This window comes from Magnolia sinica, chromosome 18, assembly GCF_029962835.1.
Source record: "Magnolia sinica isolate HGM2019 chromosome 18, MsV1, whole genome shotgun sequence".
In the NCBI taxonomy this organism is placed as follows: domain Eukaryota; kingdom Viridiplantae; phylum Streptophyta; class Magnoliopsida; order Magnoliales; family Magnoliaceae; genus Magnolia; species Magnolia sinica.
This window is the reverse complement of record NC_080590.1, coordinates 3652901-3724989: the sequence shown is the minus strand read 5'-3', so window position 1 is coordinate 3724989 and position 72089 is coordinate 3652901. Positions and strand designations below refer to the sequence as shown.

At 40.7% G+C, this 72089-nt stretch overlaps 3 protein-coding genes and 1 pseudogene across 3 annotated transcripts; 1 reads left to right on the top strand and 3 right to left on the bottom strand.

Annotated features, from left to right (window-relative positions):
* LOC131232818 (PH, RCC1 and FYVE domains-containing protein 1-like) overlaps nucleotides 1-7379 on the bottom strand; it is a 35624-nt pseudogene extending 28245 nt beyond the window's left edge.
* A 4447-nt stretch (nucleotides 7380-11826) lies between these two features.
* Nucleotides 11827-12629, bottom strand: LOC131233706 (uncharacterized). Its single transcript, XM_058230492.1, has 2 exons — nucleotides 12269-12629; nucleotides 11827-11966 (listed from the first exon to the last, which is right to left on the bottom strand). Exons 1-2 carry the CDS (start codon nucleotides 12627-12629, stop codon nucleotides 11932-11934), a joined length of 396 nt encoding a protein of 131 aa, XP_058086475.1. The 3' UTR covers nucleotides 11827-11931.
* An 11846-nt stretch (nucleotides 12630-24475) lies between these two features.
* LOC131233703 (uncharacterized) lies at nucleotides 24476-50781 on the top strand. Its single transcript, XM_058230489.1, has 13 exons — nucleotides 24476-24936; nucleotides 26122-26238; nucleotides 32093-32157; nucleotides 32969-33074; nucleotides 38426-38497; nucleotides 39038-39097; nucleotides 39318-39447; nucleotides 39557-39723; nucleotides 39905-40089; nucleotides 43793-43932; nucleotides 45381-45661; nucleotides 48372-48615; nucleotides 50057-50781. The coding sequence occupies exons 1-13, from the start codon at nucleotides 24667-24669 to the stop codon at nucleotides 50779-50781; spliced, it is 2562 nt and encodes an 853-aa protein (XP_058086472.1). The 5' UTR covers nucleotides 24476-24666.
* Nucleotides 50782-53277: 2496 nt separating this feature from the next.
* Nucleotides 53278-68387, bottom strand: LOC131233701 (microtubule-associated protein RP/EB family member 1B-like). The gene is made up of 6 exons (XM_058230488.1): nucleotides 68365-68387; nucleotides 67223-67255; nucleotides 66903-67042; nucleotides 66738-66814; nucleotides 57973-58086; nucleotides 53278-53729 (listed from the first exon to the last, which is right to left on the bottom strand). Exons 1-6 carry the CDS (start codon nucleotides 68385-68387, stop codon nucleotides 53604-53606), a joined length of 513 nt encoding a protein of 170 aa, XP_058086471.1. The 3' UTR covers nucleotides 53278-53603.
* Nucleotides 68388-72089: the final 3702 nt, after the last annotated feature.

Sequence of the window (72089 nt, the reverse complement as noted above, 5' to 3'; positions counted from 1 at the left end):
TATCAAATTTGTAGCTCTTGCTGGTGAACCTAGTCCTGTGAATGAGTCCAAAATATCCATCTTAATGTCTTCAAGGAAATTTCCGTATCCATTTTGACATAAGATAGAAACCCTACCAGAACATTTGTAAGCAGTATCAATCCCTTTGATGGGGTAATGTTCCTTTGTGCCAGATTTTAAGTTTCTTGTAATCCTCTTTTGCGAATTTGTCGAATCTGTTTATTGAAGAAATTTAGGTAATGAGAATAAGAATGAGTAGTGTCCTGATGGGCCAACTTAGTAAAGGTGGATGTGGGGCAGCCCTTTGATTAATGGCCTACATTTTAGGCGGTTAAAAAAAGAAAAGGGAAAATGATTAAAAATCTGAAGTGTAGGCTAAAGATTGAATATCAGAACTTCCAACAGTCAAGTGTCCAGACTGTTCATCAATCAGAGCGTAGTTCTGTCCAACAGGACATGTTTGTGTCCACTGTTCATCAAACAGAGCATATTTCTGTCCAACAGCTTATACATATAGTTAAGAGTGTTCGGTGCCACTTACAAAAACTTAATCTTCTCAAACTTTCCAATGTATATCCGCAAACCATTCCAATTAAATCAATCAAGTTCAATAGCATTTGAAGGAAAAGCAGAAGTAAAACCTACGACAATTAAGCAAAGGAAGTTGATCACAAGACCAATGTTCAATGTATCAAATGTACACTAAACAGAAGTTCTATGCAAGTACCTGCCACATAGGAAATTCTTGTGCCAATCTCCTAGCAAAGGATCCTGAAGAAATCAAGCATCAGCACTAGTGAGCACCAAGAAGATATTCGAAGATACATTACAGGTAATGATGATGTAAAAGGAAAAAAAAGATGCATGGGACGAGAAATAGAGTTCACCAGGAGTTGGAAATCCATGAGGGATTCTGGGCTATTAGTACATTCAAATCAATTTTACAGTCCAAATCCAGTCCCAAGGTGGGCCACTTGCACCCTACCTATGCACTCTCACTACATCACAACCCTTGATGAAATAGACATTCTAACTTGTAAATTACAGCCTCTCACTCACATATACACAAATGGATACAAACTCATACGATTCCATGACTCTCATTTACATGGATTGAAGGAAACACTCTGCATTCTGATCTACTCCTACTCAACCTTCTTCTCAAAGACTCACCCAATGTAGAAGAAGAAGATGATGATGAAGAAAAATCTTTCGATGTTTGGGCTTTATACCTTGAATCCATCAGCATCTCGACAGCAATTTCAGGTGGCGAATTACCATCTGATCCATGTGCCACTGCCGATACAATCGATGTCTGTGATGGCTCTTGTCCCAGCAATTAGTAGGTTGAGAGAGAGAGAGAGAGAGAGAGAGAGAGAGAGAGAGAGAGAGAGAGAGAGAGAGAGAGAGAGAGAGAGAGAGAGAGAGAGAGAGAGAGAGAGAGAGAGCGAGCAGAGAGGGAGGGAGAGGGAGAGGCAGAGAGGGAGGGATATGGAGAGGGAGAGCTCGCAAGAGGGAGAGGGAGAGGGAGAGCTTGAGGGAGTGGAGAGGGAGAGGGAGAGGCAGAGAGAGATCGAGAGGCGGAAATGAAATTAGGGCTGCGGAATATTTTTTTTATAAGGGCCCTTTTCCAGTGGCCCTTAAAACTGGCTGCGGGCAAAAGTTAGCCCCATCGGTTGGCTATGGCTGTTTTTCTTGTTGTGGGATCGTAAACCTAAATAAATGCTTTTGGTCAAAAGTAGTGTTTGTAGTACCAGTACCATTACATGTATCACTGGCTGGGGATACGGAAACATGTGTCAATATCCCCAACATTATCCTTGATACCCAGAGAAGTATATCTGACTGAGGGAAACATCGAGGAAACAAGAGGAAATGGTGGAATTTCTCAATGAAACTTTAGGAGATGCTAAAATGCACATATTTGCATATTTAGGAATCAAATAATGGAAAAAGGACGCATACATAATAAGTTTCTCTTTAATAGGAATCTAGAAGCAAATAACTTTGACTTGGGAAAACATTAGAGAAACATGGGGAAAATGGTGGAATTTCTCGATGATACTTCAAGAGATATTTGCATATTTAAGAATCAAATTAATAGTGAAAAAGACAGTTGCATATTTAGGAATTAAATGATAAGTTTCACTTCATGCATCGTTGACTCAGGGAAACATGGGGAAAATGGTGGATCCATCTTACACACACACACACACACACACACATATCCATCCAACCATCCATCCAGCCATGCATCCATCCATCCATCCATCCAGCCATGCATGCATATACCCACATACAAACATGCATTGCATCATACAACCATGCACCCATAAAAAAATGAAATGAACTTTTTTTTAATAATCATCTTTTTGGCGATATCGATAAATTGGCGACATTATCAAAATATTGCTAGTATATGGGCGACACAAGCAACGCATGGAATTTATGCAGTCAAAAATATAAGCGATACAAGTGACGCCTAGAATTTACGTAGTTGAAAATATTAATAATACATTGGCGATACTTAGCAATATATCGCCGATAGATAAAATCTTTTATACTACCAGTGTTATCAGTATCGCTAAGTTGGAGATACGGATAATATTAAGGATACTCCAAGCAATGGTAAAAAGCAAACCTTAGTTCCATCAAAGTAAGCATCACTAAACGAAATTATTTTACAAGTACCTTAAAAAATCAATGACATATCATTGAAGTCCTTTGGAGGAAGATAAATTTGCTAGAACATATCAAAAGAATAAACCAATTATACATATGTATCAACATATTAGCACAAATGGATTTTTTTTGCGGGCATTGCAAAACCATTAAGAGTATTCATCTTCTCTCTACACCAATTGGCAATTATATTAGCAATGAACATGTAACTTAAAAAATGAGATCTTGCCGGAGGGGAGATACCGTGCCATGAAAGAATGAAATTTCCTCATTGTTACGACCCTATCATGGTGCTAGAAGAGAGATGGTGATCCAAACAGATTGGAAGATAGGAAATGAAAAGGGGCACTACAGAGGTGGACTACTTCGCATCATCTCTAATCTTCCGAGAGAAATCATTGTGCTGGAGTTGTACAATATCTTCAAAGAAGCAAGGAATATGATGAATGGGTGCATAGCCAGGGATACTCAAGGATATATGCTTTCATGAGGTATGAGACAATGGAGGTGGAAAAATGGCTAGAATAGGGAACAATAGGTATTTGGAGGTACAACAAGATTGTCGGACAACAATAGATATGTAGGGGATTCGAGATTGCAAAATAGAGAAGGGGTCTAGGTACCAATGCAAACCAAAGGAAGGTGAGGTAGGGCCTAGAGCAAGTAAGAAGATCACAAGTATAGTGTTGTGGGGACTAGAGTAAGGAAGAAGGTCGCAAGTACAGTGTTGAGGAAATTACCCACAAGGGAGTAAGGGAACCTATTGTCAAGAGCAGCCAAGGAGGTGGAACAAGTAGTAGGGGTGGCCTGGGTTAAGGAAGTCTTTAGAGTTTGGTAGGTGAAGGTGGATCAATGGGCAGTGCGTCAAATGTAAGCAGAGCCTTTGTCGCCACCGGAGCTTGGTGGCTCTAGTAGATAGACCTAGGGCGGTGATTCAGCATGTCAATGAATCGATTGAGCTCAAATGAGGGCTCCAGAGCTTCCACCCTTGAAAAAGAAGACTTTAGCACGCATAAGTATGGATTGAACTCAAACCAGAAGATAAGTTGTTGGGAAGATGTTGTAGGGTAGAGATTTTATTCTTTGATAGCCCTAGTAATACAATCCTACCTAGGCTTGGTGGAGGAAATCAATGAGAAGACAATCAATGGGGAGGAGGTGTGGTTTGTGCAGATGAAGATACAAAGGACGACATGTGGAGGCGCTAGTTCATTCAGCTTGGGTTACGACTAACTTGGTTCCTAGTTTGTTGTTCACTTGGCAAGGAGGAGGTGCTGGTAGAGACTTCAAAGTTATTTGGCGCTTGGCAGTGATGGCCTCTCTCTGGGCTCTATGGAGAGAAAGGAACAATCGTTGTTTTCAGGATATCTCCTCTATGAAAAACATGAGGACAGTAATAAGGTGTGCTTCAAAGCAGTCTTTGCTCTTAAGATCGACCTTCTGAAATGAGAATCATTGGGGGTTCGATGAAGGAAAGATGATGACGTTCTTGCCCATAGGTTGGGATCCAATGGGCTGCAAGAATTAAACCACTAAGAAGAACACATTTTGTGTTGCTTAGAAAATGGCTATGGAGGTTTGGTTCGAAGGAAGACAACTAGTGGACCTCATGCAAGGATGGGATTTGGTTGGGAGAGTTGTTCACCAAAGCTTCTTCTCAGCACAGAACTTTAGCAAGGTGTTTCAAGTGGAGAATATTTTTCCAAAGAGTGTGGAAAGTTGGAGAAGCTTGTCCAATCCAGTTATGGTAGGAAAAGTGGTGTGATAACGGAGCTTTCTACCAAGTTTACCCCGAAGTTGTAATAGGTGGTTCATAAGAAAGACAACTTTTTCAGGTCTATAACAAATGTGGGGAGCACAATTTCTACAAAAGCCCTAACCAATGAAGAAATTGATGAATTTGTCAGCCTCATGGAGAGATTAAGTACAAGAGATTGGGGATAGAGGAATGATTGGCGCTGGAATCTAGAAAGCGATGGGCTCTTCTCTGTGAAGTCTCTATCTATGTTATTAGTGAACATTAATACATTTTAAAGTATGAAATTATTAACATAAAAATTCGTTGGTTGTAATCAATCTATGTAATAGACTATTAGATAGTGCTTGATTGTAAACAATGTATGTAATAGTCTATTACATTCTACCTGTGGGAGTTTTGTGCTCTCATTGCTGGCCCCAAGCCTGGGCAGGGTTGCGTCAAGGTGGCAGCTAACATCAAACTTATGCCATAAGTTCCATCATGAATCAGAACAAAACGGGATTCATGTAGCTGACCACAATTAAGTGGGATAAGGCTTAGATGATGACCATGATGATGTATTAACATACACACAAAGAACTTCCTAAAATCATGGAAAGTATTAGTACATTTGAAAACAAGTCCATTGTTCACTCCCCAAGTATACGGTTGTGACGTAGTAATAAACTCGGTGAGACCGAGGTCGAATCCCAAGGGACTGAAACTTGTACGTAATCTGAAACTAAGTAGAAGTAGAACTAGAACTAGACTAAGACGAAATCTAAATCGAATAAATTTAAGGAACAATGGTGAAATATTTATCTAAAATTTAGAGAATCGGAGGTAGAAAACTAGGGATTCCCAGGATCCACTTGTAGAGATCAAGGGGATCTTATGCCTACTTCAAGTACGCAACTGGACTTGGAGTCTTATCTTCATCCAGTTGAAAGGTGTAACCATGAAAATCGAACTGAACTTTCTTTAATGTAGTTTTTAAGAGATGAAAGGTATATGAATTAGAATGGATTCCATTACCAAACCATGCCCGGGAGACAAAGCAAACAACAAAATTAAACTTATTAACAACCAATCATAAGATGTATGAAAGTTAGGAAGGGTACCGTCATCCGACCATGCCCAAGGGACGATGGTGAACAACAGGGCTTCCTGACATCATAAACATAAAAAGGAAAAGGAAATACTCAAAGCCATCGCAGATCTATTGTAATGTAAGTCACAACAAACCATTAAAAACTAAGGCATTCCTTAACATTAAACTAAGATCAAAATTTATTCAGTCATAAATCCAAGCTGTAGAGATCTCCCATCACGCCACAAGCTTCACCTCCTAGCTAAGAGGTTTAGCCTGATATGATGAGGCTAGAACACTCTAAAAGCATAAGAAAACAGGGAAACTAAAAAAAACAAAAACACACACACACACACTCTCTCTCTCTCTTCGCAGACGTCTCTCCCTTCAAGCACTGGATTCCCCCCCTTTCCACGTTCCCTTCTTTCTTTTATAAGCAGCCCAGCAAGTCGGTTCGGGAGTCGTATGAACCAACTTTGTTTACGCACGTTGTGCAGTGAAGGCGTGGAAACAGCCGCGGTTGGAACGAGTTTTGGCGAAGGGAGTATCCAATGGAAGGGTCTTGACCCCATTTTGGAGATTATGGACGGTCTGGATTGCTGATCCGATTACTGCCAAGAGCGCATAATGGCCCACCGAAGTCGGTTTTCACGGACGCAGGGGCTTGCGCAATTTCTTGCGCTGTGATGATGGTGGGGCCCATGATTGATGTCTTCAAGGAAATCCTCCGTCCACTGAATGCACGTCGAAAAACCAGTTGGAAATGGCTAGTTTCTGATTGGATTCGGTGTGGCCCACAGAATATTTTATTTTGCCGTCCGTCCTCCGTTTGACGGTGGAGATCGTATGTACCCGTGCATGAGAGGATAAGTCTCCATGGGTACGGTCGACCCCACCTCCTGGACGCATTAGACGGTTCCGATCATCGAACCGGTCCGTGATGGTGGCCCATTACATGTCCCAGCGGGAACCAGTGCGAACGCTGGCCTCCCACTCTCTCTGCTTTCTAATTTCGTCACGGCTGGTAGTGCACACCTAGCCCCATGTGAGGTCCATCGTGATGTTTATGAAAAATCCGTTCCGTCCATCAGATCTGTCATATCATTTTAATAGTTGGGACCAAAATTGAGGCATATCAAGCTTGCAGGTGGGCCCATAATCCAGATTTTAATGGGATAATCTGTCCGTTGGGCCACTTCCAAAAGGATCTAAGCGATGAATTTCGAAATGAATGGTTAATTTATGGTCCTGAGGCCATCTATGAAGTTTCCAGTTGAACGGATGCTGAGAACCTTGTGATCTTGCATTCTAGATGACTTTCAGGCCACTTGAGCTTCAGTTTCTCGATTTTCTCGGATCTCTGGTGTGTAAATCTGTCGATCTTGGTCCCATGGAGTCCGTCCCTTGCCTGGGTGAATTCTGCGCGCTAAATCCATGCTTTTAGCACCCTGTTTCAGTCCAAGCTTATAAATACACCTTGCAACAAAAACATGGTTAAATTGGGCTGTTAAACAGTATCACGTTCGTAAATTGAGGCAGTTACTGGGGTCTAATATGCAATATTTGACCCTCAACATCCTTAGAACATGGACGCGAGCTTTAAAAAGTCAAGGAAACAACACGAAATGGTTTCTTAAGTATCTTAAAAAATCAACAACATGCCATTAAGTCACTTGGTGGATGACAAACTGACAGAGCATATCAAGAATTAAGACTGGTAATATGTATGGAGCATAGATGCAAACTACTTACATTAGAAAGCCTAAAAGGGCAGAATTTAGGCTTCCCTCTTTGCCCATACTTTAATAGATATGCCCCTTTCTTAAGGGCAGTAATGGCCTGCATATCCCAAAGAACATGAATAAATAAAGCATGAATTACAGATGCCCTACAAAAGCATGTTGCACTCACAAAAATTAAAAAAAATTAAAAAAAATAAAATAAAAAATCAGTGCACAAGTGTAAGCTTTATTAGAAAGGTGGTGTGTTGTGCGCCTCATTCTCACCTAATGATGAACAAAAAGAAAACAATAGGAAAAAAAAAAAGACACTGCCTTTATCTTCAATAGCTAGCACCTAATCATTGAAGCTCTATTACCAGAAAATTAATTGATCTTTCATTAAACTGAGTCAGTGAGCATGCAAAAAATTATGAAAACAATGAAAGTATAGAAACCCTTAAGGTGGGTAACATAACAAAAGACAACACAAACGCAACTACAGATTGGAATGGAGCTACACAGTTATCAATTCAGACACAACTTTCATAATGGCTGCCCAAAGCCAACCATGGTAATTATTGCACGCTGAATTTTGGCTGTTTAATGCTAGTTTTGGGGGCTGAATTTCATAGATTGTCATTAACTATTTTTGGAAGACTATAGTTGCTGACTTGAAGATTGTGGTTGCCAATTTTGAAGATCATCAGAAGATTTCAAGGACGATCTTATCGATCTAGTTTTGATATTCTTAGGCCAATTTGACCAAATATTTGTAGATATAGTTGTTTTTGTTTTGTATCTCATCTCAAATATATGAGATTGATTTGACATCAATCCAAGGGCATGCTTGGTTGTTGGGGAATTCATTACTGGGTTTTTATGTTCGCTGAGAAATGTTGGAGTTGGCCCAGTATTTTTTGGGGAATGATCAAATTTTGTCTAGTTGATACACCGTGTTTCCTAGGGAAAGCTAGCAAAAGTCTAGATTTCTGTTTTGGTTCCCCAGGTTTTCCATTCTCCGGCTAAAAGCTGGGGCAAGCTTTCTGAGGAAACACTGGGGAATGAATTCCCGAGAAGCAACAAAAAAGTGTGAACCAAACTTGTTTTTAACAAAACCAGGGAATTACTAAGCCGAAATATAAAAATCAACAGCCAAACACCCCCTAAGAGTTGAAAAAAAAAATACTAATAAAGATTCATAGAGATTAAAGGTGTGCCTTCTAAAGTCACTGAAGAAGGAACTTCATATTTTCTGAGTTTTGTGGAGTTTTACTTGTAACTGGTGAAGAAGTTTCAGTTTCAGTAAGTTATATATCCCTCCCTATATAAATACTCGTGTAGTCTGTTTGCTTCATCCATTAAAGCAATACGAGCATCAAATTCACATCCGTCCAGTAATCAAATTGCATTATTTGGTATCAAAAGCAGGTAATCCTTGGCAAATTTTCAATTCTACAATCTTGTAATGGCCTCAAAGGTAGTGTGACACAAGAAAAGTTCCCGTAAGCAACCCAACTAATCCATGCACTTAGAAGTAGATCAACTTATATCATGGGTGCTTCCTAATTAAGTGATAGAGCTCTGGTATGGACGGAATTCAGAACATGACGACACATATGGGAAGATCCCCACCACCATCCTAATGAACAACCTGTAGCCCTGGCTGGCAAAGATACAAATGACCAAATCCTTGAATTGTTGGAACGTATAGAACCCAAATTTAAGGTGGAAATTCCAAAATTCCACTATTGTTTACATGTAGATGTAAACTGAGAGGAGCTGAAAGCTTTTGTGTATTTGAGACAACCCAAAGGGGTTGAATATATAGAGATTACAACATCTATACAAGGAAGGAAATAAAATCAAAATCATCTACCTATGGGAAAACCAACTGTATAAGGTATGCTAGCTATACAAGGTATGTTGCAGCCTATCTAACATCCCCCCTCAAACTAATGCGGGTCATCAACAAGTAATAGTTTGCCAACGAGAAATGAGTGACGTGCAGAAGTTAGGGACTTGGTAAAAATGTCTGCAATTTGATCATGGGATGCAACATGTGGTAGAGAAATGAGCCCAGACTGAAATTTCTCACGGATAAAGTGACAGTCAACTTCAATGTGCTTCGTCCGTTCATGAAAAATCGGGTTAGAGGCAATCTGAATGGCACTGAGATTATCAACATGGAGTGGAGTAGGATTCTGCACAGGAATGCCCAAGTCGGAAAGAAGTCCACGTAACCAAACAAGCTCACTACACGCAGCAGACATCGCTCGATACTCGGCTTCTGTGCTTGATTTGGAAACAGTGGCCTGCTTCTTACACTTCCAAGAGATGAGAGAAGTGCCGAGAAAAACACAGTAGCCAGTGGTAGATCTTCGTGTGAGAGCGCAACCAGCCCAATCAGCATCCGAAAAAGCACGAAGGTCCAGAGTCGCCGTGGAGGAGAAGAACAGTGATCGATCTAGAGTTCCACGTAGGTACCGTATGATGCGTAACACCGCAGTCATATGAAGAGTCCGAGGAGCAGAAACAAATTGACTGACGACTTGGACAGCATAGGCAATATCAGGGCGAGTCATCGTTAAGTAAACCAGACTCCCAACCAAACGACGGTATAAGTCGGGCTGTGCAAGTAGGTCACCATCGTCGCGGCCATAATGAATGTTAAGTTCTAAGGGAGTCTGAACTGTTTTCTGATCTGTCAATGATGCCAAAGCGAGAAGATCCTTGGCATATTTACGCTGGCTGACCAGGATCCCACGTTTAGAACGTGAAATTTCAAGCCCAAGAAAGTATGTGAGATGGCCGAGGTCTTTCATCTTGAAGGAGGATTGCAGAACTTCCTTTAAAGCCGAGATGCCAGTAGCATCGCTACCAGTCAGGAGGAGGTCGTCAACATAGACCAGAACAATGACAATTCCGTGAGCAGTGATGCGCAAAAATAAGGATGGGTCATGACCACTTTGAGTAAAGCCAGCACCCGTAACAACATCGTGAAAGCATTGGAACCATGCCCGAGGTGCCTGTTTGAGGCCGTACAGGGCTTTCTTTAGGCGACATACCTTATTGTCAGGGATTAAAGAGCCAGGAGGAGGTTTCAAATATATGGTTTCTTGGAGATCTCCATGAAGAAAGGCATTTTTCACATCCATCTGAGCGAGTGGCCATGAGCGAACAGAAGATATAGCCAGAAGAGTACGAACAGTTTTCATTTTGGCCACAGGAGCGAAAGTCTCATCATAATCAATTCCGTATTCCTGTTTGTATCCCTGAGCGACAAGTCGAGCCTTGTATCGATCCAATGATCCATCAGACTTGAGTTTGACCGAATAAATCCATTTGCTACCAATTAGTGTTGAGGGTCAAATATTGCATATCAGACCTATGATTATCTTCCAATGCTGCAAGTTCTTCTGCCATAGCCTTCTTCCAACAATCATGAGTGGCTGCCCGAGAGTATGAAGCAGGAACAGAAACGGTATCCAGAGTAGCATTAATGGCAGACATAGAGCATATCAACCGATCAGGCGCTCGATGTTCACGAGCGGAACGACGGATCGATGAAAGTTCGAGATCAGCAACGGGTACAGTAGGTTCGGGTTGAGTAATAGGTGGTGGATCTGTACGTGGTCGACGTGAGTAAACCTGCAACGGACGAGGAAGAGTACTTGAGGCAAACGGAATTTCTGGAAAGGCAGTTAGACCAGGAGAGTTGGGAGTGTGCAGAGGAGGAAGAGATGAATGAAAAGCAATGTGCTGAAGAAAAACAACATGTCGTGAAACCCGAACACAACGAGAAACCGGATCATAACATCGAAAACCCTTCTGAGTCTCCCCAAATCCCAAGTACATACATTTGACTGATTTTTGAGATAGTTTGTTACGTTCACGTGAAGCCAGGTGAACATAACAGATACAACCAAAAACACGAAATGTGGAATATGCAGCGGGTAAGCCAATGAGAACAGAGTAAGGAGATTTACTGTTCAGAACTTTGGTTGGCATCAGGTTAATTAAGTAAACGGAATGTAACATTGCTTCAGCCCAGAAAGAACGGGGAACACTCATAGCTGTCATCAGGGTGTTGGCAGTTTCAACAATATGACGATTTTTTCTTTCAGCCACCCCGTTCTGTTGTGGAGTATCAGAACAGGTGGTTTGATGAATAATTCCATGCCCTTGAAGAAATGTACAAAAATCAGTTGAGAGATATTCCCCCCCTGAGTCAGAGCGGAGAGTTTGAACTGAAACCCGAAATTGAGTAATTTTTCAAAAACCTGTGACTTCGATTGCAGAAAGTAAATCCAAGTGTAGCGTGTAAAATCATCAATGAATATAACATAGTATCGTAACCCAGAGAGAGACATGATTGGTAAAGGACCCCAGACATCCGTATGCACAAGTTCAAACATAGAAGTTGATTTTGTAGTACTTAGGGAAAATGGAACACACTTACTTTTTGAAAGACAACAGGAAGAACAAGAATAATCCAAATCATTTTTATTAAGAGAAATATTCCCTAACATGCCAGACGAAATTAACTAAGTAACCGATCGGAATGTGGATGACCCAGGTGAAAGTGCCATAGTTTTCACAATTTATTTGCCAAAGAAATATCTGATGAAGAAGGAGAAAAGAAACAACGAGCCGGAGTGACAGATGGATCAAAATCCAGCACGTACAGACGACCATGCCGCCTACCCCTCCCAAGTACCTTCCCCGTCGCCAGATCCTGCACAAAACAACAGTTGGGAAGAAATATGACTAAGCAGTTATTTGATGTGAGTTGACCAACTGAAATTAAATTGGAGGAGAGGTTAGGGACGTGAAACACATCACGAAGGGTGAACTGGCGATGAGCAGAAGGAGAGAAAGTCAATGATCCAACAGACTGAATAGGGAGTCTAGTGCCATCCGCAGTAGAAATAGCCTGATTGCCGGTGTAGGGACGAATGTCACGAAGATGGGATACAGCACCGGTCATATGATTGGAAGCACCCGAATCGAAGAACCATGTAGAAGATGGGGATATACCTGACATACCGGCCGCAGAAAGGGCCTGAACGATTTGTTGGAGCATCGCAGGAGTCAACGGAGATGAAAGACCTTCAGCAGAAACAGTAGATGTAGAATCAGTAACAGTCGGCTCGGAAGAAATAGTGGCAGCAGTAGCAGAAAGAGCACGACCACGGCCACGACCACGACCACCACGTCCACGGACGGAAGAAGATGCATATGCACGTGTACGGCAGTCTTGAATACCATGACCAGTTCGTCGACAATAAGCGCACCATTCTTTGCATTGAGCGACAACATGACCCACCTTGTTGCAGCCACGACAGGTTAAAGAAGAGGAGCCACGTGTTGGTGCAGTGGTGGACACAGCAAGCACCATATCAGATGATCCCGGAGTCGAGGAAGGAAGTGATAGAACTTTCAGTCGTTGTTCCTCAGCCAATAGGTCATTAATAACTGAATTCAACGAAGGAGTAGGGCTACGGTTCAAGAGAGCAGCTCGACAATGCTCGAATTCCGGACGCAGTTTCATAAGAAATTGGCGAACTTGCGCACTTTCGCGCATAGTTTGGAAAATCCTAAAGTCATTAGGAAATATTGGATCCATCATGGCCATCTCAGTCCAAATTGTGACAATTTTAGAATAAAATGATTGAATACTGTCATCCCCCTGAGTAAGATTTACGAGATCCTGTTCCAGACGATATGACCGGGCCGCATTACTTTGTTGATAAATTGTCTGAAGATGGTCCCACATTGCCTTAGCCGTGCGATGAGGTGTGAGGCCAACAGCAATGGATCGATCGACCGAATCGAGAATCCAGGTAATAATCCGTCCATTATTCATTTCCCAATTAGCCAATTTATCGGCATCCGTGGAAGTGGGAATAGTAACAGATCCATCAATTAGTCCCCACAAACCACGACCCTTCAGGAAGTTCTGAAAATGGATGGCCCATAGTGAATAGTTGGTACCATCAAAACTACACCTTGGGGCCCTGTACGTGATGAGTTCTTGTCCATTGAGCGGAATTAATATAAAGCACTCAAAGAGTTGTAGCAGAAGAATGTTTTAGGTGTACCTACAGCAGGAGATATCCAACGCGTAGCAGTATCTGGATCTTGGCTGAAAAGGATTTTGGCAAAATAGGAACAACAACAGCAATAGGTCTGGATGGGAGCAACAGCTAAGCAACAGATCTGGATGAGCAGAGGTTGCTGGAACAGATCTGGATGAGCAACAGATCTGGATGAGCAGAGGAGCAACAGATCTGGACGATCAGAGGTGGTCGGACGACGCAGCAGGGGTGGCCGGACGACGCAGCAGGGACGGTCGGACGCGCAAGGGTGGTCGGATCTTCAACAGGGGACGGTCGGACGACGCAGCAGGGGTGGCCGGACGACGCAGGGGTGGCCGGACGACGCAGCAGGGACGGTCGGACACGCAGGGGTGGTCGGATCTTCAACAGGGGACGGTCGGACGACGCAGCAGGGGTGGCCGGACGACGCAGGGGTGGCCGGATCTGACAGGTGGTGCCGGATTTGGATCAGTGAGGCTCTGATACCATGTAAACTGAGAGGAGCTGAAAGCTTTTGTGTATTTGAGACAACCCAAAGGGGTTGAATATATAGAGATTACAGCATCTATACAAGGAAGGAAATAAAATCAAAATCATCTACCTATGGGAAAACCAACTATATAAGGTATGCTAGCTATACAAGGTATGTTGCAGCCTGTCTAACAGTAGATGACTTCATCAATTGCTAAGCAAGTTGGAGAAGCTACTTGAGTATAAGGAAATAGTTAACAATTGAAAGGTTAAATTAGTAGCTTTTCTGATCACACATTACAATGATGGATTGATGGGACAATCTCCAAACCAAACGAATTTATCGAGGTAAGAAAAAATTTTGGAAAAAATAAAGTAACGAAAAAAAAGGAAGTTTCTTAACCCTAAAGCTTATGCCCATGACCCATATCAAATATTTCACCATCTTCAGCAAGGAAATAAAATCAGTGAAATGAATAGACCAAGAAATTCCATATCTTGATATCACAGGTGGGGCTTTGTGAGAATGAAATCAGAAATTTTCAAGATATGAAACAAGAAATTCCTTAATGCTCTTAACTCATACATTTATTAAAAAATAATAAAAAATAAATAAATAAATAAATAAGCGTTCAAAGATGTCTTCAAAATGTCTGTTTTTAAGACACTTCCATGGAAAGCCACATTAATTAATTAGGGACTTAGTAGACAATTCGATGCCTAGGAGGACCATCAGCAACAATGGGGTATCAATCTCCCTTCCCATGTAAGGCAATCATATAACCTCCTATAGATTAAAGGGACGCAGGTAAAATCCAACTACGAAGCCAAACATCAACCCCAAGGAAGGTGTTTGTGGACTAAGGAGCAGGGACTATTGTACCCAATACGAGACAAGGTAGCACCCATTTCACGTGCTTTAAATGTGGGCAGCCGGGACATCATGCTTTTGAATGCCTTTTACATAAATCCATGACAAAGGTAAATTGAGCAAGGAGAAGATGTTGAAGACACTCCAGATCTTATGCAAACGAACATAGAGCAAGTTAAATCATTAGACTATGTGGAACATGCAATATGATGATAGAGCACAGCCTGTGCAAGATGAGCATACGCATATAGAGATAATGGGGAGACATTAGTTGTCCAGTGTGAGATGCTATCAATGCCTCAAGTAACTGATGATGAGCAATGGCTGCAACATAATATCATCCGCACCACCTGCACTTCTGGCAGAAAGATATGCATTGTTCTAGTAAGATGTAAGAAGCATCAAGAACAGTCTCACAAGAAATGGTGCAGCCGAGCATGCCCAGCTCCATCAATAGCTCACAAATTTGCTATAGAAGGGGTTAATTTTGAAAGCATTTCACCGTGTGTTATTCCTGTATTATTAGTCATTAACTCCTAAGAAAATGAATCTTAGAGGATATGTATAGATAGTCTAATTACTATCAAGTACCAGCTTCATATTCCATGCTTGGACAGTATGCTAAACATTTTGCACAAAGCAAAGATCTTTAAAATCGACCTAAGAAGCAGATATCATCATATTTACCAGCCTGAGAACCAACAGAAGATGACGCTTAAGACGTAACATGGGTTGTAAGAATGGTTTGTGATGCCATTCAGCCTACAAACACACAGGTACTATCATGAAGCTGATGATAGAGGTACTCTATCCCTGCGTGAGGAAATTCATAGTTGTCTATTTTGATTATATTTTTGTTTTTAGTCTTGAGTCATCTATTTACCTTAATCATTTTTTTAAAAATGTATTATAGGAGTCATTACAGCCATAATAGTCATTACATAAAAAGTGGCCTATAATGGCCGTTATGGAAAAAATGGCCCATAACAGGTGAAACTTTTTTCTTTCTTTTGAAAAAAAAATTGTCGTAACGGCCAATATCATAATGGTAATGGTAGTGGATGTTACAACCACTATAGCAGTTATGGAATACACTGGTTGTTACATGTTAACTTGAAAAAGGCTCCTTCATCGATACTCTTGTTTGTTAAGGCCTGTTTGGCAACTCTTATTTAATCTAATAAGAGCTGAAGAATTAGGACTTTTTGTTCTAGCTCATGTTTTACAATAAGCTCGTTTGGTAAATTCACTTTTCAGAAATAATAAAAGTTATTACTTAAAATAAGCACTTTTGGTAAAACATTCAAATAAGAGCTTTTTTTAAAGGATAGTTGCTATCATTTTTATAAATTAGAACAACTATATCATGATCAATGTAACAACTATATCATGATCAATGTGGCAGTTGTGTCTTTCGCGCTATTGATTAGATGGCTTCATCCAATCAACATGAATGGGCAACTGAGTCTATCATGTGGGGCCACCTTTGATATGGGCCAGCCATCATGCCAGACCCACATTTGATGTCCATTGTCCATCATGTAGGGCACACCCTCGATGTGGACCATCCATTACATTGAGCCACCTTGGATATGGGCCATCCATCATGCAAAACCTTGGATGTGAACTATTCATCAAATGGGCCCACTTGATGTGAACCGTCCACCATGCAAGGCCACACTTTGATGTGGGCCATCAGTCACATGGGGCCCACCTTTGATGTGAACTGTCCATTATGTGGGCCCACCTTGATGTGGACCATCTGTTGTCTAGGGCCGCACCTTCAATATGGGTCTTTCATCATGTGGGCCCACCTTCAATGTCCTCCATTGATGTAGGATGAGTGAAACTAACCTAGGATGCAAGATGTGAGATCAAATGCGCATCAATTTCAGCATTCAACATGTAAAATCAAACACATCCACATAATAAATTTAGAAATTTAGATTTGCAACATAAAGGACCTAAACTATCACATACGCGGTGCATGAAAACATAAAATATTATGAGAGTGGCCCACTTGGAAGTAGGGACTTCCAATCTAGCATGGGTAGTCCAACAACTACGTGAAAAGACAATGACAGCAATAAAATCAAGTTTGGGGAATGGGTTTATTTTTAAAAAATAAAAAATCAAGTTGTCGTTAGGGTTTTGGGGTTTAGGGATTGAGATTTGGGGGATTTTGGGAATTAGGGATCTAAGGATTAAGGGATCTAGGAATTAGGAAGGGTTTGAAGGGAACTCAATGAGGGAAGGTAACAAAAAGGGGCCCACAAGTGGCAGCCCGTATGGACGCATGCACGTGCGTGCATGTTCATGTATAGATGGGTAAGGGAGAGAAAGGGGGTGGATTGGGTTGGGTTTTGATGGGTTTAGAAGAGATGTAAGGGAAAAGGAAGAAAAAAAAAGAAGTAGAGTACCTTGTTGGAGAAGAGAAAGAGGAACAAAACACCTAGGAGGAATCCATCACCAAATAAGCTTCTACCCTTCCACAATTCAATTGGAAGTGCGGGTTTCTCACAAACCCTAAAATGAAGAAGAAAAACACCCTGTCAACACAAGAAAACTTTTTTCCTTTTCTTATTTCAAGCTCCCATTAAGGCATTGAAAGAAAAGTATAGGGATCCCATTCTCAGCAAGTTGCTCGACAAAGGTGTGTAATGTGGGGGCATTTTCACACGGGGTTCAAGTGGGGTGGCATGTGGGATGCAGGGGCACACTCAAGGTGGGTGGCCTGCGGAACCCATGGATTTAGGGCCCGTGTGAGGAGGGTGGCTCGTGTGAGGCGGAACCCATGGATTTGGGGCCCACGAGGAGGGTTCGGCTGATGACTTAACTCATGGATTTGGGGCCTGGGCTATAAGATAAAGGGATTAATTCGCCATGCTCTATTAGTACGAGCTTTTAGAGCAAGTGGTTAATTGTCCTACATCAAATCGGTATTAGAGTAGGAGGTCTTATGTTCGAGACTTCTCATCGGGGGTGATTAATACGGGGGCATTTTCACATTGGGCTCGAGTGGGGTGGCCTGTGGGATGCAGGGGCACACTTGGGGTGGGTGGCTCGCGGAACCCATGGATTTGGGGCCCACGAGGAGGGTTCAACCGAAGACCTAACCCATGGATTTGGGGCCTGGGCTATAAGATAAAGGGATTAATTCGCCATGCTCTATCAGTTCAAGCTTTTAGAGCAAGTCGTTAATTTTCATGTATCAGTGTGGATGGTAGATACCTGAAGTGTGAATTCATCTCAGGCAATGACTTGTAGAGACAAACCACGTAACAACTAACCGCTATTGGGCAGGGTTATGCCAAGAGATCCATCGTGGGATGGTTATGTATGATTTCGAGTCAGTTGGTAATGTTCATCGAAAGGATCGACGAGTCAAACAGCAACTATAGCAACATACTCTCCATTGTAATGGTTCTCCAGTTGGGGAACCTTCTATCAAAAGGGGTTCGGATTCACATCTCAACCGGACTCCACCACAGGGCTATTAACCACCTTCCCACCCTTTTCAACCGCGTCCACAAATGCAGGCTCCTCTTATAAGTCAACTTCAATCCTTGCAACACCATCCACCACAAAATCCATACCAAAAGCAACCGGTGGTGCAAGGACATGACACTAGGGGACGAGGTCCTAATCTTAATCCTTCCCTCAGAAGAGAATGGCGAAGCATTGATTGTTATCGTTGCGGACAAATAGGGCACTTTTCTAATGAGTGTCCGCAAGTCAGGAACCTCCATTACTGTGGTAACAAGGAGAACCCCTACTACCCGAACGGACATGATTATTACGATAAGCACATTGAGATGGAATAACCCCATGTAGAACATGCATCACAGCTAGAGGACCCTCCTACTGAAATTTTGGTTGAAGTTGAGGATGAAGGCCCTACTCTTATCATACGCCACCTCCTTAATGCCACCGAGGAGAAAGAGAAAGACTAGCAACAAACCGTTGTTTTTCATACGCAGGTAAAATGTCAGAGCAAGTTATGTAACATGATCATTGATGGCAGCAGTATAATGAACATTGTATCTCAGGAGATGATTGATAAGCTCAAGTTGCCAACTGAAAGGCATCCAAAACCATATAAGGTTGTGTGGGTCGACAACGCTGCCATTCTCGTGACTCGAAGGTGTTTGGTATCATTAAAAATTGCCATATATGAGGACGCTATTTGGTGTGACATAATTTTGATAAATGTCACCCACATCCTTCTCAATCAACCCTGGCTCTGACCGAAAGGTACATAGTGACGGTGAAACTAATACACATACTTTCTTATGGCGAGGTCATCTTATCCTTCTTCGCCCGTTGCAGCCTACGTCACCTCCTTCATCTACGCCTTCATCATCAACAGCAGTTGCTCTTTCAAACTCTCATGTTTTCACCATGTAGAAGTTTGAAGACGAGAGCAATAAGAAGGATGTAACGTTCGCTTTAGTGACAAAACAGGTGCAAGAGCCTGTTATTGACCAAGATGAGTATATTCCTAATGAAGTCAAATCTATGTTGCATGACTTTCAAGATTTGGTGTTGATTATCAACCTGAGGAGTTGCCTCCATTGTTGGATATTCAGCACGTTATAGATTTAGTTCCTGGAGCATCCTTGCCCAACTTACTAGCATACCAGATGAGTCTCGCCAAGCACGCCGAGTTGAAGTATTAGGTTGACGAGTTGCTTAAAAATGGTTATATCCGAGAGAACCCAAGCCCATGTACAGTGCCAGCCCTCCTTACTCCCAAGAAAGATGGAAGTTGGCGCATGTGTGTAGATAGCCATGCTATTAATAAAATCATGGTGAAATATTGTTTCTCCATTCCTTGACTTGATGATATGTTGGACTTGATGCTAGGGGCTAGCGTCTTCTCCAAGATTAATCTTTGCAGTGGAAACCACCAGATTCGCATCCGACCTGGTGACGAATGGAAGACGACATTTAAGATGAAAGACGGTCTTTATGAGTGGCTAGTTATGTCATTTAGTCTCACAAACGCGCCTAGCACTTTCATGCACATCATGACATAATTGTTACGCCCTTTTATTGGTAAGTTTGTCATTGTCTATTTTAACAACATTCTTATCTACAATACGTCAAAAAAGGAGCACCTCAATCACCTAATTCTTATCTTCGGAGTCCTTCGTCACGAACACTTCTACACCAACTTAAAAAAGTGTACCTTCATGAGTGCATCGGTGTACCTATCACTGTCTCTGAAATTCATAGTTTTCATGGCCTCACTACATTTTACAAACGTTTTATACGGAATTTCAGCAGCTTCATGGCCCCAATCACTAATAGTGTGAAACAAATGGAGTTTTGATGGACAAGTCCAGCAACACGAGCGCTTGATAAGATCAAACGTAAGATGACCAAAGCTCTAGTCTTGCGCCTTCCGAACATTGAAAAGGTATTTGAGGTGAGTTGTGACGCCTCTAATGTCAGCATTGGTGGAGTTCTTAGTCAGGAGGGCCATCCAATAGCTTTTTTTAGCGAAAAATTGTCTAATGCGAAGCAGCGGTACTCTAGTTATGACTTGGAATTTTATGCCGTTATGCAGACTCTACGACATTGGCGTACTGTTTTGTTGACAAGGTAATGCGGGGGCATTTTCACATCGGGCTCGAGTGGAGTGGCCTATGGGATGCAAGGGCACACTCGGGGTGAGCGGCCCACAGAACCCATGGATTTGGGGCCCATGTGAGGCAGGTGGCTCAGGTGAGGTGGAACCCATGGATTGGGGGCCCACAAGGAGGGTTCAACTGAGGACCTAACCCATGGATTTGGGGCCTAGGCTATGACATAAAGGGATTAATTTGCTATGCTTTATCAATTAGAGCTTTTAAAGCAAGAGGTTAATTGTCCTGTATCAAACTGATGTCAGAGCGGGAGGTTTTGTGTTCGAGACTCCACACCGGGGGTAATTAATGTGACCAAGTAATTAATTGTCCTGCATCACAAGGAGTTTGTCCTATATTCTGATCACGAAGCATTTAAGTATCTAAACTCTCCGCAGAAGATAAGTGCTTATCATGTCAAGTGGAACGCATACCTGCAAGAGTTTTCTATTCTCATTCGTCACAAGGCTAGCAAGGACAATCAAGTTGTTGATGCATTAAGCTACCATGCACATCTATTGTCATCAATGATAGTCACTGTTCTGGGATTCAAAGAGATACGATGAGAGTATATGCTAATGAAAAAGATTTCGGACGTATTTATACAAGCATTCTTAGCAGTGAGCTTGTAAGACACCCACATTTCAATATTCGTGATGCCTACTTGTTTCGAGGAACGCAACTTTGCCTACCCAATACATCCATCGTGAGTATGTTGTGAGGGAGTTACACGCAGGTGGGTGTAGTGGACACTTCGGTTGTGATAAAACCCTAGCTCTCATTAAAGATAAATACTTTTGGCCTTGTATAAAATCAGATGTTGCCAATATTTGTCAATTTTGTAGGGTTTGCCAGCTTGCTAAGGATTTTTTTTTTTAACAGTGGATTATATAAACCATTGTCGATCCCACATGCTCCGTGGAAAGACCTCGATATGGACTCTGTCCTCCGTTTGCCAAAGACCACTCAAAAAGTTGATTCAATATTTGTGGTGGTTGATCGATTTTCAAATATGGCTCATTTCATACCATGCTCAAATACAACAGACACTCTCAAGATTGCTTAATTATTCTTTCGAGAGGTTGTTCGTCTTCATGGGCTTTCAAAGCTAATTGTGTCTAATCGTGATACCAAGTTTATGAGTTATTTGTGGAAAACTCTTTAGGCAGCAACGAAAACCAGGCTTCAATTCTCTAGTGTGTACCACCCACAGACTGATGGCCAAATGGAAGTGGTTTATTGTAGCTTGGGGAAATTATTACGATGTCTTGTCTACAGTCATATAGCTACGTGGGACCTACTAATACCCATGGCTAAATTGGCTTGCAATAATTCAGCCAACAGGTCCATAGGGATGTCACCTTTTGGAGCAGTAACTAGTATATGACTGCGTCTTCCAATCGATTTGGTTCCTCTACCCATAGAGTCGAGACCCAGTGCAAAAGTTGATGACTTTATCCACCCGCCCTTGCCCAGAGGTGGTTAAGAACTCAGGCGGGTTCGCTTTAGGTATTAGCAGGGAATCTTTATATGTTTTATTACTGGTTTTTACCTATTACTTTTCTGAATGCCGCATCTTTTTCATAAGATTAAGGCTGTGTTTGGTTGCATAAGTGAATATTGCATTGCGAAAATGAAATTAAGCAAGAGGAAATGACAAGAAATAATGATGTTTCCTAGTTTTCATATTGAGGAAGTAGCCCTCACATCATCCAACTTGAAAGTAACGTATTCCGGATTTGGATCCCAGACCCTTGTACGAATGCTAGGAAGAAAGCCAAGATTTGATCATATCCACCTTTTTAGACCAATAATTGCTATTCAATTTAATAGTTCAGCCAAATGCCCCTAGAATCCTATCACCAATAAAGCAAATGATATTTTAGGAGTTTCTGCGAGTCGTCTATTAATTAGATTCTGATTGATGGGTTTTGACAGTCAAAAAAAGTTCAATGAGAAACAAGCAGAGAATGGTGGGCCGAAAACAAGGAGAGGGTGTACAAGAAGTACAACTACACCACAGAAAAGTCCATGGCTGGTCCTGTATCATCGTTGGATGAAAAAGTTGGCCCGGCTGACTGACACTACTGGTATACAAGGCCTCCCTCTCAACTGGAATATGTCAATTCTTTTTCATTCTTGTATTTTTTATTCATTCTTTCAAATGTATCACTATTACTTTGTCTTAAAGGAAATCTAGAGAAAATTTTGACCATATCCACACTAGTTCCGAAACATGTAAGATGCTGATGGTTAGCTTCGTCAGACAATTCATCAGGTACTCGGTAGGGTGATTGGTGAACTAAACATCAGTTTTTGGTGTTTGAATTTTTTAGCCACAGATGACATGTAATATCGACATATTCGATTTCTATTCATCTTCTTTTTTCTTTTTTCTTTTTTCAAATATGAAGGGATAAAAAAAAATAAAAGAGGGAGAAAAAGAAATGAAAAGAACAAAGAATATAGAAATGAAAAAAAGTTGTTAGATAAATAATAAAATTAGGGAGCCGCACTTTAAGCTTGCCCGGGATTTTTGCAAAACTCATTTCCCATTTGGGAATTGAAATAGAACACACCTAAAATCTACCCATGATACAAATAGGGTTGGCACTAGACCAGGTTTGGGCTCAGACCAACCTGACGGTATGAGGCCTGAGGCCTGATCCCGGCTGCCTGGAAAAATTGGTTTAGCCCAGGCTCAACACAGCCCAGCATAAAAATTAGTCCGTTCGGTATTTCCCATGATGAATGTTGGCCATGCATGCAACAAATAAATAGACGTTTAGAAAAATGAAAATCAAGATCTAAATGCAAGATGTAAGTATTTCCTAACAAATAAATAGACGTTTAGAAAAATGAAAATCTACAGTTTTGGCGTTGCAAACAGTAGAAATAGGGTTCTTTCCTACCATTTCGCCTAATCCAAACAGCCCTTAGCTCCATCTTACCAACAGAGAGAAAAACTGTGTAAGGAAATGCTACAGTGCAAACGTTTTCACCGAAATTATGATCATTTGTGGGCCCCACTGTATTGCCTTGATGACATCCACTCTAAGCATCAGATGCATCGCCCCTTGTTTGGGCATGGGACCCAAAATCAGGCTGGCCGGTTTCTCAGGTGGACCACATGCAATAAGAAATAATAACAGTCTTTGTATGTGAACTTTACACTGCAACCTTGCATGTCGCTTGCGAGGTATCCGGCCCATGCAAAAAACGTGGGTCGAGCTCTGACGCTGCTCGAGCTCCGAGTTGTCCGAACGGTTCAAAGGAGATCAAAGTTACATGGGCTCCACAGTGATGTATTTATTGTATCCATACCGTTCATCTATTTTTAGAGATCATTTTAGAGCATTATAAAAAAAATAATTATATCCAAAGATCATCTGGATCACACCACAAATAGCAACGGAGATAATGATTTTCACCGTTAAACAATTTGTAGGGCCCACCATTATGTTTATTTTCCATCCAATCTATTCATAAGGTCACAAAGACCTGAATGAAGAGGAAAAACAAATTTCATATTGATCTAAAACTTCTGTGACCCCAAAAAGGGTTTCAATGGTAGAATTTTAATCCCCCACTGCTTTTTGCATTGTGGTCCACTTGTTAGTTAGATCTGTCTTATATTTTGTATCAAGCCTTAAGACGAGCTCGTCAAATGGATGGACGGTTTGGATATAACACATACCTCATGATCAGACCCACATAACTTGCTGACGTTCAATTTTGGGGCGTTTGGAAAGGAAAATATAACGTGGCGTTTACAGTCGGAAATTTCTCTTGCATTAAACCCTGTGTTAGTCGATACTCTGGCTACTTATGACCCTTGATACGCGGCACTTAAACGGCACACGTGGTAAATATTAACTCAAATTAAGCCAACTAAATCGTGGAATCAACTGTCGGTAAGTTACAGTATAAAGATCAGATTGGTTGAACAATTTCGTTAAAACTTGTTTACGGAAATAAGATCACTGGTTGGTTTTCATTTTTTAACGTCCAATTAGCGTCCAGCAATCTAATAGCTGAATGATCCAACGAGAGTAATTTTCTGGTTCTTAAGTCATCTATATCGGCAAGAATGATTTGGACGGCTTTTCTTTGAATCACTTGGTTGAAATGTATGTGATTTCGCAGTAATTTCTAACTGCCTGAGTATCATCCATCACACTCTCCCAGAGTATCGAAGTATTTCTATAAACCCTACGAGGGTTTTTGCAGTCTGCAGAGATGTAACGGTCATCCTCGTTGGGGTTTAACAGAATAAGAACAAAAAAACTAAACCCTCGGCTCTCTCTGTTCTCCTCTTCTCTTTTCTTCTCTTCTCTGCAATTTCAGAGCTTCAATTCCATTGTAATGGCGGTTTTCGAGTTATACGAGAACATGTACGACATCAGGTTGAAGCCTCGACTCCTGAAATCTCTGATAAAAGATCGTCTACCCGACGAAAAGCATCCCTTCACCAGCCCTTCCGAGCTTTCTTACGTTGAGTCTTCTATTAGAACTCACGGCCTTCTCTCGGAGTCGTTTCGAGAAGCAGTACACGACCGAAAGCTGGCCGAGAGCTGGAAATCCGCCGTTGATGCGTGGGTCGAGCGCTTGCTGTCGCTTGTTTCGAGCAAAATGGTAATTATTTAAGTATGCTGGTCCTGTTTTTGAATGCTAATGTGCATATTGCTGCCTATAAATTCTATGCAGTTCCACTTGTCACGGTACACGTGGCAACATGTATGGCGATCAGAGCTGTTGTTCTGGTGGGCCGCCATGTTGGTAGGCCATATCTCAGAGAAAGGGATTGTTCTGTTATCGCCATTCAATCAGTGGCCTGCAAAAAGAGCAATTGGAACAGTGGTCCATATTCAATGAGAAAAACTCACAACAAATGGATGGTCAGAAGTGTTCAATCACTGTGATTTTTTTTGCCTATAACCCATCCGCAAAGTGGCCCACTAGATAAAAGGTTACAGTCACTCTACATCTTTGCCATGTAAAGTGGGGAGGAACTTCACAGGAATTCTATGCAGCTACCTGCATATCAGTGTTCCTCTTTTTCTTTATCTATTTACAAATCAAACTAGTTTAGATTATGGCACCAAAATTTTCTTTTTCGATAAGATGTATTGATACCAACCATGCATGGGCATGTGGATATGATCAGGAGCCTTAGACAGGTAGGTCTGCAGTGGAGGGATAGCCCAAAATTCAAATCAACTGGGTGATCCTAACTGTCCTACCTGAAGACTTTTCCTTCCTTGATGTGGATGTCTACTCATATCTGACAGTTAATATGCACCTGGAGGATGCTAATAGGGCAGTTACTTGAGGGACTGCCTAATGAACAGTACTGTTCTCATTCAACATATGTATAATGTTGGGTATGCCTGAGACATTCACAATATTATATTTTTTTTCCTAACATTGACCTTTTTGTGATTGTGCATTAGGATTTTTAGGCTTTATTTTGTGAACTTTTTTCAAGATAGATAGTATTTTAAGGGAATGGTTCAGATGGACCATTTAACCAGAAGCTAAAAATAGGGATCCGTTTGGGTTGAAACACATGGGATGATATATGAGGTTTTGTAGAAATATCTAAAAACTATTTTCTTTTCATAAAATTTTAGTTTTTAGCATCAATAAAAAAAAAAATTTCACTGGTTAACAATTTTTCCATCTTCATGCAGAAACTGGGTGTTTCATTTCAGAAAATGGACTTTTCCCATTTCTATTCTATTATAAAAGTCATTGTATAATTATGCGAATTTTTGTTCAGTGCAAGTGACAATTTGTCTTTTTCTTTTTATATTCTAGCCAGATAAATGTTGGGCAGGCATCTGTTTGCTAGGTGTGACAGTACAAAATTGTAGCGACGATCGTTTTCTAGCATCATATTCTGTTTGGTTCCAAAAGCTCCTTTCACAAATTCAGGTTGTGTTTCTCATCTTATTTATTTATATGTTTGCTTCTTGTTTCTGTTTGTTTATCCTAAGTGTGAAGACAATGAGTATTTTTGTCATTCGAATGGTTGGTTTTATGAATCGTCATACTTTTTTCCCCTTCAATGGATAATGAGACTTTATAAAGAAAAAGAAAAGCTACATCAAGGGTAGAGAATTCCTGGTACAAATAGATGTCTGCTGCAATCCCTCTTCTGCTAGAACTAAAGCAAATTGATTGCTTCCTATCAAGACCATGATATGAAGTGGTGAAGATCCAGAGCCCCTTGTGGAGTGCCTTGCTCTTGGCATCAATCTTATCCCACTGGACCAGAATAATTAATATTCCCATGTTCATCCATGAGGATGTCCAGACAGCAAATGAGACTAGTGGAGCTAGAGAAAGCTCGTCAAATTCAACTTCCAAACTTCTCCTGCTAGGCTTAACTCCTGAATACATCTCATTGCTGTGCCAGTAGCAAGAAGTCCAGCTTTCCAAATTCCAATGGGATAGGATCTCCGTCACTGATAATCTGTGACAAGAAAGGGCCTACCATATATAGTTCTTAATTTTAACAATGGGTTAGGATCTCCGTCACTGATAATCTGTGACAAGAAAGGGCCTACCATATATAGTTCTTAATTTTAACAATGACCTTTGCATCTGGAAGACTTTATCACTGTATACATGTCTCTCCTTTCTTTCCAAATGCCCATAAGTTAGTACATGGGAGCATTTAGCAAAGCAAATTGCCTTTTGCAGTGAAAGGAACCCTGTGCAACCTTTGAAAGCATTTGCAAATTCTTCTTGAAGAAACCATCTCACATCAAACAAATGTAAAAAAACCATAAAGTTTCAAAGCCATTCTGCACTCCACAAAGTGATGGTCAATATGCTCCTTTGCTTCTTTACACCTGAAACATGTGTTGGGAAGACAGTATTTCTGATGTTGGAGGTGATCCAGTGAAAAGATATTGTCAGCTATCGTGGCCCAATGGAAAGCTGCACTCTAGGGGGAGTTGTTTTGCCACAAGTGAGCCCATAAGGGATAAGAGTAACCCTACCGCACTCAAGAATGTTGAGAAGAGAGAGAGGAGAACTCACAATTATGAATTGAAATATCGTCACCTGTAGAATTTGATCACGGGTCTACAGATTATATATATGGTTTAATGGTAACAACTATTAAAGGTATGCATTTAATAGAACTTCAGGTGGGTTTTTCTACCATCTATGCATTTACATGGATTGCCCTTTTTGTTTCTATCATAGCTTTCTATTCACTCGCAGCTTACCACGTTTGGCCATGTACTGCGGGAATTGGAGGCGGTGCTGGTAGGCGAGGTACTTTTAAGGTTGAAGGGCCTGAAAAGAGGATGAGTTTAGGACCTAAAAGACCTGGATCGAGTCAGTGAGAAGAATATGAAGGATCATTCACTTACCATGGATTTGTAAAACAAAATCCACAACTCAAATGACTGGGGCAAGAGCTATGATGATGATGGTGGTTTACATAGTTACTATAAGCTGAGACACAACATATTGAAATGGGGTGATACCATTATGAGAACTGAGATTCCGAGGTTTTATCCCTGGAAAGTTTGTTTATGCAACCCATGTGACATTAAATAGGTTACTTACACCCTGCAAGACTATAATGAAAATATTATTTACTGTGCATGCATAGAGATTCCCACAGAATTCACTGTCATACTGGTTACTTAAAGTGATACCTTCTCAAACCCTTTAACCTCTCTAGCTAACAAGGATTTCTTTTTCTGTCTTTTTCTTATAAATTCTCTCTCTATAGGAAGCTGTGACTTTCAGATGAGAATTACCTTTCATTGTAACTTCTAATGCTTCTTTTCTTTTTAATTTATCACTTCTAATTCTGATCCTTGATATGTTTGTTATAGCTCCATTTCTAATTTCAGTTTTTTTTTTTTCCCCAATTCATGATGATGATGATCATCATCGTCTAAGCCTTATCCCAACAAATCAGGGTCAGCTATGTGAATCCTTTCACACTTTTCCACTCCATTAAGGGGCATAACTTTAGTTAGACCATAGGTCTTCAAGTCCTTTCTTATTACCTCCACCCACATCTTTTTGGGCCTTCTCCTTGCCCTTTTAGAGCCCCAATTCACTCCTTCCAACCAGGTTCTTGATCTCCGTGCACATGATGAAACCATCTAAGTCTATTTTCTCTTATCGTAGTACCTATTGGTACTACTCCAAAATTCCCTCGAGTGCATTCATTTCTAATTCTAACCTTCGTTGTCTTGCCACTCATCCATCTCAACATCCTCATTTCAGCTAAACTCATCCTATGAACATGTTGTTCCTTAATGGGCCAACATTATGTCCCATAAATCACGACCGGTCTTATAGCCATTGATGCAGGACCGATGCATGAACTAAGTAACATGTGAGATCAAATAACTGAATTAAGATATTTAACAAAAAACACACAAGCATCGCTATATTCATCACAAATATTATGAAAATCAAAAGAAAATCATGCATAATACCGGCCTAAGCTACCAACATCATAACACAAGATCATTAAATAAAAAGAAACTAGGATTTAATGGATGTAGGGACATCCAATTAGCATAGGGTATAGTCTATTTCAAAATAGAAAACCTAATACAACCTAGGGTGAAAATTAGTGTTTGGGTAATTTAGAAAAGTAGGAAAATTAGGAATTTTAGGTTTAGGGTTAGGGTTTCGGGGATGGAAGAAAGGGGTTTTGATGTAAAGATGGTGGGAAACCAAAAGGGGCAGGTGAGATTCACACGTGTGGCCGTACGGTCACATGCGTGGCATGGGAAAAAAGAGAAGATGGTGTATGGATTCACAACAGGTGAGATTCACACGTATGGCCGTATGGTCACACATGTGGCGTGAGAGGATAGATTTAGGTCGATTAGGGTTTGGATTGTGGATGTGTATGGGAAAGTTGAGTTTGAGAGAAAATGAAAATTTAGTATGAGAGAATTAAGAATCTGAAGAAAATACCTGGATGGGGAAGAAAAGAAAAGATGGTGTGGGGATAAATAGAGACCTCGTACCTCCGTTGATAAAGATTAGCCTCACAACGATCTTCCTTCCAAATCGCATGGAAGTATCTTCAAATTGCATGAAGATGGAAGAAGAAAGCAAGAGTTTTTTTTTTTTTTTTAAATTTTTAATTTTTTAAAATCACGAAATTCAATGAGGGAGAGGTCACACGCCCTCGTTTTATAGATCCAAGAAGCTTCAAAAATTACAAAAATCCCTGTCTTGTGAACTTTAACGAAAATAGCCCTAGTTTAAATAAAATTAACTAAAACACTCATAATGTGTCCAAATATAAAATAATCAAAAACTAAATTTTAGAATATGAGAAAGTCTAAAACCGATGTGGACTATCAATGATCAATGGCCCAATCATGTGATCCAATGGCCTGATCGCCGTGTCCCTCCGATCCAACAGTCTGGATCACTCCATAAAGCAACCCATGTGCATCTTCCTAGTGTAGGATCTTCCAGATGCTTGCACATACACATGGGGTCTTCAGCATGATCACGGGTACTCGCCTAGCCACAGGGAAATCGGCACGGCCCGCTTCCTCCTCTGATACGTACGTAAGGGTATACGTGACGTGATGCCCTCATTAGCCACCCTATAAAATTTCCCTTTTCGTTTGAGCAGTACACGACGATCACATAGAACTCTAGGGCACATCTCTATTCTTCCACCTTGCTTGAATTCTATGGGCAACATCCTTCTCAATCTCTCCACTCTCATGAATTATTGAACCAAGATATTGAAAGTGTTCATTTTGGAAAACTTTTTGGTCAACAATCTTAACTAAACTAATTCCTCGTTCCCCCTCCTATTATTACTAAAATTGCACTCTATATACTTTGTTTTAGTCCAACTAATTTTATATTCTTTAGATTATAAAGCACCCATCCATAAATTTATCTGTCTTTACGCCCTCCCTCGTCTTGTTAATCAAAATCATGTCATTTGCAAACAACATACACCATAGGATCTCTGCCTATGAATGCCTCGTTAACTCATCCATAGCCAATTCAAAAAGTTACAGGCTCAATTCCAATGCCTAGTGCAGCCTACAATAGTTGGGAACTCACTTGTCTCTCCACTTGTGGCCTCACATTTATTAGTGCTCCCTTAGACGAATTGTTAATCATGTTAATATATCTTGTTGGAACTTATTTCTTTCCCCACCACCACTAGATTAACTCTTTAGGGGCCCTATCGTAAACTTTTTCTAAGTCAGTAAAAGCCATGTGGAGTTCCTCTTCGTCCTATATTTCTCCATCCATTGTCTATTTGGGGAGATAGCTTCAGTGGAAAACCTCCCTCATATGAAACCAAATTGATTTTCTGATATATTCGTCTCGTGTGTTAGTCTTTGCTTAATCACTCTTTCCCAAAGTTTTATAGTATGGCTCAATGAGTTTAATCCCATGATAGTTAATACAACTTTATATATCTCTTTTATTCTTATAAATAGCCCATGGTACTTTTCCTCCATTTGGTTGGCATTTTCTTCGATCTTACAATCTTGTTGTTTAACTTTATTGACCAAAATAACCTAGTATCTCCCATGCACTTCCAAACCTGTATTGGTATACCATCTGGTCCAAGGGCCTTTCCTATTTTTATCTTACTCAATGCTTCTCTCACTTCAGATATCCTAATCATAGGAAAGTATCTATGAACTTTGATGTCATTTGGGTTTATGGTTCCTTCTATTGTTATGCTTTTGGAGTGGTTGGCTGGTTGCCATTTAACAAGTTCTGAAAATAGTTTCTCCAACCATCATTAATCTCATTGTCCTTGATTAATGTCCTCTGGCCATCACTCTTAATGCATCTAATCTAGGTCCCTAATATCTCTCTCCCTCTCTCTCTCCCTCTTATTTTTGTAAGTTCGAAGATATCTTTCTCATCTTCTCTTGTCCCCAGTCTATTGTAAAAGTCATCATAAGTCTTAAGTTTAGCCTCACTTTCTACTTTCTTAGCAATCTTTTGGCATTTCTATATTGTTCAAGATTTTCATTGTTTCTAGGCCCTTGGCAGGCTTTGAAAATGTTTATCGTTAATATCTTTTTGTGCATTGTCATTTCACCACCAAGTTTCCTTCTATAATTGGCTTTTTCCTCCATATACCCCAAAAACATCTTTTGCCACTTTCCTAATGCACTCAACCATCTTATTTCCACATAACATTTACTTCTTCCTCGACATTTCATATTCTTTCTTACATCAATTTTTTCATCGATAACATTGCTTTTTCTCCTTTTAAATTTCACCACCTAGTTTCTGGACACCTATTAATTTCATTCCATTTCTTCCATCATTTAATGTAAACATCTATAACCATTAACCATTAACCTATGTTGTGTGGTCAAACTCTCCTGCTATAACCTTTCAGTCCTTGCATATCTTGATCATTCCGTCGTAGTATTTCTCTAAGGCCTTTGAAAAGTTTAGTACTTTCAATTGTAGCTTCAATGTATGTGCTTTTTAAAAAAAAATAAAAATTAATTGATGTTTAAACCAATGTTAGGTTTCTTTAGGCATTTAATTTTTATTTTATTTTTTTCATCTCAAAGTTTTCCAACCTCTCTTTTTTCTACTGGTGAAATCATTCTTTGCCTTCCTCGACATCTCTTAGAAAAGCTTGTTTCAGATTTCTCATCAATAATTATTAGAGCATTGTGTACCATTTTCTTCTGTCTCAAAACTTCAAGCCAGTGTTTATTTTCCACTAACAAGTTCATGGGAATTGAATTGACTCTTTGATGTTTCCATGTGTTGAAAACAGCCGCCTTCTGCTTCTAATTTTGTCAAGGTGGCTTCTTGTGTTTCCTTATCAGATTTGTTCACAAGGTATGGTATCTTAGATCCCTGTTATATAAGCCTTGTGTTTGTTTTCCTAATAAAAATGAACTGCTATCTTTCAAAAAAAAAAAGACATGTCTAGGTACAGGTATATCAGTTGGTGTTAGAAAATTTCTCCTGTTAATATAAATCTTTGTTCAGTATGATTCAAACATGAAGGTGCTAGATAATGTTGCACATATATAGACATAGGTGTTGTATCTGACGTTTGTCGATGATTTAGAATGGCTAACCAAAATGAAATCCGGACAGGTCAGCTAATTGATACAGAAAATATTGGAAGGGGCGTAAGTATCTAGCATAGATTGTAATCAACTATGTACTAGACTATTAGATAGCACTTGATTGTAATTTTGTGCTCTCCTTTCCGGTCCGAAGTCCGGATGGAGGGTTTCCATATGCCATCAACTGACAAATCAGTAGCTGCCACGATATGTTCAATGAATTCTTATCCATTCTAATCGGGAAGTCAATGTTGTAGGAGATGATTCAGTGATGAAAGGATGTAGCCTCCGAAGGCTTTTTGGTGACTCCTCCCTTTTTGTCGTTTGCTTATTTTTCAAATTTTCTATCCTTAAAAAAGAATTCTAGAAACAATTTCAACATGTTTTAATTTTATGAGCTGTCTACATGTCCTGGTGGATATGGTTTCATTTTTAGTTGTCTACATGTTTTCACTCTTGTTTGGATGTGTTTCTTTTTGCTATAAGATTTTAAAATTTATTTTCTTAAACCATTTTAATTTTTAACTATTTTAGAATCAACTTACTTTCCCATGTGAATTATTATGTGACATTAGGTTGGATCGTTTTCCAAATGTAAAGAAAGATGGTACCTCTCAAGCTGGCAAACTTATTCAACCAGTTCTCAAATTGTTAAGCGAGGATGGCTCAGAGGCTGTATGGGTTAGTAGAATCTATTATTGAAGTTTTCTTTTACTGCCATGGCCATTATATTGTCAACTCTTCTAATCCATTGAGATTCCTCTGAATTATAGTTTAGAGTACCCTTACCTTTCAAAAAAGAAAAAAGAAAAAAGAAAAAGAGTACCCTATCTATGAGTCTAGGTCCTCTTATGTGCATGTTATGGAAGTTTTATGATGATTTTCAAGTCCTTTCAAAGCATGCAAACATTTCTCACATGTGCATGCATAACCATTTGGTTTTGCAACTGAAGGGTTTTCTTGAAATGGACTTCTGAATTCTAATCAATGACCAAAAAATAAAAAATAAAAAATCCAATAATTGGAGATACTTCACTGGGCTATTGGAAATTGAATAAGGATGGAAACTCATTAGGAAATCGGGGAGATTGTAGTACTAGAGGTGTTTGAGCTCGTCCTGATGGGCAATCACTTATGTGCAGGTGATAAAAATGAGGCAGAAAATTGATCCCCCAAAATGGTTCTCAATTTGTTTAATAAGTCATTTTCTTTCTGGGGACAGTGGAAGGGGATTCGAAAAGTTTGATGGCATAGGCTTTTGGCTGAATTTGGAGATTCTCTCCTATTATTGATGATTGATGATTGATGACATCATCTTTGGTGTCTTCCCTCGAGACATCTTTTTGCCTTGTTCTTAGAGAGTAGAGAAGTAGAAGCTAATGGGTTTGCGAGTACCCTTGCCAAGAAAGGGTTGTCACCATGCTTGATGCAGGACAGATGATCTAACGTAGAATGATGTAATGAGATCATCAACGGATTAACTAGAACAATTTAAAGCACAAAATAATGCTAATCGATCACAAGCTTAATGAATTCAAGTCTTTAACTATGCTCATATTCCAAACTAAATCACAACCCGTCAGTTAGATCTTATAAAACATGATTAGATAACCTATATATATATATATAGGACCTATGGAAGGTAGGACTTCAATCTAACATAGGAATTGATCTAATTCTAAAGGGAATCTCTTGTTTTGTTAAAAGGGTTTAAGAACTAGGGTTTTGGGATTTGGAGATTTTGGAAATTAAGGTTTAAAAGTAGGGTTATGGGGAATTAGGGTTTTAAGGGTTAGGTTTTGGGAAGTAGGGTTAGGGTTTTGGGAAATCTAGATTCTAGGATTGGACTTGAGGGTTTTAGGCTTAGGGTTATGGATTTTAGAGAGAAAGGAGTAAGGATCAAAGAGGGAAATAAGCAGGAGATGGGTTGGCCGTCCAGACGGTCTTATGGTTTTGTCCGTGTGATTATACGATCACGTGTGGAGGTGTGGATGGTGGTACGGTGTAAGTAGGCCTAGGTTTAAATGGGCTTTGGAGGAGATTGGGGATGGGTTTTAGGGAAAACAAAGAAAATAAAGGAGTAGGGAAGGATTGAGAGAGATTGAGGAAATTAGAGAGAGAAGAAAAGAAAAGTGCAGATATTACCTTGAAAGAAGAACATAAGAGTGATAAGATGGAATCACTCCATAGCTTCACACTACTCCAATCACATGAGGTTTTACTTCATCACAAAGCAAAGAGAGATTTTTTGTTTTTATTTTTTAATTTTAAATTTCATATGCAATAATGGACTAGGGTGGCTAGGAGACCCATTACCCCCTTATTTATTTGTGGTGGTGATGGAAGCCTTGGGTAGGATGATTGATAAAGGGGCAAAGGAGAAGTTGTTGAGGGGTTTTGCTATTGATAATTCAGATTTCCACTTGACACGTCTTCAGTATGCGGATGATACTTGCAAGGCAGATGAAGATATGGTGGAGAACTTGCACATGATTCTTATATATTTTGAAGCAATGTTGGGGCTCAGAATTAATATCTCAAAGAGTGAATTACCAGGAGTGGGACTAGCCAAGGAAGAGGTGATTTTTTTGCAAGTTTGCTTAGGTGCAACGCGGGATCCTTTCCGTCCACTTTCTTCATGCTTCCTTTATGTATAGGTAAGCCTCCAAAGAGTGTTTGGGATAAGGTGATCGAGTGCTTCATTAAGAAGGTTTCGCAATGGCAGACGAGATCTCTATCATTAGGGGGGAGGATTACTCTCGTTAAGGCAATGATGTCAAATTTACCGGTCTATTTTATGTCCTTGTTTAAATGCCCAAAATCAATGTTGGCGAGGTTGGAAAAAAATTAGAAGAGATTTCCTATGGAAGGGAGTGGAGGACAATCACAAGTTCCATCCCATGAAGTGGGAGGAAGTGTGTAGGCCATGGGATCAAGGGGGTGCCCGTTTGAGAAGCATGTAGAGAATAAATGATGCTTTGATAGGAAAATGGGTGTGGAGGTTTATGGTGGAAGAGGATTCATTCTAGAGGGAGATAGTAGGTAGAAGGTATGGGTTTGAGGATGGGGGATGGTAGACTATATCATCATCTTTGTACAAGTCTCCCTCAGTGTGGAAAGCGGTAGCTCAGAGTAGGTACAAGATCAGGGAAGGGGTTGGGTTCTCCCTAGGCAATGGGCTGAAGATCAAGTTTTGGGAAGACATTTGGGTGGGGGAGAAAAAATTGCGAGAGGTGTTTCCATGGGTAGCTAGGTTGGCATTGGGGGAGGGGATTGTAGTGGCAAGTTGCTTCTCGTTTCAAGGCGATGCATGTATTTGGGATCCGCCATGTGGAAGGAATTTGCATGATGACAAACTAAGCCAAATTCCATGCTATGGTTGAAAGATAAATTCGGAAGATTTTCGGTTTGATCTTTCTATTTGTATTTGGAGGGAGGTGATTGCATTACTGGGATTACTCCATCTGCTGAAGTTTGGCGTTATGGTGCTCCTTCTAGGGTGGCGGCTTTCACTTGGCTAGTAGGATGAAGCAAGGTTCTGACAGTGGACAATCTTAGGAAAAGAAAGATGATTCTTCCGAATGTGTTTATTATTGATGATTCTTCCGAATGTGTTTTTTTTTTTTTTTTTTTTTTTATTATTATTATTATTATTTAATTTTTAAAGCAACGGATTCATTCAACAGAAAAACAAAAAGGAACAAGGAGAACAAAGAAAATAGAGAGCCGAAAAGGGAAGCAGATCTGCTGAGATAAAAGAAAGCTTCTAGCGCCCTAGAAAACTAAGATCACAGATATGAGAACCCTTAACATTACAAGCCCATTCAATCAACATTCTCTAAGGCCTGGATCCCACTGCTGAGATTGAAGAAGAAGAGTTATTAAAGCATCTTTCGTTTCTCTCTTCCCAGACGGACCACTAGATCGCGAGGATGGCCATGCATAAGACAGTAGATCTCTTCTTATCCAGCTTGAGACCATGCCAGGAAGAGAGAAGACTAGAGGCCGTCTCCGGAACGCACCAATTGATCGAGAAATTCTGGCAAAAATCTGCCCAAATCTGAGAAATAAAGGAACAGTGAACCAACAGATGATTCACAGTTTCTACTTCCCGCATGCAGCAGAGGCAAATATTAACGATCGGCATACCCCTCTTAGAAAGATTCTTCCAAATGTTTGTGTGATGTGCTTTCAGAATGAGGAAACGGTAGATCATCTTTTTATCCATTGTGACTTCGCGAGACAAGTGTGTGTGGCAGAAAATTTTCATCTTTTTTGGAGTTATATGGGTTGCGCAAAATAATATTGGTCAATTTTTATTTTTTATTTTGCATGTGGCACAAGGGTATTCATGGGAATGTGGCTCGGAAAGTGTGGTGTCTTGCTCTGCTAGCGGGTTTATGGTTCTTATGCTTGGAAAGGAACAATAGAACTTTTAGAAATTGCTCGGATTGAGTTCAAGAAGTGCTTACCAAGGAAAAATATCATGTAAAATAGAATGGGCAGTGGCTGCAAAGGCTCTAGTGCATTTTTTTTATTATTTGGGCTGAGCTATAAAGGCTCTTGGGAGGCTATATAGTCCTTCCTTTTCTTTTTGTATTTTCTAGCTTCGGCTTTTTCTCATAATAAATTTATGTTATAATCGCTCAAAATAGAAAAACAAATAATGGTCTAGGGTGTGGACATCCAAGCCTTATCTAGTCTCTAAAAATACTTTTTACAAAAAGATGCCCTCAGATAAAAAGTTTCACTTAAAGACGTTCGATAAAATAAAATTTGTTCCTAACTCCCTAATCTCAGCAAAAATATAAGCTAAACTTAATAATAACAAAACGTATAAACAACTAAATAAACTAAATTATTTCGTAGCCCATGATCAAAATGTCCAATGATGATGATCCAATGGTTGGAATGGTCCAACTAGGTAGCCCACGTGCATCTTTCTAGTGTGGAGCTTTTAAAGATGCATAATCATGCATGTGGGGTCTTCAACGAGCTAGGCACTTGAATTGGGCCCACGGAGCCTCACATATGCATCACCTAGCCATAAAGAAACGGGAGTTCTCCTCCTCCTCTGGTATACTCTGATTGGTGCTCGGATGTCCTCATCAATGCCCCTTCCTAATATATAGATTATCTTATCTACTTCCTCGATGGATGTTGTATTCTCTAGTTTATCTATCACAATAGTTTTGTTGCCTAAAAAGGAAAAAGAAAAAGAACAAGAAAAAAATGTCCATTTTTAATCAAAGTGTTTCTGGTTACATCCAGCCAAGAAGCATGGTGTTATGTGCGTTTTTAATGATCTTGCATTTGGCCCAACTTATGTAAGGCTGTATTTACTATTCAGAAAAAAAAAGAAAGAAAGAAAGGGAGGCTCATGCTCTGTTTAGACAAGAAAGTTATCATGATTGTAAGATTCTGTGATTAGAAAAATACATCATCTTAATTTAGCAATTTCTCGGTTTATTTTTCAAAATCACAATTTTATATAGTTTCATCATTGTGTATGTTTGGATTGCTTGACTACAAACTACATTTTAACAATGATGGGGCATGCTAGTTGTACATGAATCGAAGAAGTGATGTGAGTTCCAATGAGATACTTGGCTTATATGTACATGTTCAATATATGTGATCTTTCATTTAAGGACCCTGGAAGTTTTGGCATAAGTTTGATGCCGGCTGCCAACCTGACACAACCCTCGTACTTTATCTGGGCTGGGGACTGTCAATGAGAGCATAAAATTCCCACAGGCGCAATGTAATAGACTATTACATAGGTGGATTAAAATAAAGTGCTATCTAATAGTCTCTTAATAGGTTTTATTACAATCAATGAATTAATCGTTTGGAGACTTGGTTGCATAATAAAAACATTCCGTAACATTTTTATTTCCACTATACTAGTACTAAGCTCTAATTTGATCATATTTTGGGCTAGTTTTCCATGTATAACATTTCCTCTTACTTTGTTTGAACATATTTGGGGTCTCAAGATGTTATCATTGTTGTGGGGATTATTTGTGCAGGAAGGGGCGGTTGATCTATTATGTACCCTCTTAACCTTCTTTCCATCTTCTGTTCATCGTCATTATGACAGTGTGAGTTGCAGACTTGTAGTTGCCCCCCTCTCTTCTTCTTTTCTTTTTTTCCTTTCGTTTTTCTGGGTTGGCCTTAAAGTATCATACATTTGCTGAATTTGAATGCTTTTCGTACATTCCATTGATCGTGTAGCATGAACCCCTGAAGAAATACAAGCCATGCCATGCCCACTTTGTTGAAGCTTACTACAGTATTATATTGTTGCCTCATTTTTTCTAGGCATTCAGGTACATGTTTTCATGAATTTTTTGTTGAGGATGGAGTATTCAAGCAGGCCTTTATTGAGTTTACTCATTATATCATGAAATAGCCAGTTTCTAAAGACTTGAGCATTGATTCTCATTTTTCTCTAATTTTTTTTTTTAAATAATAAAATAAAAAATCTTAAAGTAGCTGAGTTTCTTTTTTTCAATGAAAACCATTCCAGAACTTTATAAGATAGTTTTAATGTACGGTTTATCTGCTTGTTCTTTAGATATCACTGCATTCATTAGGCTAATGTGAAAATACTGAAATTAATACATGCTATTTGTGACCAGGCAGAATCTGTTATTGTTTCAAAAATTATGTCTGGGAAATGCACTGCAAGTATGTCTAAGGTGAGTCGCATCAGTTTCTTGTTTGTTCCCTCATTCTTTCCCCACACTGAAGCATAAAAATCTTTGTACTTGTCTCATCATCATCATTGTTGCCATATCTTTGTCCCATTAATCTCTACATTTGCCTATTGTATGAAATTTTACAGTAAAATGTACGGATGCACATGTTTGTTTCACATTTCGGCTTAAGTACATCCTTCTCTTGGTTGTTTATGTTTAGAAGCTTGCTCAGAGTTTAGCATTACTTCCAAAGGCGAGAGGTGATGATGATAGCTGGTCCTTGATGATGCAAAAAAATTTAATATCAATACACAAGGATCTCAAGGATCCATTCCAAGGCCTAGAAGAAGGTTTGGGATATCCCTATTTTGGCTTATACTTCTGTCTGTTCCAATTTTCCTCTTATATTCCTAGGTTCTGTCTTGCTGAAACCGACACCTCTGTTTTGATACGTTGCAGAAACCATGTCTCATGAAATTCTTAGACTCTTGGTTCCTCCTGGGAAAGATTCCCCTCCTCCCCTGGGAGATCAAGAGACAAAACTGATTGAGCAATTGCTAATGCCCAGAGTGTCTACATTGATGCAGTGTGTTTGTATGATGCTCACTGATCATTATCCTGTACAGGTAGTGTGCTTATCTTAATTAGATATTGCTCTTCTTGTTTATGGCATTATAATGCATTTGATTTTTGAAAAGGTTTTCAGAGTTGCATTGTCTTTTATGTTTCCTTACAGGAGTGGGTCTTTTGAAATTTGTCATTGGTGACACCATAAATTCATTTTTGATGTGCCCATTTGTTTAACAGGTAACTGTTCCTGTTCTCCCTTTGCTAGCACTTGTTAGGAGAATACTGGCAGTGGATGGGTCTCCAAGGCAAGCCTTATCACCCTTTACATCAATCATGCCACAAGAGTTCATCTATTTTGAGCTTCCAGGATTGCATTTGTGCAGCTTGAATCTTCTTCTTGCAGTCATTACAGCATTGCGCAGGTGAATAACATTCTTATGTCAATGTACGTTTTTGGGAGGAAGCTTGTTCTTAAGAACATAACCTTTATCTGCAACAAGTGGGGCTGCTTGTGGTAGACAGTACTTTCAACAGTGAGGTCATGGGTTTGAGCCCATGTTAGCTTTCAAAAAAATAAACAAGCAAGAAAGCCAGAAGATGTTAGTTCCTCTATAGCTACTAGTGGAATGGCTGTGGAATTCATCTGCATTAGATCTTTATGCTGTTAACAATATGCTATTAGCAGGACACTGGTTCATGACATGTTGTTGTTCTTGTACACAAGTCTTGATAACCTATTCATTCTGTCCAAAGCATGTATTCTATCTAATACTCAAATGCCTCATAAGTTTGAAGTGCCTCTGTAAAATGTTTGTTTATTTTGACATGGCTGCCACTATTGTTCTTTGATTGTCTTAAGTTTAGAATGGTTTACCCTTATAGCATTGATTCCTGCAACTTTTTAAGTTGTACATTGAGTTGTCATATAAACTTTGTCTTCATTCAAATTACATTCTTTTTTTTCATAAGATTCCTCACAAAATCTATTCTAGAAATATATACCAGACTCCATTTACTCTAGATTGTCCTGATTGTATCAAAGACACTTCTTGATTGTTTCCCAAGCATTTCTTGCTCATTTCACCGGCACTTGCTCTTGCTTCCTATACTGGTAGTCAGTGTTTTCAGTATCTTGCGATATCACTGATATATCTTTTATTCCTGCTGGGCAATACAAAACCCAGCTTTTAATATCTATTTTTCATGGTCATGCAATATTGATATCACGATATTGTGCGATATATCCGTACTCTCCCTTTATAAATTCTTAATGTATTGTGCGATATGCTAATGCCGAGTGCGATATTGAAAGGGATAAAAGGAAACCGGCGTTGTTTTGTCTGGAAAATCCTTAAAAATTCACAAAAATCTATTATCTTTAAAATAAAATAAAATAAAAATCTTCTTCCTGGGACATTGTAAGGTAATTTCGACCAGTCCACTCTTATTTGTTGGAAGAAAAATTTCTCTGAAATCGTGATTGTCAGCTTCTTGGGGCCAGATTCTAAAATGTGCATATTTTTTAGTTTTGATTCTTCTTTTTTTTTTTTTCTTTTCATTTTTATATGTTGTAAATAGTGTCAAACAGTAAGAAATCCACAATTCTTCATATTTTGCATGAAAATTATGGATCCAGAGCTTCGATATTGAGATTTAGGAGAGACGGGCCGAGTTGTGGAACATTAGATAAAAGTCAAAATTTTCCCAAAATTTCCCAAATCGGTTACAATGTTAGTATCCAAACATGAAATCAAGTGTGTATATAACCTGATCTACACATTCTTGGCAATTTGGGGATTTTCTGGAAAAAAAATAATTAAAAAATAATGAAAAATGTTAAATTTTTTTTTTTTCAAAATCCACAAGTATATATCTACTTTTCTACTTCTTTTGCTTTTGAATGTAATACTTATGTTTTGATACATGCCTTCTTACATTTATAAATTTTATGAATTGACTTTGAATATAGTTGCATCAATTTAGTTAGACAACGCATAGATTAGGACCCTATACAAAGGAAACCTATTATATGCATTTTTTTGTTTTATATATATATATATATATATATAATTTCTAAGTATGTAGTGGTCTCTTTTTTAACAATCCCTGAAGTTTCATTGAAAAATTCAATCAAGTTCCCAATTTTTTTCCCATGTTTCCCAACAACAACGATAGATTACACAGTACAACCAATATATCCTATGTGATAACTGATATGTATCTGTATCCCATGGGTGTGATACACTACGTGATAATGATACAGAAAACGTTGCTGGTAGCTAGCATCAAAATATAAAGAAAATGGCATAAGTTTCTGCTTAGATGCAGGTTGGGCAGAAGTAACTTGCAATAAGAAATTGCATCTTATATAATGAAAATCTCTAAAGCAGGAGAAGCAACGAGTGTAGTTGCAAAGTCAGGTGCAGAGGCAATTGTTGAGCTACCAGAGCTGTAGTTTCTGTCTCCACATAGGTTGAGCATGTTTTGATTGTTGAAGTGTATGACTAATAGCTGCCACTCCAAGATGTCACAAGCAAGGCACGTCTCAGATATAGCCATTGTAGTGTTTCATCAGCAAACAGTGAATTGAGATGGACTATCCTTTGACACACCGGGTTGTTGAAGGGACTGTTCCCTATCCTATGATGTTCAAAGGTTTATTCTATTTGAAATCACTGTCTAGTGGAATTCTAGTACCCAATTGTTGTGTAATTTTTTCTGTTTTTATGGGTACTGCGACTGTCCCTTTAATCATTTTACACATGACAGGGACACCCCTTTCTCTGAAAATTTGCCATGTCCAACACTTGTTGCATACATGTTGGACGTACTTGCACAACCAGTGAGAAAACCTTAGTTTATCTCTTAATTCTTGTATTTACTGATGTTGTTTATATACTAACATAGTTTTGATGCATTCTAGCATTTTGTGAATACTTCTTTTATATCTTTCATATTAATGATCTAAAGTTCATGTAATAAATAGTCCGGCAAACTGCCTGGAAGGCATTAAATGTCCAGTTAAACACTGGCATTCTAAATGCCTGCTAGCTAATGTGTCAGACAGTCTGATCCACTAAAAGAGATAGGAGGAGGCCGAAGAAGTCATTTGAGGTTTGATCATCTAAACCAAAAATCAAGGGATGGAAATTGAGAAGGGGATGGAAAAGAACAAGCATAGAACTTGTGATCCATAACAAACCATTAAAGAGTGAAATTGAACTTTTCCATTCAATGTGCAATTCCATCTGAAGAAATACCAAAACAGAAGGAACTGATAATAGACATACTTATAATTTGGCACTCTTCTTTCCCTTCTCATTTGCCGCACCAAAATATAAGGAAACTCTGAAGGAGTAAATAGTATAAATGTTTAGCATTAATAATGTAAAATATAATTTCAAGCATAAATAGTATAAATACAGCTGCTAATATCATGCCTACATGTTGGGTTTTCCAAGGGCCATGGTTGTAATGCAGGAGCATTTTCACACCGGGCTCAAGTGGGGTTGCCTGTGGGATGCAGGGGCACACTCGAGGTGGGCGGGGCCCATGGGGAAGGTCTCGTGTTCGAGACTCCTCACCAGGGGAGATTAATGCGCATTTCACACCAGGCTCGAGTGGGGTAGACTGTGGGATGCAGGGACACACTCGGGGTGGGCGGCCCATGTGATTTGGGGCCCACAAGCCCACGAGGGGGGGTTCGGCCAAGGTCCTAATCCATGAGATGTGGGGCCTGGGCTATGAGATAAAGGGATTAATTCATCATACTCTAACTGTTCGAGCTTTAAGAGCAAGTGGTTAATTGTCCTGCATCAGGTTGGTACCTTGTTCCTGTGTTCGACACTAACATGAGTCTGTTTCCAAGTTAAATAAATATCACTAACATTAGTTCATTAGATGAAGTTCACTCATTATGATATTAGTTATACCTCTACTTGTTAAAGATGTGTTTTGCATTCTCTAAACGGCAAACTCCTGAATCAATATGCAAAAATCCTTGTATTGCCTTTGTTGCAGTAATTGATTTTCATGGTATCAATTGAGTTACAGTTTCAGCGAAGTGTTTCTTTTATATTCTCTGGAGAATAATGTGCCAATCGCATTTGCATTTTTACCCTGCAGACAACTATTACCCCATGCTGCTCAAGTTGTGCGACTCCTCACTGAGTATGTCAGGAAACGTGCATGGAGACATGCATTGCCTTCTATAAGGATAAAGGTTTATTCGGTCATGAAGGTTTTACTGACCTCCATGGGTGTCGGTATGCAGTATTTTCCTGAAAAATACCCTCAAACTCTCTTTTGCTTCTACTCCATAGTTCAACCTCAATTTTATCTTAGTTGCTGAATTGTGATATTTTCAGAAATTAAGCTGCATTGTAATCTGTTTACAGTTTTCAGACACATCTTGCAATGTGGTCATACAAACACAATTCGTGATGAGCACAGGATTAATCTTTGGGTTTGATCCAAAACCAAATTCCTGGCAGTTGTGTGCCATAATGATTTCATATGAAGTCAATGTTCGGATCTCACTAAGAAATCCTGCATTACATTGAACCACCTAACTTTCTTTCCTCTTTATATCTACTTGGCTATGGTAACCATTGCAGTTATTAACTGTCAAATTCTCGGAGCTCTGAAAACACTCCATATTATGTGCCATTGCTTCTGGAATCTGGATTGTCAGAATCTTAATTCTGTTATCAGAGCTTTTTGTGCTTCAAAACCCTTAAGTAGCTTGGATACAGACTTGAGAACTTTCCAGGTTGGCAACATCCCCGCACATTGCTGCCTTCTAACATAAAATTGTGTGAGTATCCACCTGTCATTGGAACTAGGATTCAACCCAAGAGGTCTAGGCATCTTTGTGTTGAGCTCCACAACCGTTAATCTTCCACATGTCACTCCTATACTTAAGAGGCACCTATGCAAAACAAAGTCAAGTGCAGTCCATATCTCTCATGGTCTGGGTGCTTCATGACATCATTAGATGTCTCACCCAATTCAATAGTTGGTGCTAGACATGTTGGAAAAAGTGAATGGAAAGAATAATAATAAGAAGCAATAGGAACAGGAGCGCTTCAGAACCAGCAGAACTCTTTTCAAGGTTGAGATAGTCCAATCAAAGAATTGTTTGGGTCCAATTATCTAAATGGTTTTGATCATTAATGAGTCCCATTATGTAAATGGTTCTGATCATTGAAGATTTTTTTTAATCCTATTATCTAAATGGTTTTGATCATCCCATTATCTAAATGATTTTGGTCATCCCATTATCGAAATGGTTTTGATCATTGAAACATGACCCTGGATCCAAGAGTGTCTCTAAACTATACGTGTGTTGAAACACAACCATTCACAAGTGTCTTTAAACCATCCATTATTTTTGTATAGCAATGGCCCACTTGATGATTGGAGCAGGCCAATTGGACAGGCTGGGGTGGATGTTTCATTATTGGCCCAGGCCCAGCCTGACACGGAGACCAGAGCTACATTTCAAGCCTGGGCCTGGCCTTCGGTCCAAGTTCACCGGCCCAATCCCTGGCCCATTGCCACCCCTAAATTCTACTGTTCTTAACAGGCAGACGTGTGGTTAAGTTGAGCACATGTGATGCTTCTTTTTGCTTCTGTTCACAGTTTACTGATGTCTTTCTCAGTAATCAGGTATCGTTTCATTACTGATTTAGTAGGGTTGGGTCTTGATCAGGAATCACTCAATACCTTGCTCAAGATGTAATTGAAAATGCATTTGCTGATCTGAGTTTCGTTACTCAAGGAAGTGGTTTGACGTCTTCAAGCTCATATCTGTCAAAAGTCGGGAATGAGGCATTACAGCAACCTAGCCTTGGGAAAGGCAAGCACAGTTCTGGATTACCAGGGGATAACCAAAATGTAGTTGGTCCTGCAGTGGAAGTACCTTACAAGAGGCTAACTCCTATTTCTGTTCAGATAGCTGCACTAGAAGCACTGGAAGAACTTGTTACTGTGGTATGTGTCATTTTTATCAATAATCTTCATCAGCCTGTGTGCAAGTAGTTAATATTGAGAAATGATCTAGTGCACTGTGTATTTTAGCCTTAAAATGCATAGAGCATGAGAATCATTGGATTTAATCCAATGGTTGCTCACAAAGCACACAATTTAATTATCATCCTTGGTAAGGCAACTTTATTACTGCAACTAACCTCTCTCTCTCTCTCTAACACATTTCTTTTCGGTGGGGCCCACCTCAATTTTGTATGACATGCACTCCAATTTCACCAGCTTGTGTTAGAACAAGCCCAAAAATGAGACAAATCCATAACACAAGTGGAACCCACCAGAGAAACAGTTATGGAAACACTCACCATTGAAACCTTCCTGGGGCCCATTGTGATGTTTAAAATTCCATCCAACCTGTTCATAAGGTGATTCCCACCAAGATGAAGGGAAAACATAAATATCAGTCTGATCCAAAACTTCTATTGGCCCCAAGAGGTTTCAATGGTGGGTTTTTAATTCTCTTTGTTTCTTGTGGTGTGGCCCACTTAAGTTTTTAATCTGCCTGATTTTTTAGATCACATCCTAACATGAGTTGTCGCTACAGATAGATGAAGTGGATATAACACAAATATCACAGTGGGCCCTACAGAGCTTTTGACCACACGGGCTCATTGTAACAAGGTTCATAGGAAATCTGTGTCCCTCTGATGGACTACATGTGGACATCAGATGTAAACCATCGATATACGGGGTCCCACTAGAGCGATCCACCATTCTGCCTAGGCCTAAAAATCAAGTTGGTTTGGTCATCTAGTGGCCCGTACATGTATATAAAATATGCATCATTGATTTGACCAGCCATTCATAAACATAGGCCAAATGCAGACTTTCATGTGATGTAATGGCACATGCGAGATATGGGTCTGGGACTGGGACTCAATAAAGTGGTTCTCATGGCTAAAATTATCTTTAGCCCAATTCATCAATTTATTGTTAATCAATGGTTGCCCTTCAATGTGCATGTGTAGTCAACATGATGAATGGGTTGCCCTACTTTGTATGGTAGGACACTTGCACTATGGGACTACCTGATGAACATCCTAGATCCTACACAAGTGCACCACGTTGGCATGTGTGGGTGTCTGTGCCTAGTGACTGTATGGATTATGAAGTCTAATTATTCTTATTAATTATGTTTACTACTCTTCAAGGAATTCACTTCACCCTTGATCTCCTTTTCCCCCTTTCACGAAAACTTGTAGATTTTATTTGTTTTAGAAAGTTTAGGCCCCATTTGAATCCTGTCTAGAAACCATTTTCTGAGAGAGAATTTCAATGGAAATGCAGTTCTGGGAAGTCTCTCTGAAAATTGATTTATTTTTATTTTTATTTTTTTCAGTCTGGAAATGTTGTTTGGATGGTGGTGTTTGTTTTGTTGCTATTTCTTACATTGGACAATGTCTAGAAAATCATCATCATCATCATCATCTAGGCCATGTCACAACTTAATTGGGGCCTGACTGTCTAGAAAATCACTTTATGAAAAATTAATGCACTATTAGCATGAAAATCAAAATAATATTAATCGCTAGGAAAATTAGGATCCATATTGATTATAATTATAGAAGGTTTAGTCATTAATTTGGACCATCCATGATGTGCAGCCCACCTTTAATTACCTGTTCCTCCCAAAAAGTTACTTTGATCGGATGATCTTAACCATCCAATCAATTGCTAGGATGAAGAATGGTCCATACTGATTATAATAGAGAAGGTCCAATCATTTTTTGTGGACTGTCCATGATGCAGTGCCCACCTATGGTTTCCTATTCCTCACAAAAAGTCATTTTGATTGAACGATCCTAACCAATTGATCAGTTGCTATGAAAATAGATGGTCCATGTCGATTATAATTCAGGTCTAGTCATTTGTTGGACTATCCATGATGTGGGGCCCATCCTTGATTGTCACCTTTGAGAGAAGTTAGGAGGGAGGGAGGGAGGATCTGTGATGTGGGGCCCAGCCTTGATTGCCACCTTTGAGATGAGATTTGGAGGGAGGTTTTTCTACCATTTTTCTGATGTCTGTTTTCTGCATGCACAAACAGTTGAAATGTAGTTTTCTGGGGAAAACTGTTTTCTACAAAATGGTTCCCTGGTTCCCATAGAGATGTTAAGGATTTAAATAAGTAGAGTCAAAATTCTTGCAGATTCTTTTGTGCAAGGTCTATAAATGACCAAACCCATGCATGTGGTGATAATTATGTTAAGATAGATAAAAACTTATTTCTTTCTCCTATGGTAGAAATTATCTTTTGGTGAGATGCCATCAGATCCATGGGGTGATGCCACGAAGAAGTAGTACGACTTTGCCTAGTTATCCAGATCTAAACTTGTAGATCCAGGTCCACACTTTTGTGGCATAAAATCAAGAACTACAAAATCAAGATCCACAACACAGATTCAGCCCAGCAACTTCTGGTGTATAAATTGTCTTTATGATTTCCTATTGTTTCTACTCGAGTGTCCTTTTGTTTCATTATTTAAACTGATATATCCTATCAAAATAGGGCACTTTATGTGAATTGTCTCATTTGCTGGATATCCATTTTTAAAGAGATTTGGTGTCATGATCAGCTCCTTTGTTCATCTCCAGGCTTCATTTTCAGCAATGTCAACTTTGTGCATGAGGTATTGATCTCTTAGAATTTTTACAGAGTGGTGCATGGATATCAGAGCAGTCGCGATCCGAAGTGGACCGTCTTCTGATAACTATAGCAACAAACACATGTGATGCGGGATGGTCCAGTGAAGAGAGGAGTAAGATGGCATCTGAGGGACCCACTCCAAATCGAGCAGATCTCCAGCTCACTGCATTGCATGCACTTCTGCCTTCTCTTCTCTCTCCAGCCCGTGGTAGGCCGCGATATTTATCACAAGGCCTTGAACTTTTCCGTAGAGGTAAACCTTTGTAAGTGTTAATATAATTCTTGCATTGCTAAAAAATTGAAGTGGAATTTTAGAACGAAACTTAGCAATGAGGATTACCCACTTGAATCCCACATGACATACCCAAGAACAGGAAAATTTGTTTACAAGTATGTAATAACGTACCAAATTACAAAGGAAAAAATGAATATAATAAAAGGGCAATAAATTCCTGAACCACTTTTTAGAACCATTAGCACAGAAACCTTGATAGGAAGGGAGGGAGGACATTTGGAACTGATATCAATATCAAAGCTCTGCTCTATGATGCACTTTTAGCAAATCCTTTCATGCTCCAACATGGCCTGTTCTCACCTATATGAGGCATGGCCTGTTGTTGAACCCTACCTAGTTCTCACTAATCTGAGGTCCCCCAAAACATCTACTCGGCACCATGTCCATCTCCCAAAGCTGCCAGTCTTCCCTCTTCACATGGGTATTTACACTGCTTTTTTGACGGGCACAATTCCAGCTGAGTCGTCGGCCACCTTCCCTATGAAATCAGCCTGCTCTCCCTCCTCTCTATGCATGTCAATTGCATCAGAGGATCTGGAGAAAACACACACACACACACACACAAAAGGCATTTATCAAGCTAGAGACTGCATGCCAGTTGGCATGTCCTGCTCCAAAGATCTTGCTGCTCTCAGTCGACCAATAAATGGCACAGTATAGCACAGTTCAAGCTTAGAGATTTGCAGCCATCTCAGAGAACCAATCAGCTATGAACCACCAATTCAAAGCCTTCCCTGTTGCAATCCCAACGGTTGGTCGAGATCATGAACAAGCGCAATCTTACTGGATGGACTGTGAATGGCATGTACCTGCTTTAAGCGGGTCACTACTAAAATGGCCAAAAGAAAGACCCCTCGAAACCTTTAGCTGCACCAGTAAACCGTCTGTTGTAGATCTCACACATGCTCTGCTTTAGAGTAACTTCTGGATAATTGACAATAATTTTCAAGGTTCGATTTTATTTAGAGGATATCAAAGCTCTGGCAGTGTCCGGAGGGATGGTATTCCCAACATAGTTACTGAGCCGTCTGTTTTGGAACCATTCTCTTGATGGATGGTATACTTCCTGTGAATTTTCAATATAACTCTTCCCTAACGGAGTAAAGAACAGAAAAAAAGAAAACCCACTACCACCTTCAGATTTGCTGATGTGTTCTGCTAGCCTCTGGTGGTTCATTGGAGATGAGCTAAGACAAGCCATCACATTAATAGTCTGCAGGAAACCTGGACAGCAAATCACCAAGATCCTGGGGTGTGTGAGTGTGGCAGCTCAGATTGACCTGCTCAAAACAAATTTTTTCTTGCTCGTAACAGAATCATCCTTTGTTCATTTAAAATTTTAAAAAAAAATTAAAAAAAAAAAAAAAACAGAATCATCCTTTGTCAAAATGTTTTGCAGGTAGGCAAGAAACAGGAACCAAACTTGCTGAATTCTGTGCTAATGCTTTAACAACCTTGGAAGTACTCATCCATCCCCGGGCCCTTCCGCTCTGGGATTCTCCGTCTGGCAACCGCAGGTTTACAGAAAACACTTCTCCTGGCAATCAGAAACCTAATACCCGGTTTTCAGGAGGCATGCCTGGAGTCGATGACCTTGCTTCTGATGAGTTCTGTGACAGTTTGCTGGGGAATGGAGAAGAAGGTGGACCCAACTCCAGTGATCTACCAGAAAACCAAGTTGGAAAAACCAATGAACAATCCAAAAAAGATGCAGGGCCAATGATTGAAGGTCCCATGGCAGTACAGCTCTCCTGCGATGCATCAGCTGGTGAGAGGGTCCCAATAGAAGAAACATGGGGACCCACAGGCAATGTTGATGTAGAAATGGGAGGAAATAACATGATTGAATCAGGGCCACTGGAAGCGCCTGTCACTGGGGATCATATGGCTGTTTTGCCCAGCATTCAGGTAGCATCCAGTGAAGCTGTTTTATTGAGTAATGAGGCGGTATCAGCCAAAGGGGTGGTCGCTACTTGGGCTAATGTCTCTGAACCCAAAACACCCTTTACATCTGCCAGAGAATCCACTGATTCTGGCAAGGGGAAAGGGCCTCTGTTCACATCTGATTCAGAGTCTCTGGATTCTTTACCAGATATTGTTGTTGGTGATCCAGATTCTGATTAGTAGCTGATGAAAATTTTGGCAGACTTATGTTTACAAAGAAAAAAAGCTGCATTAAAAAAAAATAATAATAACTTATAGAGAAAAACAGGACCTTGAGACGGATGCTAATGTTCAGTTCTATAGAATGTTTCAATTCATGTTTTTTGGTGAGATGTTGGGTCTGTTTAGATGAAAAGGGATGTCATTTGACATAATTCCATTTCATAACTGATGGCATTCAGCTGGCTGAGACCATAACCGGTGAATAACCGCTGCTCAGTGTACAGTTTATATCATTTTCTATTGGATAATAAAGAAGCATGGAACAACTGTATAATATGTGTAAGACCCATTATACGTGGGCTGTGCTTACACATCGAATGTTCACAATTTTCCAGTCAGAATTTGGCCATAATAGAATTATGTGGATGCCAATTGCATGCAAGGAATCTCCTATGACTTGACATGGCCCAATGGAAAAGTACTGTGTGAGCATGGCAGAGGTGGGCCACAATGAAAAGCCAAGGATCCTTTTAGTAAGATGATTTTTGCCCTTTAACAGTGGGCCCATGTGACCATTGGTGGTCCCAAAGGTTTATGGATGATAATGCCTTTCATCCAAGGTAACTTACTGTGAAATTTTACTAGAAGAACTAAAATGCTATATCATACATATGCTTCAAAACATCAATGACTCACAGCCTGACATGAAATTTTCCATTGCATCAAAATTAGGAACAGATGCATCAATCTTGGATTATTTGGGTAAAGTACATCCAGTTATCCATTCAAGTCTACTTTGCATGCCGGAGGCCTGCCACAAAAAAGGGTGCATATGGGTTGGATGAGGTACGGTCAAGGGGACCCTGGACCCCTAGTCCTGACCCATTTAAGAATCAGGTCGGAAGTTTGGACCCAAACCCAACCATTAAAATTCAAGTCCTGAATCATTTAAGAATAAGGTCAGAATTTTGGACCGAAACCTAATCATTAGTGGAAGTCAAAAAAAGCTGACGCATTAATTTAATGAAGTCAAAAATAGCTGACCCCTTAATATAATGGGTCCAGGCCTATTTTATCACACAGGCACACAAATAATGTTCCATACCATCCAATTTATGATGGCTATCAATTTTGATGGTAAAAATTAGAATGGCCATTGGTCCAAATTCAACAGGTAAAACCAAATGGTCTAGATTACCATGAATGGTGTATGGGTAATAGCTTTTATAAAAAGGCAGTGATCTAAGTCACCCAAAAGAAAACCAAAACCCACATACGTAATTAACTACATTTTCTTGAGTCTCTGGGTCGTGTCTGGATTGAGTCTAGGTTGGTTCCATTTTGGTGTGGGGTCTCTGCGTCTGGATTGACTCTGGATTGGTTCCATCTTTTTGTTACTCAAATAAAGACCTATTTAAAAACTAGGTCCAGATTGGTCGAGCCAATTCCGAGGGGACATAAACCCAACCACTTGTGGCAATTTGGGTCATACTTTTGGACCCAGACCTGCCCCCTGGTTCCAAATTTTGGACCTAGACCCACAAAATGTCAGTTTGGGTCCAATGATCCAATGGGTCAACCCGACCCATTTGCGCCCTAGCCACAAGCAAAGCTTCCATTCTGTTCTGTAAGATTTTCCAACGGCAACGGTTCCCACTCTGACAATGTCGTATAGGGCACTGTCAAGGCCGTCCCATTGTACTGGCCTTACACAAGTCATCCAACAATCTAAACCAATCACCCCCGCTGCTGATAATGTGATAAAGAAGCTCCTGCTGGTAATATGATAATGAAGCTCCTCACGGTCCCTTTATTTGATACATCTGAAATTCAGGTCTAGGCCCAGATCCATGGGTGAGTCAATATCTAATCCCGGACCACTCATTTGCTGGGCTTGAAAATTTAGCATTGAAAGAGAAATAGGGAAGAAACTTGCCTCAAGCGGAGCCAGTTTCAGGCTATGAATTGATGCATTTGCACAGTAGCTTGATGACATTACAAGGTGTGGTGCCGGGCAGATGTGGGGCCCAAATGATATATGCACGTCAACGTGTCCATATGATGCGTGGGATCATTTAGCCCCCCTGTACCAAAACACAGCCAAATGCAGACAAACTACACGTCCCCCATTCAAATATACCGTAGGTGTCCACACTTATTCCCTGTGCCGTGGCCCACCTATGTTTCATATCTGGCTAAACTGTGTACATCCAGGGTAACTTGAGACCTGCATCTGATAGATGGCGTGGATACATCATGTAAGCCTCACTTCTGTCCGGTACCACCATAGCTTATGGTGGTACTGTGCGGACCTGACATTGTTGCCTTTTCCCCCATTCAAAAAAGATGGCCTGCACTACAACCTCACCGAGGACAAGTGAAAGGCAGCACCAGGTTCAGGATTCAAACTTTACCATAAAAGATGCTTCAGCTATCAACGTTGGAGAGAGATGATGACAGAGTAACAGAATGAAGATGAGACTATTTAACAATCACCTATTTGGCTAGGAAGAGCATCATCAATGTACCCTTTTCGATGATATGATTCAATCATGGGCAGGGTGGGTAATGGTGATTAGTTAATGTGGAACTTCTTCCAACAACATGCTATCCATTAGTGATGATGGAAATTAGCAAAACATCCAGCACATTAGAGAAAAACAAATATGCAAAGGATAATAACGGGGGAAAGAAAGAAAAAACAAAGTCCCATTTTTGCAAGTAGTCTGGGTTCTTCGTCCCTTATAGGCGTAAAGGACAGGAGCCAATGCTGGACCATTGGTTAGGGACGGCCGAGTTGTCCCTTGCCTGGCCTTGCTAGACAAAATGTCATTGTTTGTCTAGTCAGAATCGCCGTCTCCTCCGATTACAGCATTCATCGCTGTCGTTAAGAGTTCTTGAGCTTCAGCAAGAGCAGACTCCTTTGCATCAGCCGCATATAGAATCTTTCGAATCGCATCAGCCACCTGCACAAGAAATAGAACAGGTGACAAGGTTTAAAATGTAATGGCATTCATTATCAACTGCAGCTCTATTCATTTTATTCATTGATAACCTCCACTGAGTATAATGCCAGTAGCCGTCGGCAAAATTTTCCCAACAATTAGTTTCTCAACATGCTAAAACTGACTTGTGAAAGGACATCTAAAAGGTTCTAAATTCAATTAAAGGGCATTTAGAGAATTTAAAAAATATGGCCATTTGCAACTTCTCATCACTTTCCCAAGATATCTCAAAAAAAGTGAAGATGCTACACTGTTATCCAGCATTTTCTTCCCTGGTTGAATAGTACCCTCCCACTCTGCTCTTTGTAGTTACATATTAAAAAAGGTTACTAATGCAAATATGCATGTGAAAAGATGCATGAATATTATATATTTAGATTTACTTAGATTATGTTACTTGCAATTTTTCACACTGATATTAAATGTTATAGCTGGCTGATAAAACAAAGAAATCATTGATTTGGTTGCTAACTGATCTCATCATAATCTAAGCTTTATCCAAATTAAATAGGGTCTACTACGTGAATCCTGTTCTGCTATACCTTCAGTTATACCATAGGTTAACAAGTCCTTTCTTACTACCTCCATCCACATCCTTTTGGGCCTCCCTGACATTATCAAAATATCTCTGATATTATCCACATCTCCAGCTCACCAATACTGATAACACTGCCAATATTGAAAATTCCAAGTATCGATGATGCATCTCTAAGAATGGCCAAGGTATTGCTAATATTTTCGACTGTGTAACCAGGTTTTCACTGTATGGCTAGTATGCACACTTGCAACAACAGAATCAGCTCCCTCCTGGTGAACAGTATCCGGATCGACGATAAAGACGGGATCGCTGATGAAACGGTGAGCTATTTTTCCAGCCTCCTCACTAGTGAAAATTGGCACAGACCGAAACTCGACAAGCTCCATTTTGAAGGCTTATCAACAGCTGAGGTCGATCTTCTCGAAGCCCCTTACTCAGCTGAAGAGGTCAAACAGGCCCTTGACAGTATGGCTGGTGAGAAGGCCCCTGGGCCAGATGGTTTTCCCATCCTCTTCTTTCAACAGTTTTGGGAGGTTGTCCAAGGCGATGTGCTGGAATTTCTGGCCGAGTTCCATGATAGAGGCAGGATCTCCAAAAGTTTCGGTGCCTCGTTCATTGCCCTTATCCCAAAAGTTCCGTGAGCTGCTTCCTTGAAAGAATTCAGGCTGATCAGCCTTTTGGGAAGCCCCTACAAAATCCTAGCCAAAGTCCTTGCATCCCGCTTAAGCAAAGTAATTGGGAAGATCATCTCTGGAAATCAATGCGCTTTTATTGCCGGCAGACAGATAGTGGACGCAGCTCTCATCGCGAATGAATGTCCGGATTCTTCCTCATCTTCCGGGAAGAAGACTGTCATCTATAAGTTAGACATTGAAAAGGCATACGACTATGTTGATTGGGGTTTTTTGCTATATCTGATGAAGCGGATGGGTTTTGGGTCGAAGTGGAGAGGTTGGATAAAGGAATGCATCGGTTCTGCCTCGTTCTCCATCCTTTTCAACGGCTCTCCAAAAGGTTTCATCAAGAGCTCGAGGGGCCTCAGGCAAGGTGATCCCCTCTCCCCTTTCTTGTTCCTTATAGTGATGGAAGCCCTATCCATAATGTTGCACAAAAGCCAAGCGGAAGAAGTCTTAAGTGGGATTAAAATCAAAGGCCTGAATACCCCGATATCGTTAATCCAATATGCAGACGACTCCTTGTTATTTTCGGAAGCCACTATTGATAAGGTAGAAAATCTCCGCACCGCTATCCGATGCTTCGAGGCAGTTTCAGGGCTGAAAGTTAATCTCTTGAAGTCCAAAATGTACGGTACCAATCTGGATAGTGTCGAGCTCGAGGCCCTGGCGGGTATCCTTGGGTGCTCCGCGGCTTCTTTTCCCTGCTCTTTCGTCAGTCTCCCCCTCTGCATCGGCAGGCCGCCCATAAGAATGTGGGAGAAAGTTACATCTAGGTTCGAGAAGCTTCTTGCCAGATGGAAGAGTCGATACCTATCTGTAGGCGGTCGCCTCACCCTGATTAAAGCCTCCCTTTCCAACATCCCTATTTATTTTATGTCGTTGTTCAAATGCCCCAGTGCAGTGCTGGCTTCTCTTGAAAAGCTTAGGCGTGATTTCCTTTGGCATGGAAACGATATCAGGAAGAAATTTCACCTGTTGAGATGGAAGGATGTGTGCAGGCGCACGGCAGATGGAGGGGCAGGAATTAGGGATCTCAAGGCTATGAATCAGGCTCTGCTAGGTAAATGGATCTGGAGATTGGGGGATGAAAATGGTAGCTTTTGGAACTCTATTATCAAGCATAAATACGGGAAAGCGAGCGGGGGCCGGTGGACCAAAGAGTCCTCTTACAGGGCGTCAGCAATCTGGAAGGACATTCTAAAAACGAAAAGGGAGGTGCTCAGTGGCATCAGTTTCGAGATTGGTAATGGGGCCAATATCCGATTTTGGGAAGACAACTGGGTGGGGGACAGCCTTCGAAAAGACAGATTCCCGCAGATCTTTGCCCTTGCCCCAGACAAATCTGTCTCCGTGGCAGACTGTTATGAGATAACTGACAGCAACACAGTGTGGAACATTGTCTGCAGGCGAAATTTACAAGACTGGGAAATATCGGAATTCGCCAACCGGCAGGAGTGCATCTGTCTTTTCCCCTGATCAATCGGCTTCCAACAGCCTGATTTGGAAGCTCTGTAAGTCTGGCTGCTTCTCTGTTTCCTCTCTGTACAGCTACATTACCTCCATCAGGCTCCCAAATCAGTCCAGCTGTAAGTCTAGCTGCATCTTTCTGTTTCTGTTTTTTCCAGTTTTTCTGTTTTTTCCTGTTTTTCAGTTCTCTTTTCTTTATAATATAATCATCTTTCAAAAAAAATTATAGGTGTCACTTGTATCACCATTGTATCAATATTGTCAATATTTTTTATTGTGTGAATTTTAGATGTCGCTTATATCTCCATTATATTGGTGATATTTCAATAATATCACCAATTTATCGATATTGCCAAAAATCTATTTATTTAAATAAAAAAAATCCATTTCAATTTTTTTATACATGGGCGATATTGGGACAATATTCTTTCATTTCCTTTCCGGTTGTTGACAATTTCTCGGCAAAATATCATGTATCGTCGATATTCCAAAATATTGATGGATGTTTGGATGGAAGGTCGGATGGATAGATGGGATTTTGATGAGATGGTTGGACTGATTTCTCACGGCAACACACGCTTCTAGGCCCCCATTAAATGGAAGCTTATCATGCGTGCATTCTTTTTGCAATTTTTTGGTGCCTAAATATTCAAATATGTATATTTTAGCATCTCCTGAAGTTTCACCAAAAAATTCCACCACTTTTCCCATGTTCCCCGCATTTCTGATTATCAGCAATATTGATATTGTTTCCGTATCGCTGGCTACTAAAACTTGTAGCAATACCAATACTTCAAACACTACCCACTCCTAACCGGCACGGTTCATGGTCTCCGTTGTACATGACCAAACCATCAAAGTCTACTCTCCCCCATATGAATACATGTTGGTGCTACTCCTAAGTTGCCTCAAATGCATTCATTTCTAATTGTATCCATTTCAGTTAGAGTGGTACACAACAATCACATAAAACTCTAGAGGAACAATCCATTTCTTCCACCCAGCTTGAATTCTATAGGCAACATCCTTCTCAATCTTTCCACTTCATGAATACTTGACTAAGGACCCAAGGCATCGAAAGTGGTCATTTTGGAAACTTCTTGGTCCACAATACTTGACCCCCCGTTTTCACTCCTATTGTTACTATACTTCATGTCATCAATTACTGGTTGCTAACTCATGTGTGAATCAAACATAAGGAATTCTAAATGAGCAAGCATAAAGATACCAACCCATGCCAGTGGTAGACTGAGTGTGTTTCAACACAGAGGTCATGGCTTCGAATGCCATGTGGTGTGTGTTCGTGTGTGTTTGCATGTAAAAAAAAAAAAAAGGCGTAAGGATACCAATGCCAACACAGACAAAAGCATCACATTCAACTTTCTTTTTTCTTTTTCTTTTTTTTTTGGATAGGTAAGCTGGGCTCGCACCTGAGACCTCAATGTCCAAACAAGCCTTGTTTACCATTGAGCTTCAGGCTTGAATCCCCATTCAACATATTTATGAAAGTACACAGTCATACCGGAAGTTTTTCCAACTCAGGAGATTGGCAAAGGATTTCAATGTCACGTAATTTTGCAAAGTAGAACTCTCTTTCTTTATCCAACTGATCCACTGAAAGCTTGAGTTCTTGAATCTGCATGCCAGGATCAGGACAAAATCATTATTTGACATAATTCCAACAGCACTTTGAATCAAAGTGCACTGGCAGATGACCTATCACTGTACTAAATAGAGTTTAAAAAAAGAAAAAAATATAAAGCAAATATGTGTGTAAGCGTCCAGGGCATATTTCAAAAACCCGAAAACTCGACTTGAATAGAATTGACTTGATATTTAATAGTCAAAATAAGAGGTTTTTAGATTAATAATAGATGTTTAAAATAATATGAGTAGAAATCATCTTAATATGTAACAAACATGGTGCACAGCAAACAGGTACTGATGCAGGACATAGAAAATTAAATATGATATGCAAGATTTTAGGCTTATATCCTACCAATTCAGAAACAATCACACAAATTCCACGTCCCACATGAAAATCCAAACATTCAATTAAAAAGGGGAATCTATGCGGGTCCAAGCCGACACAGGCTAGGACTGGACCAATAAAAATTATAAACCAAACGATATCAAAGGGAAATAAAATCAACTACTCATGTATAAAAATCAGTCCCTAATCCAAGGGATTCCCTAATTTCAATTCAGGGAACCCTAAGGTGATAAAAATGGGCAAATCAATTAGGGATCATGTAATCTAGGGTTAGGATTCATGAAAAACGGCTATGAGAGGATAAAAGAGGATAAAAACCTGAGCCAAAAGATGATCCCGCTTGTGGACAGCAACAATGGCCCAAACGGACGTGCGTGTGATCCCGGCCACACGTGTATGAGGCCTACTATTCAGAAAAAGACCACCTTGGCCCTGGTCGGCCAGGGATGGATTCCAAAACTCCCAAATCTCAGCTCGATCTGATGTACGGTTTGTGCGTGGTGCTCCGCCGAAGTTTCAGCTCGCCTACGGGCCGAAATCTAGAAACTTGCTATAATGAAGAAATCTGATGCAACAAAAGAACAAATTCGAAGTACGGATAGTGGGGGAAGATGGAAAAAAAATTATGGAAGATGGGGGTGAATTGGGATCAATGTGGCTTCGCACCACGGTAGTTAGCCCTTCGAAAAGGGAGGGTTTCGCACCCACTTTTGAATTCTTTCACAACTCACGAAGAGAGCAGAAAAATAAAGCAAGAATTTTTTTATTAACTTCAATGAATAAAAAGAAGTACAAGGGGTGCTTATTTATAGGGAGAACCCTATACCCAAAAACTCGCACCATGTGCGACACCTATTACTTGGTGATGAAGTAAACTAAAATAAAAACCAAACAAGGTAATCTAAAGCGTTCACGATGTTCTAAATAATAACAATAAGTAAAACCTAAAATATAAAACTAATCCGACGAGTGGGCCACGATCATGAGATCCCATGGTGGGCTTTTCTTGACTATCGGGCCACTTTTCTGAACCAAAACTTGTCTTCTAGCCAGGAGGCCCTCCCTGGACGTCGTCATCGAGCCAAATCAATGGTGGGGTCCTCCTTCTGCGTACGTACGTGCGTAGGGGTGGTGGTGTGCGGGCGTGCGTGTGCACGATGTCCTCATCAACTCTCCCCGGCTGCGAAGATTTCGCCACTGGCGAAATAAAACTCCTGAACCGCTCTAGGATGTCGGGGTCAAGTCTCTGAAGCTCCTCTTCAGTAAGCCACGCGCTGTCCGAAGTTGGGCGTGACTTCCATTTAACTAGGTATTTCTGAAACCCGCCATCCGACGTGGAAATTATCTCATGGTCCAGGATATCCTCTATTTCCTCTCTGGGTGTGTGAAGGCTAGGTATGGGAGACAGAGGCTGGGATGAAAGGTCGGGAAGAGGCCATGGATCAAAGGGTAAGGTTGGGATATCAGGATAGGTGGGCGAAGGGCCGGACAAAGTATCAATGGGTCCCTGAAAAGCAACTAGATCCTCCACATTGAATGTGGAACTAATTCCCATGGAAGGCGGAAGATCTACCTCATACGCATTGAGACCGTTTCGCTTTATAATTTTGAAGGGCCCAGCACTACGCGCGTGTAACTTATAAACAGCCCCCGGAGGGTACCGCTCGGGCCTGATACGGACCATCACAGAGTTCCCAATATTGAACTCTTTGAAACGTCTATGTAGGTCTGCAGAAAATTTATAATGCTCATTACTAGTAGTGATCTTTCGCCTGATTTCTTGATGCAATGAATGTATGTGATGCGCAAAAGACTCTGCCGACTCTGATGGCCTATGAGACAATGACATGAGGATAAGATCAATAGGTTTCATAGGCTTATAACCAGTAACGACTTCAAAAGGACTTAGACCTGTGGACCTATTGACAGAACTATTGTATGCAAACTCGGCTGTGGGTAGTACGGCATCCCATGTCCTGGTATGCTCCCCCACTAAACAACGAAGTAAACTCCCTAGGCTCCTATTAACCACCTCAGTCTGGCCATCGGTCTGAGGGTGGTAGGCAGAAGAAAACTGGAGCCTAGTATTCATCATGTGCCATAGTGTCTTCCAAAAGTAACTCATGAATCTCACGTCACGGTCAGACACTATGGTTTTTGGTAACCCATGCAGTTTGACAACCTCACTAAAGAATAGCTTGGCAACATGAGAGGCGTCGGAGGTCTTAGAACAAGGAATGAAGTGGGCCATTTTAGAGAAACGGTCCACGACAACGAATATGGAGTCATGCTTTCGAATAGTCTTGGGAAGTCCAAGCATGAAGTCCATACTGATGTCCTGCCAAGGGATGAATGGGACTGGCAAAGGTGTATATAATCCTGTATTCTGTTTCCTCTGCTTTGCCAGTTGACAAGTACGACATTGCCTTATAATTTTGGCCACGTCCCGCTTGAGGCTTGGCCAATGAAATCTATCCTCCACTAAGGCAATGGTCTTGTCACGACCGAAATGACCTGCAACCCCCCCTGAATGTAACTCCTAGACAAGAAAATCGCGAAGGGAGGTGCGTGGTATGCACAAGCGGTCACTCCTAAACAAATATCCGTCCAAAATCAAATACTCATTGTTAGCTCCTGACGGACTCTCTAATAAAGACATATACACAACTCCAAAATCTGGACACTCAGAATACTCTTCTTTGATGCGCTCAAGGCCCGTAACTTCAACGTTCATGGAGTTGAGTAATGCGACTCGACGACTAAACGCGTCGGCAGGCTTATTCTCTACACCGGCCTCGTGCTTAAGCACAAAAGTGTACTCTTAAAGGAATTGAACCCACTTAGCGTGCCTGGGGCTTAATTTCTTTTGAGAGTTCAAGTATCTTAAGGCCTCGTGATCTGAGAACAAGACGAATTCTTGCGGTAACAGGTAATGTCGCCAATGGCGTAGTGATTGCACTACCGCGTAGAATTCCTTGTCATAGGTGGAATATCTTTGCTTCGCCTCATTCAGTTTCTTACTAAAAAAGGCGACAGGGTGCCCTTCCTGGCTGAATACTCCTCCTATGCCAACTCCTGACGCGTCACATGCGACTTCAAAAGCTTTTGAAAAATCTGGAAGTCGCGTGACTGGAGCTTCGGTCATCTTGACCTTTATCTCCTTGAAGGCCTTCGAGGCGGCCTTTGTCCATTGAAACTCTTCCTTTTTTATGCAGTCCGTGATGGGAGCCACAATGGAACTGAAGCCTCGAATGAACCGCCTATAAAAAGTGGCTAAGCCATGAAAGCTGCGCACCTCATGAATATTGCGGGGTTCAGGCCAATTAACGATGGCCTTGACCTTCTCGGGATCCGCCGATACGCCCTCAGCTGACACAATAAAACCTAAGAAGATCACACTACTAGACAAGAACGCGCACTTCTTTAGGTTGGCGTACAACTTCTCGGCCCTAAGGATCCCACAAACTTGCCTCAAATGGTTGAGGTGTTGCTCCTTAGTCATGCTATAAATCAAGATATCATCAAAGTATACGACCAGGAACTTCCCCATGAAGGGTCTCAACACTTGGGTCATCACACGCATGAAAGTGCTTGGGGCATTAGTTAACCCAAAAGGCATAACTAGCCACTCATATAGCCCATCCTTCGTCTTGAAAGCCGTCTTCCACTCATCACCAGGGCGTATACGGATTTGGTGATACCCACTTTTGAGGTCGATTTTTGAGAAGATAGTAGCATTAGCCATCATATCTAGCATGTCATCAAGACGCGGTATGGGGAATCGATACTTGATTGTGATTTTGTTGATGGCCCTACTATCAACACACATCCTCCATGTGCCATCCTTCTTAGGTGTAAGAAGGGCGGGCACGGCACACGGACTCATGCTCTCTCGAATGAAACCCTTCTCTAGGAGTTCATCAATCTGCCTCTTCAACTCAGCGTGCTCCTTCGGGTTCATTCTGTAATGTGGGAGGTTTGGTAGAGTTGCCCCAGGGATTAAGTCAATGGCATGTGGTATATCCCTCATAGGGGGAAGCTCATTCGGTAAATCATCAGGAAAAACATCACGAAACTCGTGTACTACCTAAATGACCTCAGTGGGTAACTCTACGCTAGTCTCTGGTACACTCTCCCTAGCCACAAGGGCGTATATCATCGAGTCCGCCTCCGTCTCTCGCTCAAAGTCTTTGGCATTCAAAATATGGAGCGGTTTGGACTTGGACTTCGACTCCTTCACTTCTTTGGGCTGCTCACACCACTTTGTGTGGTGAACTCTTTTCCAGTTGTATTCTTGGGTGGTAGAGGATTTAGCTTGACCTTCTTGCCCTCAAACCAGAATGTACACACATTTGAACAACCAAATATGGTAACATCCCTGTCATAGAGCCACGGCCTACCCAGAATGACATGACCCACATCCATAGGAACAACATCACACCAAATTGTGTCTTTATAAGATCCGAACTGAATAGGGATAAGACAGCGGTGCGAGACTGGAATGGATGTTTCATCAACCCAGGAGACTCTATAGGGCTGAGGATGGGCTTCCAGCTTCAAGCCCAAACGACTCACAGTGCTAGTCGATGCCACGTTGGCACAACTACCACTATCCACGATCATCTTACAACTCTTTTCCCCACATTTTGCATAAGTGTAGAAGATTGTGTTGCGGCGCTAGTCATCAGTATTCTTGGCTTGAGCCAGGGCACAACGCACAATTGCGAGGGTCAAAGACTCTTGTGCTCCCTCTTCCTCATCACTAGGGGTTCCGACTGGCTCGTATTCCTCCTCCTCACTATCACTCTCTGGGGGCACTACTTCCACTTGCCCATCAATAAGGAGTACTTTAGTGCCCTCTCTCATGCCGCACTGGTGAGCAAAGTGACCAAACCCCTGACACCTAAAACACCTAGTGGCCCCACTTCCACGTGAACTAGACCCAACAATCTCTTTACCCTTATCATCCTTAGGTCTGGGCTGAACATTAGGGGAAGGTTTGTTTTGAAATCCCGTGTTAGGTCTAGCCCCAGAGGGGTTGGCCTTAGTACCGGATTCGCGAAAGTCAAACCGCCTTCCCACATATGCTTTAAGGTATTGCTTGACATCTAACACTACTTGGTACAACTGTTCGATAGTGTCTATGTCTTTAGCGAGCAATTCTCTCCTAATGTTGGGACGGAGGCCCATTTTAAAACGAACAAGGGTGAGTACGGGGTCCTCATCAACCTCACAGTGGGTCGAGTACTCTTCGAATTTCTCAATATAGTCAGCAACACTCATGGAACCCTGTCGAAGAGACTGCCACTCCTCAATCAACCGCATGCGATAAGAGAAAGGGAGGTACTTCTCTTTCAGCGTTTCTTTCATTTCTCCCCAATGGACTATTGGAAGTTCCCTCGCTCTTTCTTTTTTTCGCTCAACTGTCGCCCAAAACCTCTTTGCTTGACCCACAAGCTTCATCTTGGCGAATCGGACTCGTTGAGCATCCGACATATCATAGCACTCAAAATAGTGGTCCATATCCGCCAACCAATCTAAAAAAGCTTTAGGGTCCAAGTGGCCATCAAAAGTAGGGGCATCTACCCTAACTCCCTTGAGGAGTTGTGCATCTGGGTCATATTGATCATGATGTCCCTCACGGGGTGGGTGCACAGGTACGCGCCCATAACCACCTCCTTGGCCGCCTCCATTCCTTGGTCTAACCTCCTGACCAATTGCCTGAGATTAGGCATCCTCCCCAGTGGTGGGGTTGGCCCTGAAGGACGCCTCTATTTCTTCGAAGCGTTTATCTATGTGTTGTTCTAAATGCTTATTCAAGGACTCAACTTGCTGGGCTAACTTGGCCACTGTTTCTTGTAGTTGCTCCATGTTTAGTGTGGGGTGCAAACCGAAACCGCGACCCGTACGTGTGGGCATACACTGACTTGCTCAACTTAAGGACCTGTTATGACAACTATATGCGTCTAAAAACTAAATGACCCTACGAGACTCTATATGAAGGAGGCTTCACACTGTTACTAAAATTCAGCTATATATGATGGACTGAATGCATGAAGGACTCAAACAAACTAAACCCTAAATATGTGGTGAATTTCCCTACAAGAACCCTAGTCTCTGATACCAAATTTGATGCAGGACATGGAAAATTAAATATGATATGCAAGATTTCAGGCTTAGATCCTACCAATTCAGAAACAATCACACAAATTCCACGTCCCACATGAAAATCCAAACATTCAATTAAAAAGGGGAATCTATGCGGGTCCAAGCCGACACAGGCTAGGACTGGACTAATAAAAATTATAAACCAAACGATATCAAAGGGAAATAAAATCAACTACTCATGCATAAAAATCAGTCCCTAATCCAAGGGATTCCCTAATTTCAATTCAGGGAACCCTAAGGTGATAAAAATGGGCAAATCAATTAGGGATCATGTAATCTAGGGTTAGGATTCATGAAAAACGGCTATGAGAGGATAAAAGAGGATAAAAACCTGAGCCAAAAGATGATCCCGCGTGTGGACAGCAACAATGGCCCAAACGGACGTGCATGTGATCCCGGCCACACGTGTATGAGGCCTACTATTCAGAAAAAGGCCACCTTGGCCCTGGTCGGCCAGGGATGGACTCCAAAACTCCCAAATCTCAGCTCGATCCGATGTACGGTTTGTGCGTGGTGCTCCGCCGAAGTTTCAGCTCGCCTACGGGCCGAAATCTAGAAACTTGCTATAATGAAGAAATCTGATGCAACAAAAGAACAAATTCGAAGTACGGATAGTGAGGGAAGATGGAAAAAAAATTATGGAAGATGGGGGTGAATTGGGATCAATGTGGCTTCGCACCACGGTAGTTAGCCTTTCGAAAAAGGAGGGCTTCGCACCCACTTTTGAATTCTTTCACAACTCACGAAGAGAGCAAAAAAATAAAGCAAGAATTTTTTTATTAACTTCAATGAATAAAAAGAAGTACAAGGGGTGCTTATTTATAGGGAGAACCCTATACCCAAAAACTCGTACCATGTGCGACACCTATTACTTGGCGATGAAGTAAACTAAAATAAAAACTAAACAAGAAAATCTAAAGCGTTCACGATGTTCTAAATAATAACAATAAGTAAAACCTAAAATATAAAACTAATCCGACGAGTGGGCCACGATCATGAGATCCCATGGTGGGCTTTTCTTGACTATCGGGCCACTTTTCTGAACCAAAACTTGTCTTCTAGCTAGGAGGCCCTCCCTGGACGTCGTCATCGAGCCAGATCGATGGTGGGGTCCTCCTTCTGCGTACGTACGTGCGTAGGGGTGGTGGTGTGCGGGCGGGCGTGTGCACGATGTCCTCATCAGGTACTCCCGTGCGCACATTAGTCATGAGGGCAGGCATTCAAATCTCAGGCTCCCACTTTGCATCTTCTTCTTTTTTAAACACTTCACTCAGCTCAAGTCGACCAAGTTGGCGAGCCAACTCGACCGGTATTGGCGAGTTAGAATCAAGCCTCACTCATCATCTAGTTCCCAAGTGACTCAGCTAGAAATCCTGTCGACTCGGGCAGGTTTTGAGCCAACTTGCCAAGTTTTTAAAATATGCTCCAGGGATGCTAACTCTCAGAAGCTAAAGGAAATTATGAAAATTGTGAAGCAACACTAGAGATATGGCATGAGAACTGATTGTAGATAAATAACAATAACAATAACAACAACAACAACAACATTAGGAAAAATAATAATAATATAAAAAAATTCAATGCTTGACAGCCCCTTGGTTACAATGAAACCAGAATCCACATTCATCAAAGATATCGAGCACTCGGTATCACTTCTCAAATGGATAGAATATGAAATGGGGTAAAACTAAAAGTCTTCTCTTACGCATTATTACACAATTGCATGTCCCATCAGTTAAAGGAAACTCAGACACCTCTCACAGAGATCATAATCAATCGGTTGCTGATCCCATTCCTAGTTCAACAATGGTCACTTCCATGACCAGTCTCAACAACATACACTAACAAGAAGTTACCCACTTTTGAGGCCAATGATAAGTTTTTATGGCAATGTTATCATGCTACTAAACTTGCATATAACTATTGATATAAACCTCAAGCTTGAACACTTATTGTGCATGATCCCACAACCAGGGAAAAACCTTCATATTGCAGCAAATCATTACTGATACTGAATTAGTTATTCTCTATCCGAAACATTTCAACTGCGGGACAAGATCCATACATAGGAGGAGCTTATAAGCAAAACATTATCTTAGAAAGTGAGAAGATCTAATGCCTGGTACCTGTTCAGTCAATGCCTGAATCTGCCCTCCAGAATTTGCCCCACCTGACACTGCAGATAGTTTTACTTGCTCAGGACCTACATACATGGTTTTTTCATAGTAAAATCAACAAAACCAGCAGAGAATAACGCCACAACCATATGTAACTTAATACTACAAGCTAACCAGAAATATGGATCCCTGTCCCATCTACGGAACTGTGGTTTGGTAAGTCGCTTGCTTGCAGTGATTTTGGACCTTTCTGCAAAACCTTCAGATTCCGCTTCTTTGCCCCCTTGCATCTACGCTCCACCGGGTTATAATTCCTATAAGCAATAAAGGATACTTAGGGAATACCATTCATCTGCATTTCACCAAAAAGTTTTAGGGGTACCAGAGATATATGCAAATGTCTCACTCTCACCATTCATTTGCATTTCACCAAAAAGTTTTAGGGGTACCAGAGATATATGCAAATGTCTCACTCTCAGAGAGAGGTTGCATACTCATTCATAATGCCGCCATTTACAACGGCCGTGCTTTCACCAGCATTTTAACTTCAATATGCTACCAGAATGCCAGTTAAGAAAGAAATTAGCATCAAGACTTAACATAACTAATAAAGGTAGCAGCTATATGCCATGAATATTGTTTTAGCACATGAAGGTACCCAGTGAGTGATAGAGAACTTCAATATTCAGATGCCAAAGCATATATACTAAAAATACCAGCCTCTGAAAGAATAACCAGGAAATGATATCAAAATTAGGTATGGATGTCAATTCCCTATTTGACCAGACTCAATAGCAGGGGAATGTGCTTTCAATAAGAAACCAATGGGCTACTGGTGTTTTATAGTTAAATAATTTCTCATCAGGCAGGATTAACTGAAACATCTATAAGAGTTTGGGGACTTAGTGCAGAGTGGAGCCTCTGGAGACAGGGAGTTGTTCTGGTTATGTCTTTGAGATGTTTGAAGAGAGAAGAATTAAGTAGTATAAGGGGGCAGAGCTACAAGGCACTCAGCAATAAAATGACATCACCATAAACAAGTAGATTCTTCACTAAGTTTGTTACTACTTCATGTCAAGCTATTAATTATTGATAGAAGAGGTCTTCACTCCAGCCTCCTTGTAAAACTTTGAAATTATTGTTAAATCCCTACTAAAAACAAAATGAAGAGCACTTCCCTCTCCTTAATTCAATTTTATTTATATTTTCCCCATGGCCTTTCTAGTACAGAACAATAAACTCCAGTGATAGTTCATCACTATTTTCAAAATGGTGGGACTCATCAACTCTGCATGCGGCAGAAATCCAGACCTTATCGTGAGACTAAAAATAACCTGAAAATCGAACTGATCAAAGATCAGCTCAAGTGATGGCTATCAATGGATAGTTAACTGTAATGTCAATGAACAAATTTTGGTAGGTGAAATCTGATGTCTAAGATTTTCCCATCAGCAACTCTTTGCTTATGCACCATCCACAACAGGCTCCCAATTTTGGAAGTGGATTCTCATAATGTAAGTCACATGGAAGGTAGGTCAATCACAAACATTCTTTAAGTGGTGGTAAAGTATCATCACATCGAACATGTATCAAATTGGATTCAACTCGGAAAAGGCTACCAACTTCCAAAACAGACCAAAATGCCTTGTAATCAACCATTAACCCCCTCAGCTGTTTGGCAAATTGAAATCATTTCTAGGGGGTATTTAATCAAAATTACAAAATATCAAGAGAAGCTCCACTTCTTCCAAAGAACTGACAAATATTGACTAGAAAAGGTAAAATGGAATCTCATAAACAATAATTTTTCGAGGACCAAGAAATTAGCTAAAGTTTTGAGTTTTTACAGTTCAGATTGTTTTATGTTCAGGGCATGAAATTAGCTAAACTGTAACAAGTTTTCACCATTTTAGAGAGTTAGAAAGTTTGAGATCAGAGAGGAAATTGCGGAGAAGATTATAAGAACAAGTGAGTAAGATCAGGGCTATTCATTGGTGGGGCTCACCAGGAACATTTCCTATATCAAAAGTCAAGCGGTTCCACTCAAATGTTGGGACTCACATAATCAGAAAGAAGCACATGAAGAATGACAAATGGTCAATATTCAATGTAACCATGAGGTCTACCTAATAAGCAGACCAACCTATTTTTTGTCAAGGCATATTAGAGTCAAGGTGGTCCTCAACTCTAAAAGTTCGAACTGATAGAGAGTGGCGAATCAATCCCTTTATCCCATAGACTAGGTTAGGCCCTCAACTGAACCCTCCTTGATTTTGGATGTATACATTACATTGACAAAAAGAAACAGTTTCCTTCCTTGATTTGCATTTCCCTTTCCTATGGCCCACTAGAGTTTTGGATCAGGTTGAAAATTGGGCCTATAGAGTTTCAAGGGGTGCCGCATCACGTGCACTGCTTAGATTATGTGCCCATGACACGTGTGTAAAGGTGCGCACAGGTGCTCACATAAGAGGTGCGGAGGTGAGCATTCCTCTCTCTCTCTCTCTCTCTCTCTCTCTCTCTCTCTCTCTCTCTCTCTCTCTCTCTCATATATATATATGTGTGTGTGTGTGTGTGTGTGTGTGTATGTATATGTATATGTATGTGTGTGTGTGTGTAGACAGACACACACACATATATCTGTGAAAGGCCTTTGTGCAAATATAGATGACAACTCTATTCCTATATTTCTTATTCGGTGCTTTTAGTGTCTATGCAATTGCATCATGTAGCTCCTCATCTATCTCAAGGTATTCAAAATCGGTTACGCAACAGCTGTAACAGCCGTTACATAACAGTACCGGTCATAACCATTACGTTTTACGGGGTCTAAACGGCCGTTACAGAAAAAAATAGGTTGTAAAGGCCCTATAACGGTCCTTTAACAGTTTTTTCAAAAAATAAAAAATGGTTGTAATGGCCGTTACAGCCCGTAGCATAACGGTAACGGTGGTGGCCATTACGGCCACCATTACTGTTTTGGAACACCTTGATCTATCTAGATGTGACACGCTCCATATAACTCTTCCCATTTCTCCTACTTCTTTGTATTATGGGACTCAATCACAACAAACAAAACCTCAATCGAATAGAGATGCAAAAACATCTTGAAGGTGAACATGGTTTTAAATAGAAATGTGGTGTGCAACTCACATGGACACCGAAACAAGTACGAATTTGCCCAACTTATTTTGTTTCAGTCTGTTCTACTCAGTTTTGGTCCCATTTCAGCCTGGTGACTGGTTGACAGCCCAGCCAAGTTCTCCATTTCAGGCGATATCTAGAACTATGAATGTGATCATGAGCAGGCACTGATATCTAACAGATGGGATCTGACTGTTAACTATCACCGAATTAATTAGCAAAAAAATGACCCTACCTCTTGAACAAACAATTGACCATAACCATATAGGTTCTGACAAGACCCTACTAATCAGCACTTTGGAAAATAAAATAGAAGTCTCTAAGTTCCATAGACAAACTGCAAAATTTTACCAGTTCGTAATACAAAATAGGGAGCTAAAGATATTGAAATGCAGATCATGTTGCACGCCCAACTATTCAAGTCATTCATAATGGGACAATGTCAAGGACAAATTTTTATGCCCTTTTCCCTTTTGAATGGAAAATGGCCAATGATATAATCTCCCAAAAAACAAATCCCAATAATAAAATTGTATCCAGAAATGCTTCTAAAACTTTCAGTGTTTTTAAAATCACTACAAGTCTATAAGTTTCTGCATGCCTCCATTATATTTTTTTTTCGAGGGGTACATGCCTCAATATTTAGTTAACATTGTACTGGGAAACGACCAGAGCAATGTATTCCATCTTGCCGTGGGTGGTAGACTCTCGTGAGTTTCAACACTCAGTCAAGGGTTTGAGTATCCATAGGTGGTGAAAAACCACTACGGCGTGAGTGTGTGGGGTGTGTGTGCGTGGGTTAAGGGTTCGAGTATCCATAGGTGGTGAAAACCAACTACGGCGTGAGTGTGTGGGGTGTGTGTGCGTGGGTTTTTTAATTAATTTATTTATTTATTTAAAGCAACTAGAATCAAAAGAGGAAAAAACTAAATTCAACATTGAATATCTACCTGATTTTTCACCTATAAAAGTAAAGGAACTCACACATAGAAATCGACTTATGGAGGAGAAAAGGGACTGTGGAATGATTGTTCACAGTCCACTAATATAGAACTAATTTTAACTATGCAAATATCAACTATTTAGTGGGTGAAGCTCTTTCCAGTATGCTTCTAAAAGGCCAGGCAGAAGGCATTTTAAACGGCATCAAAATTGAAGGCATGGGCAGCCCGGTCTCCCACGTGCAATTTGCAGACGACATCCTCATTTTTTTAGAGGCCTCCTCTGATAAGATGGACAACCTGCGACACAACAATCCGCTGTTTCGAGGTGGTATCTGGCCTGCGGGTTAACATGGGCAAATCTAAGATCTATGGGGTTAATTTGGAAGAAGGTGAAGTCCTCTCCTATGCGAGACGCTTTGGTTGCAGCGCAGACTCATTTCCGAACTCCTATGTGGGCCTCCCGCTCTGCATTGGTGCTCCCCCTAAATCGGCCTGGAACATAGTCATCAGCAGGTTTGAGATTTTCCTGGCCAAATGGCAATGTCGCTTTCTATCCCTCGGAGGTCGCCTTGCTCTCATCAAATCCGCCCTTTCCAATCTCCCCATATACTTTATGTCCTTATTCAGAGGCCCTTCTTCTGTGTTGGCTTCGATCGACAAGCTGCGTCGTGATTTTTTGTGGCATGGTAAAGAGGACAAGAAAAGAATGCACCTGCAGGGATGGAAGCATGTTTGCAGGCATCAGAATGATGGCGGAGCAGGCATTAGAGATCTCAAGTGCATGAACAGGGCCCTCCTTAGAAAGTGGATATGGAGGCTGGGTTCGGAAGACGGCAGTTTATGGAATTATCTCATCAAGAGCAAGTATGGCCGCTCGTCTGGGGGGTGGTGGACTAATCCCTCATCAGCCTACAGAGCCTCCAACATCTGGAAAGGAATTCGTCGCATTCAAAATGAGGTTGTTAAAGGCGTCGAGTTCGAGTTAGGCAGAGGAGACAGGATCAGATTCTGGAAGGACCAATGGGTAGGAGAAAGGCCCCTTAAAGATATTTTCCCTTCCATCTATCGGATAGCCTCCTACAAAGACATCAGCGTTGCCGATAGTTACTCATGTATGGGAGGGAAGAGGAAGTGGAACGTCCAGTGCAGAAGAAATTTGGAAGATTGGGAGATCCCTATCCTGGCCAATCTGCTTGACTGTATTTATAAATCCAACCCCGGCCGCGACGCAGATGGCAGAACAATCTGGAAAATGGAGAAGTCCTCTTCCTTC

Excerpts from the sequence above, each read along its gene's own strand:
- LOC131233706 (XM_058230492.1), bottom strand. The coding sequence starts at position 12,629 with ATGGTGCTTGCTGTGTCCACCACTGCACCAACACGTGGCTCCTCTTCT. Across the intron at positions 11,967-12,268 it reads TTCTGCGGCCGGTATGTCAG|GATCTGGCGACGGGGAAGGT; the intron begins GTATATCCCCAT and ends TGTTTTGTGCAG.
- LOC131233703 (XM_058230489.1), top strand. The coding sequence starts at position 24,667 with ATGGCGGTTTTCGAGTTATACGAGAACATGTACGACATCAGGTTGAAG. Across the intron at positions 38,498-39,037 it reads TTCATCGTCATTATGACAGT|GCAGAATCTGTTATTGTTTC; the intron begins GTGAGTTGCAGA and ends ATTTGTGACCAG. Across the intron at positions 40,090-43,792 it reads GTCATTACAGCATTGCGCAG|ACAACTATTACCCCATGCTG; the intron begins GTGAATAACATT and ends TTTACCCTGCAG.
- LOC131233701 (XM_058230488.1), bottom strand. The coding sequence starts at position 68,387 with ATGGTTGATTACAAGGCATTTTG. Across the intron at positions 67,256-68,364 it reads GTTGATTACAAGGCATTTTG|CACGGCCGTTGTAAATGGCG; the intron begins GTCTGTTTTGGA and ends TGCTGGTGAAAG. Across the intron at positions 53,730-57,972 it reads CTGAGTTGGAAAAACTTCCG|GTGGCTGATGCGATTCGAAA; the intron begins GTATGACTGTGT and ends TTTCTTGTGCAG.